The 72,089-nt window shown below is 42.2% G+C and overlaps 4 protein-coding genes across 4 annotated transcripts; 3 read left to right on the top strand and 1 right to left on the bottom strand.

The window, feature by feature from the left end:
* Positions 1 to 12,702: 12,702 nt before the first annotated feature.
* LOC308321528 (nesprin-2) lies at positions 12,703 to 69,138 on the bottom strand. Its single transcript, XM_080772462.1, has 13 exons — positions 68,928 to 69,138; positions 42,950 to 43,128; positions 42,548 to 42,704; positions 42,154 to 42,336; positions 38,760 to 38,894; positions 37,924 to 38,118; positions 36,326 to 36,443; positions 35,264 to 35,467; positions 34,814 to 34,962; positions 29,513 to 29,710; positions 28,160 to 28,354; positions 13,716 to 13,774; positions 12,703 to 13,268 (listed from the first exon to the last, which is right to left on the bottom strand). The coding sequence occupies exons 2-13, from the start codon at positions 43,024 to 43,026 to the stop codon at positions 13,067 to 13,069; spliced, it is 1,872 nt and encodes a 623-aa protein (XP_080628588.1). The 5' UTR covers positions 43,027 to 43,128; positions 68,928 to 69,138; the 3' UTR covers positions 12,703 to 13,066.
* On the top strand, positions 19,232 to 20,125 carry LOC308321214 (Y-box-binding protein 1-like; the record flags this gene model as incomplete). The annotated part of the gene is made up of 1 exon (XM_080772054.1): positions 19,232 to 20,125. One exon carries the CDS (start codon positions 19,232 to 19,234, stop codon positions 20,123 to 20,125), a length of 894 nt encoding a protein of 297 aa, XP_080628180.1.
* On the top strand, positions 21,036 to 21,929 carry LOC308321213 (Y-box-binding protein 1-like; the record flags this gene model as incomplete). The annotated part of the gene is made up of 1 exon (XM_080772053.1): positions 21,036 to 21,929. One exon carries the CDS (start codon positions 21,036 to 21,038, stop codon positions 21,927 to 21,929), a length of 894 nt encoding a protein of 297 aa, XP_080628179.1.
* On the top strand, positions 24,143 to 25,144 carry LOC308321212 (electron transfer flavoprotein subunit alpha, mitochondrial-like; the record flags this gene model as incomplete). The annotated part of the gene is made up of 1 exon (XM_080772052.1): positions 24,143 to 25,144. The coding sequence occupies one exon, from the start codon at positions 24,143 to 24,145 to the stop codon at positions 25,142 to 25,144; it is 1,002 nt and encodes a 333-aa protein (XP_080628178.1).
* Positions 69,139 to 72,089: the final 2,951 nt, after the last annotated feature.

The raw sequence follows: 72,089 nt of genomic DNA, 5'->3' as shown, positions 1-72,089 counted from the left end.
CAGACAGTTTATAGGAGAGACAGACAGTAGGAAAGCTGAGAGACAGACAGTTTATAGGAGAGACTGACAGTAGGAAAGCTGAGAGACAGACAGTTTAGGAGAGACAGACAGCAGGAAAGCTGAGAGACAGACAGTTTAAGGGAAATGTTCTGGTGGGATTTGATCTCTAGGCCAGCATGGCTACATGTGATTAACCACTACAGCATGCGTAGAGCACAATGAATGCACCACACTGATACGCTAAAGCCCCGTGACCCAATCTGATCTTACAGATAGGAGGAGGTCAGAATTCCTGTTAAATGAGGTCGTTAATCCGCTGCCTTTCAGAAGAAAAAATAAATCACAAGCTATTGACCCTAACAGCAATCGTGTTTTTATGTTTGTTTTAACACTAGCATGTCTGAAGTAAAAGCAGACACAAGTAACATGTGCTTAAATTAGAATTTTTTTCAGATGTGAAAAATTTCTGAGATGATAGAATGGATGATGATGGTCATGGAAGGGGAACATTCTGAAAGCTTCATGGGCAAAGATAATCAACTTCAAAATCTAAAAAAACGGTCAAAATGACCTCTCAAACATGCTAGTGTCTAGGGCTGTCCACTCACCCTAAGCATTGTTTTTCTTTATTTTTTTTTAGACAGACAGTAGGACAAGGGAGGTGGTTGATAGTTGTCAGTTATACACATGCCATAGGTCCCATGATCCAATATTGTATTTCCATTATAGTGATACTCGTCATTAGATTAGGCATTTAACGTATAAGGCAATAGTGACCCCCATCTGACAAGGTTTTGCCCCAGGGACCCCCATCTGACATGGTTTTGCCCCAGGGACCCCCATCTGACAAGGTTTTGCCCCAGGGACCCCCATCTGACAAGGTTTTGCCCCAGGGACCCCCATCTGACATGGTTTTGCCCCAGGGACCCCCATCTGACAAGGTTTTGCCCCAGGGACCCCCATCTGACAAGGTTTTGCCCCAGGGACCCCCATCTGACATGGTTTTGCCCAATGCCCCAGGGACCCCAATCTGACATGGTTTTGCCCCAGGGACCCCCAGAAGAGAAGATATGTGTTTAAATAAGATTTGAAGTGCAGGGACTTGTGTGCCGATGTGCTGTCATACCCGAGTCCAAGTAAGCTACTCTTTATATTACTTTCCAGTGGTACTCAGTGACAGCTAGCTCTGGTAACGTGGAAGAGGAAGTAATGCTGTGTACCATTACACAGTGGGCCTTCAAAGTCTACATCAAGTCTCAGTGGCTTAGAAATATCCTACTATAAAAATGATGTATTATAATACTTCATACTTATAAGTAATTACTAATTATACAATGCTTCATAATTTCTTATTGTCTGATTATGGTTATAAAGCATTGTGACTATCATGAATAATCATGAGCTCAGGGTTATGAGCAGGTTATAATGCCTTGTAAGTAGGCCTATCTTTATAATGCATTGATATAGACATGGAATGCATAAGTGTTACCAAAATGTGCATAAATCTGTCTGTCATTTTGTGCATTTATGGTAAGATTGTGACTTCAAAGTGACAGTATAGCCTACAAGGTGGTGCTACACTATGTGAGTCAGTAAATATCAGACAGACTCTAGTAGTCCATGGTCCAAATTAATACAATAACCATTCTTGGAGGAAACCCCCTCAGACCTATAAAACATGTTACTGCTTGTATCGTGGTCGACTCCAGGAAGTAGGCCGGTGACCCCATTTATGGTAATGAACCCTATAGTCTGCAGGAAAATATATGGCGACAGCCGCGACACATTTAGACCCAGCTGTGCAATGGGGACTTAGAAGCCATTGTCCAAAAAGAATGGTTGACAATATGTCACACAGAATCTCATGATGAATCAATAGACAGGCTTCTTCACACATACCATCTGACATTCCATCACACCCAGCAACACCAGCATTGGAATCTGACTGGAATCCTGTTGGGTTAGTGGTGGAAAATATACTTACATTTTGTGTCTTACAAGTATCAATACTGCAATATAGAAATAATCCGTTACAATTTACAAGTAAAAGTCCTAAATTAAAAATGCACTTGAGTAAAAGTACAAAAGTATTGGCATCAATATGTACTTAAAGTATAAAGTAGGTTACTCATTATGCAGAAAGTCCCATTTCAAGTTGTTTTTATGAAAATCTTTTGAGAATAGCAGATCTACAACCTCACAATGCATCTCAATAATGTTTGTAGATTGGTTAATTTTAAAATAATGGCCGAAATGTATAGGGCTGAAGTGGGTAATGTATGTAATCTAAATCTACAAAGTAACTAGTAACTAAAGTTTTCAAATAAATGTAGTGGAGTAAAAGAAGGCTACAATATATAGTGGAGTAGAAGTAAAAGTACTGAAAATTGGAAACGCTCAAATAAATGACTCTGTCTGTCTGTGTGTGTCTCTCTCTCTCTCTCTCTCTCTCTCTCTCTCTCTCTCACAGAGGAGGATGAATAACATGTTTTTTTTCTCATTCTCTTTCATGTCTCGCTTCACTTAGGCCTTAACCCTTAACCGACAGACTGCGTGCTAAGTGAGAAACATCTCCACCATACTATCATCAAACGACAAGCAGCAGCAAACAGCAGCCTCCGTGTAAAATGTGTCTGTCCCTTGCCTTCCCATTTCATCTCTCTGTTTCGTCCACAGGGTTGAAAGTCTATCTGCAAATTCCTGGATGAACATGAAATTATTTAAGCAGTAATTGAATTTGAAGCATTTCACCCCCCCTTCTCCGACCACAGACCCCCGGAACAATCGTCCTCATTCATCGGGCTCCCATTGGCCTCCGGATGCTAGTCAACATGCACGCCAAGCCAGAGTGCTCGCTTGCGCACACACTCCACCCAACATGGCACTGTACCGCGCTATATACAATACACATTGTTTAGATAGTTTGTGGGGCCAACTGGAGGGCTGCGACTGCGAGGGTATTGCACGTTGGCCCACAAATAATTGGAAAACACTAAGATTAACGTACAAAGATAATAGCCTATACTGTATAAACTTAAAAAAAGAGCACAAACAAACAAACAATCAAATAAATACATAAAATAAATAAATAAAGTATTAAACAAGTATTGCTTACATTTGACCCTATAGGTCCTGTGAGACCTATAGTTCTTTAAAAAGCACTGCAATATGAATTTCATGCATCCCAAATAGGGTTTTTGTTTGTTTGTGGTTGAATCATTCATGTCTTTTTGGGGTTTCGGGTCTTCCAACATCATACCCCTCACTCAGGTGACCCAGCCGGGGTGATCAAGCCCCGACTTACGTCCCAGTAGCTACCCTCGATCAGTCCCATTAGGGAAAAACCAGGGCCACACGTGGACGAAATTGTCAATATTTAGTCTTAGTTTTAGCCATTTTTCGTTTTCATCAGTGAAAATGGTAGCCGACGAAACATTTGTCATCATTTTAGTCGACAAAATCAACACCAATTAGTTCCATTGATAAAGGCCAGAACACATTCAATTGACCGATCGATCATCGAAACAAATGTGCATTGAAAATGCCCTCGGACCACCCGTCGGTCCAGAAAAGGTTGGGATCCGTTGAGATAAATGCAATGCTTTTATTTGACAACATAGAGTTAGAATTGCCATTCGATACAGAAAAACTAAACAAAACAATATGCAGTGGTGTATAAAGTACTCACATTGCTTATTTATTTATTTTTCTTCAAATGGCCGAAATGTACAGTATAGGGCTGAAGTGGTTAAAGTATGTTTTGTAATAATAATCAAAATCTACAAAGTAACTACTAAAGTGGTCAAATAATTGTAATGGAGTATATTGTAATAAAGTACAATATACCTCAAAGTATTACTTAAGTACAGTACTAAATGTAGTTACTTTCCACCACTGACAATAATATGGCTGTTCAGTAAACAGGGGTTGATTGAGAATCAGTCTGCAATGAGAAGATTCAAATGAGCAGCCTGATTTATGCAGTAATGCGTAACTTGTACAGCTATAAATGAATGTATGAGCATACATTTGACCCTAGGCCCTGTGAGACCTAGTTCTTTATAGCTCTGGTTCCCAAACAGCGGGTCGGGACCTGTTTTTAGGTCATGGATTTTCCTACAACAAAGGGACAAATAAATAATATATAATATTTAAGAAGTAATGAAAATAGCCGATCTACAACTCACAATGTGGCGTGTAGCTTGTAGGAATACTTTGAGATCTAGCTGTACTTTCTGAAATGTCTAATATCTTGTAATATATTTGTGTTTATATCAGGACGTCATTGGAAAAGAGAGCTGGCTCGCAATTGACCTCCCTGAATAATTAAAGGTGAAAGGAAAAAAAGTGATCTGATGGACCCCCTGATGGAAAAAGGGCCATCAGTGGCCGAGAGCAGGATTCACTCTACAAGTCCAGATCTGGACTATGCGGACTGGATGGAGGGCTCGTCTGAGGACGACCTAGACTAGAGAGAGCTGTTAGTTTGACTATATTCGGTCCAATGTTCCCCCCCAGAGATGGGATACTAGCGTTTAAGTGGTTAACAAAAACACTGCCCCCCCCCCCCCCCAGATATTTGTGTGCATAAGAACAAAAAATACGCTATCTCTCTCTCTCTCTAATACAAACACACAAATACCCGAGGGAAAAGAAGAAAAACACAAATGCACGTGCACAAACAGATGCTGTGCAAAGGGTGCACATAATGATGGGCAAAGATGCATAAACAAGAAGTGACAAACAGGCAAACAGAGGCACATGGCAGCACATGTTTATAGTAGCCTACACACCGGTGTACTGAAGTACTGAAATATTTGACTTAAGTAAAAGTATCAATACTGCAATATAGAAATAAAAGTCTGCAATTCAAAATGTACTTGAGTAAAGGTACAAAACAATTAAAAAAGAAAAAAGAAAACTCAACATGTTCACATTCAACAGATACACACATTCATGCATGAATGTGCACACCCACTCGCTCACCTTCCCACACATTCATATTAGAATGACTGCTGTGCACGTATCATTCTATGTGTATGTATGTGCGCGCACATACACACACACACACAGTAGAATGACCACTCCGCTCACGTGCTCTCACACGCACGCACACACACACACACACACAGTAATGAGCATTCAGAATGGCAGCTAATCTTTGTTAATTGCATTAGCAGTCACCTATCCTACTGACTTAGCCCAGAGCCGTCCTGTGTGTGACACGTGCACAGGGCACGAGAGCAAGTTAAAGACAACCAATCAGACGAGTGCATTCACTACCACACACACTCACTGGACCCTATACTCACTTTGAGAAGCCCTGAGCTAGAGAGTTCAGACAGAATTTGCATACAGCGCCCCCTGTGTGTCTGCCAGCTAGCTAGTTCATACCTTACTGAGCATGTGCAGGAACCCAAACATATCTCAGAACTCTCAACCAAACCTCAGGTCACTTACAGTATGACACTCAGGTCATTACAGTCATGGGATTCACCATGGCTCACCATGGCTACTACTAGTAGTGAGGTGCACGCGTGGCAGGGCTTTCTCTCATTCTAATACAGCCAGAAAACCACCTTCTGGCAGTCAGCTCGGTATAGCGTGCCTCGCTATAGTCATTAGACTCCCAACCCACCGTATATGGTATTGAATACTGCTGCCACTGTTTTTACAACAACTGCAGATTACTTTTTTGTTACACACAGTTACAGATAGCAACAGGGAAGCCGCGCCATTATTGGACCCCGATTTGGTTTCTTTTCTCTCTCTCATTATTCGATTTTGTACTGGATACTTTTCTAGTTTGAGTCATGGCCCATGTTTGCTCTATGGCCGTTGATTTAATGGCTGGTGATTTAATCAACAGTAGCTTGTTATTAAATTAGATGTTCAATATTTGTTGACCTCTATGTCCTTTACACACACAATCTCTCTCTCTCTCTGCCAGAAACCACATAATGGAACATCTATACCCATACAAGATTTGTATTGTTAAAGCTTAACAGGTGGCCACTGGAGGGGCTGGTGCTGGGTGCCAGATGTTTTGGAATAACCTGTACGAAAAGCTAGTAGATGTTTACAAATAATTATTGAAATTATAATTGTGTTGCTTTATCACTGCGTATGGATGTAGGCTACTCAAGATACAGACAAAAAATTCCAAACGTTTCGGCACGAGCCCAGAACCCAAAAGAAACATTTGGTTTCTTCCCATGACACAAATGTACAGAATTCATGAGTTAAAAACTTAACCAGTATTTCAAAAACAGTGAAAATCGAAGTAGAATTGCAGCTTATTAACAGCAATAACAAGTGGAGTGTTTATTTTGCGCTATGATACCATCTATAATGGTAAAGGCCCTAATGTTACTAGAATCAAGACAACTACTGCATTTATGGGAGAAATATATCCGCCACATGATCAAATAGGCCTTCGTCTATACAGGACGACAGTGTGTATACTTTAAAAATCAAATAGGCCTTTGTCTATGATGATAGTGTATACTTTAAGCATATAGACAAAGACCTATTTGATCTTTAATGTAAATCGCTCTGGATTAAGAGCGTCTGCTAAATTCCTAAATTGTAAATTTATATGATGATAGTGTGTACTTAAAAGCACAGGCCTTCATCTAGGCTATATGATAGCGTGTGTACTTTAAAGCACAGGTCAGACCTATTTCTTCACACTTGCTTTTAGTTGATTTTTAATTCTGTTGTTATTGTCGTATTATTTTAATGTTTTTATGCTTCTCTTTTTTTCTTTATTGCTCTGTAAAGCACTTTGAGCTGCATTTCATGTCATGAAAGGTACTATACAAATAATTTAAATTTTATATTATTATTATGGGACCGAGCCTGAAAGGAATTCTACCCTTATTGTATTTGTCAATTTCTTTCTTCTCCTTCCGCCACAAATAGCAGTTCTGACTGAAACGTGCAGTCGGTTTCCACAAAACTGGCAATATGGTAGAGGGCCATGCCCACGAACATTGGCCAAAAGGTGGCGCTATAGCACTCAATTGAAAATGCAAACATTGAACAGGCATAGCTCATGAACCAGTTGACTGTCGGCAATAGAACTTGGATACGCATATGCATCTCCTCATGCCAAACTACTTTTATGTTCTGACATTTGACCTCTGACCTTTAGTCTTCCACCTTTTTGAATTATATGAAAAACAGTTAAAATCGATCACCTCATGGGATCTTTGATCAAAATGCACAAAACTTGCTATACGTGAACTTTGGACCAATATCTAAAAACTGGTGTCTCGTTTTTTTGTTTAAAAATTAAGCTTTTATGATCCAATGAAAATTGCACTTTAATGAAAGTTCTTCTTCTGACCCTAATACTGTACATACATGCAGTCACATACACTTGCCTCGTCTGTCTGCCTCGTCTTCACCGATGAGTAAGGCTGGGAAGGAGGCTAAACACACATTGTCTTGAACCGGCAGCCTTGTCTGTAGAAATGTGATTTTGTGATGAGAGTAATAAAAAAGCAATTAATAGCGCAAAAGTCCAACTTTTTTTTTTTATATAGACACTCAACTCTCATAACGATGTAAATCAATTTAGACAAGGGAGAGGGGAAAAAAGGAGACAGACAGTCATTAACCGATTACTTCAAGAATGTGGCGAATTACAACCGCTCATTCTCTTGGTAGAAATCATTTTGGGATGAAATTCCTTAAATGCTTGTCATGACCGATGTAGTAGCTCTGTCCTTTGTGTACTCAATGTATTTGACATCGTAGACTCTGTAGTTCAATCTCACCCAGACATGCCTTCTTTTTTTAGGTCAGAGAGGAGACTACATGTGTGCACATCTTGTACCTGTATGCATAGGCCAGGTGCTGGACATCATGGCAAGAAGGTTCAAAACTGCATTAATACATTACATTTTGGGGGCTTTAAACCAGCATGCAGATGTTTCACCTTCCCCTCGTTTCTTTTTTAGGTCACCAGAAAATGTATACATACACAATATGTAAACATTGATGCAAATGAAGACAGTGTGCTTTATTCTAAAATATGTTGCTTCAGAAACAATGCACAGTACAGTCCAATACAACACAACACAGTACAATGTTAATTTAACTCAGTGTACAAATGTTCCCTGGAAGGAATTGTGAACGGTGCTTGACTACCAGATTGAAACTAATCAATGCACACAGGATGACTCAGACTCCCGATGAGTCATCACACACACACACACACACACACACACACACACACACACACACACACACACACACACACACACACACACACACACACACACACACACACACACACACACACACACACACACACCATCTCATTCCGGCCAATCACAATTTGCATCCTCACCTTCGTCTTCAATCATGCAATGTTTGTATTTACACAAACACTCAAAACTGTCCATTCATTGTCAATGGCATCCAATGTTTGTGTTGGGACGATGTTTGTGTTTACACAAACCCTCAAAGCTGGACATAGGAGGGGCTAGCACCCCTCAAAAAAACGTGAGTACTTTTTCCACCACGGCTTGAGTGTGTGTGGGATGTGGGATGGTGGATTTATCCTGTGTGCATCGGTTAGCTTGTGTCGCCACACCCAGCTCAGTCTAATTACATCAACTCAGGCCAGGCGTGAATGCATAAATCAGACCATCACCTACCCTACAATTACAAATGCCAATATAATATCTCATGGTTCCACATAATCACTTACAAAAGTAATGCTCTGCAACAGTAGTTTTGCCTGGTATTTTACTAGAACAATAATGTTATGCTGAGCAGTCATTCGGGACCCAAAAGTAGGTCAGGTCTCAGGAGATGTGACTGGATAGCAGACAAAGATCTTTAACAGAGGAATGTTGGGCAGAAACATCTTATCTCCATATTCAAACTTTTTGTGCTTTTTGGTAATTTAACACCTGTGTGAACTGAGCGGTGCAACTATACGTACTGTACTGTATTACTGTACTGTACTCCTAGCCTCTGTGTGTGTGTGTGTGTGTGTGTGTGTGTGTGTGTGTGACGCTGCTCAACAGTGCCATCGAGTTGTATTGCAGAGGTGTTTCAGCTGTCCGTGCTCGGGCACAGAGACAGACACACATACACAGGGACACACACATATGCGTATTGGAGCGTAGGCACCGCTCCAAAAAAAGAACATGGGTTTAAGTAGCCTTGTCCTCAGGCAGTGCCTACCGTAGTGTGCTGCACACCGCTTCACATTGTGAAGCCAGATACACTTTACTTTCATAGGGATAACCGTTTGTCTGGGGGCGGGGGGAAATGTTCACCAAAAGAACAAAATAAATATATAATGGTTCAGAGTAGTAGAACAGTGAACATGACAGGATTCCAAAAAAATAAAACATAATTGAGGCTGGTGTGCTCGTCAGTGTGTACATCAGTCAGAATATTAAGTGTCAACTGTATATGCCTGAAATGCAAGGTGGCCCAATCCGTCTTTTTAGCACAGCCTGAATGCTAGCAGTGACACTGTGCCAAATAGAGCTGTCTGGAGATGTGTGGTTAACCGTTGACACCATATTGGACTAGTAAAAATGTAAAGAATGCAACATTATCGCCATTGCTGGAAAAATTGAATTAAAAGTTGCAAACCAACATTTGATGACTCCAGAACAGTCTTGTTAACACCCTAGGCGGCATAAACAGAGTTCTCCGTCCTATCAAATAGTAATGCTCGACACTCAGGACGGAGATTAATAAAAGGACGGAACTTTATTGATATCAAACTGGAGCGCATCACTCCACAGGCTGGGAGCGCCTGTTGGGCAACATTCAATGTCATTTCCTGTTGGGACGTCATCCAAAATGTTCCCCCCCATTTTAGCGGAGGAGATCGAAAATCATAAAATGTGGGGGTGTTTTGGCTACATCTAGCTACTTCAGCTACAACGCCTGGTGCGTCGCTAAATGTGCTCCGTTGGTGCAAATCGCTGGGCGCTCTGATTTAATGGTCTAAATGCCCCCGGGCGTTCGTGGTGTTAATAGTAACTTAATTCATAAAATTTGTCTCAATATTATTTCATGGTTAGATGCTTCCTTCTGCGGTTTCTAGTGCTGGGGAGAGAGAAAGAGAGATGGGAGCAAGCGCTGGAGACGTGCACGCGCACGAGAGATAGATCAGCAAATGAACCTATAATTTAATCCGCTGATTAAATCAACGTCCATAAAAGAATCAGCTACGCCACAGAGGCGAGAGCATAGTGGAGCAACAGACTACAAAAGTAGCCGGCACTCACAAAACTAAAGAATGAGAGATAGAAAATAAGACGGGGGCTCTTATAGGGGCCATGTACACAGACAATATGTTTTTCTTTTTTAGCACAGAGGTGCTTTGGATCATGTCCACAGTGCTTCTTAGCAAGCACACGGAGCATTCAAACCTATCAACAAGTGACATTACTGACCAGGGCTCCTATTATTTTCTCCGCCAAAAACAATAACGCTGAAATTCGATGCTTAGCAATGGGGAAAGGGGCGGTCTAGTGCGTCTTCAGCATGGATTGGACATGCATGCCAGTGAGGCATCAAATTCGGAAGCGATTCGATCAAATCGCGGAACCCCTTACTTAGTCCACTTTCTCCCAGGTGCTTCTGTGTTTAATCCTAGTAACAACAACATTACATGTATAACTCATTAGTTAGTAGAATTGTTTCAGTCTGTAGTTTTTTCCCTGCCACTGGATACAGCCGGGATTTTTATTTTAGACCCCAAAATTCATCCCAAAATGAACCGGAAGCAAAATCGGCTAAAGATAATTTGGCCACCATTTTATATAAGTCATTAATATTTAATAATAGTTAATATTGTAACCGCAAGGTAGCAACAATTTAGTAATTAGCCGCTAACATCCCGGTTTTGATCAAACACCTCAATCTGAGAATGGATTCTGAGAAAAAAAGGGTTTTAAGATTACGGTTGTAACGGCAGTGGACGAGGGGGAATCATTTCATTGACGGACCACAGACGAGGCGAGCATTTCCCTGCGACGGGGACCCTGCTAGACGGTGGATATTTATAAGAGACACCCCAGGTGAAATCATGATTTTTCTTTTTTTTTTTTTTTTGCTATTTTGCTTCCTAAACATGTTTTCTTTCAAACTAAAGCAAAATACACATTAAAAATACAGATTTAGATGTTTAGTTGGATAGTTTATTTTAGCCAATGACAGCTCGTTTTTCGGGGTGAAAAGCCACCATCTCTATTTTCATGATTGGTTGTTGGTACAAAGGAAGTGACCATATTTGGATCAGACCACAGTCAGCTTGAGGTCCAGACCTTTCCAATGATATATGCCATTATATGTTGTTGCCAAGGTTTGGATGAGATATTTTGTCTCAAAATAGTGGCTTCAAATAAAACGTTTTGGAATTTTACAATACAAATCTTTAAAGGCCGTTTTCTCAAAATGAGTTTTCCTCATACTTGGGACAAAGAATCTCCACTTCAGTTGAACTCACATACACCAAACTTTCCAGTCTTATTCATAACTATATTCCGCAGACATTTACACATGGATTTGTTGATATATCATTCACAGCCTGATTTACATCACATTTTATACCAAAAAAATGCCGAAAATTGGGTTTTTTATGCCTGTTGACACTATTTTCTGATTTGTTGAGTGATAATTACAGATATCAAAAATCCCATGTGTAATTTTCTTTGTCTCTAATGTGTCAACAAAATGAAATGATAATTTTGAACCTGGCTTTATCCGATCTTCAGATTTATCGTCCCGAAATGTATGTAAATTAGCGCATATAATGCCTAATTTGCATATTTAAACATATAATTTCAGAAAACTTGTAATACAAAAAATCTTAGTTTTAATATAAGTAATCAACTGGAGAAGTTTCATTGTGATAGCTATTATTTAACTTTTTTTCCCTATTCACCTGGGGTGTCTCGCCTTAATCAAAATTAAAAAAGTTGTAAAAAAATTGTCATTGGCTGGAAAATAGTTTGAAGGCAGTTATGCTGACAGTTGGCACCGGCAAACTTTTTCTGTGGCTTCCCTGTGCAATCTGTAACAGTGTGAACGATGTCATGCCATTGTCATCTATAAGACATCGGAATGAGTCTGCATAGGCGTGTGGAACTCTATATTTGGGCAAGACTTTTGTGTGAACTGTGGTTAGCGTAGCGGAGTCATCTGACCTGTGTATTTCCCTGTGATAGGTCTCTGGATGACCCCCAGGCTGTCTTAATTCAGTGGTCCAAACTGACAGTTGTAGTTGGTGAACGAAGATAAAAAATATTAATATTTTCTTTTAGAGTTAGAGGCCATTTACAAGTGCAACTGTAGACTAAGCTTCAGTTCTTAAAAGGACCACTTTTCAACCTTTCTTCATATAATGATTTTGTCCTCACTAATGCTCATTATTTCTGTCTATTTGGTTTGTGTCTCAGAGGGGGGCTATGAACAGTTCAGAAACTACCAATGACATGATTGGTAGGTTTGGTCATTTGGGCGTTAGCCCCTCCAGCATCGTTTTTTTCCCCTCTGAATTATGTCATGTGGCAGCCAAGTCTATGGACTTTTAAAGTTTGTTTAGAGCCATTTAAACAGAAGACAGCCAAGTCTATGGACTTTTAAAGTTTGTTTAGAGCCATTTAAACAGAAGACAGCCAAGTCTATGGACTTTCAAAGTTAGTTTAGACCACTTTAAACAGAGGACAGCCAAGTCTATGGACTTTCTGTTGTCTGTTTAGAGAAGACATTTCACTTGCATTGATAATAAATCGCACTCGTGTGAAGTGAGGGACACCTGGTAAAGTTGGTTTAAAGTGATCTAAACAAACATTAAAAGTCGCTAGACTTGCCTGCCATATGACGTAATTTCGTAAGTTGGAAGACCTCAAAAATCACACCCAGTGTGAAGTGAGCGGTGCCTTTGATGAGTTGATCCGCCGCACCCACAATCAAGTACATGACGTCATAGTCATTTATCTTGACTTGAATGGGAATTGGGGGCAGAATCTTTTGACCCACTGTTTGGGAACCAGTGCTGTACAGTAATGCCTGTGGCCTTTCAGGTAGGCGGGGGTCCGTTGACATATCGTAGCGTCCAGTGGAAGCTGGGTGGTAGTCTGTTGGCGCGGTGGCAGTCGGGCTGCAGCAGGGCCCACAGCGGACAGGCCAGGAGAGCTAGCGCTAGCGCTGCGGCTACCAAGAGGTAGATGAGCGCTGGGGGGCGGGGCCACCAGGGAGTAATGGAACCTTTGGAAATCCTCCTATGGATGGATTTCAAATAAAGACATTTTAAATGATTGTATGAATTTTAAACGCAACAAACAAACAAAAAGGAAATTGCGTGAATAAAAAATATTAATAATTAAGAAGTAGTGAAAATCTACAAGCTCGTAATGGGGCACAAAGCTTGTAGATCTGCTAATGTCACTAGTTTGGGTCCCGGGCAAACGTCTCGACCAGAAAAGCTTGGGAACCGTTAGGGCCGATTCATACCGCTGTAGTGCCAAAATGATTTCGGCTCGTCAGAAATTTTAAGTAGCACCGAAGAGACGACTTTAGGACCTAAGGACATATCCATCTCACCGCAACGTTTCCACACTGCCGCACTAAGAAACATGTCAGTGAGGTATAGACAGACATGAAGCAAACATAGATTATAATACTATTATAATTATCCCAGGGTGACATTATTGAAATAGTTTTCTTACAGTTGTTGCTTTGGTAGTTCAGGAACTTTGACCTCTTCAAGACCAGGGTGCTCCTCCGACTGAAAAGAGACGCAACAATTATGAATCTGCTCTGCTCTGATAGATCATTATTTTTACACTGTTTATATACATTCTGTTAACCCATTTAAACTGGGAAAGCATCAGTGCCATTTTAGATTTATTCGCGTATTTGAAAATAGCAGATCTACTGTACAAGCTCATAGCGCGTTACTAAGAGCTTGTAGTTAGCTATTTTTGATTTGTTTGTTTGATTTTTTTTAAACAAACACATTTTCTTTGATTCTGGAGCGGTTCCTGGAACAAGCTATTTTGAGATGGCGGTCCGCTGACAAATACGTATAATTTTGGGGGTCCTTGACATGTCATTTAAGCACTGTTGATATTATAGCAGCATATGTTTTTCATGAAACCGTTTCACATCCAACTACACTAAACGCAGATAGAACAGTTTCACATCCAACTACACTAAACAACGCAGATAGAACAGTTTCACATCCAACTACACTAAACAACACAGATAGAACAGTTTCACATCCAACTACACTAAACAACGCAGATAGAACAGTTTCACATCCAACTACACTAAACAACGCAGATAGAACAGTTTCACATCCAACTACACTAAACAACGCAGATAGAACAGTTTCACATCCAACTACACTAAACAACACAGATAGAACAGTTTCACATCCAACTACACTAAACAACACAGATAGAACAGTTTCACATCCAACTACACTAAACAACGCAGATAGAACAGTTTCACATCCAACTACACTAAACAACGCAGATAGAACAGTTTCACATCCAACTACACTAAACAACGCAGATAGAACAGTTTCACATCCAACTACACTAAACAACGCAGATAGAACAGTTTCACATCCAACTACACTAAACAACGCAGATAGAACAGTTTCACATCCAACTACACTAAACAACGCAGATAGAACAGTTTCACATCCAACTACACTAAACAACGCAGATAGAACAGTTTCACATCCAACTACACTAAACAACGCAGATAGAACAGTTTCACATCCAACTACACTAAACAACGCAGATAGAACAGTTTCACATCCAACTACACTAAACAACGCAGATAGAACAGTTTCACATCCAACTACACTAAACAACGCAGATAGAACAGTTTCACATCCAACTACACTAAACAACGCAGATAGAACAGTTTCACATCCAACTACACTAAACAACGCAGTGCAAGAGCATCAGGGGGAGCTTGTGAGTAAACGAAAGTTTTGAGCCTAGACTTAAAACTAGTATATATCATGGGATCTATTGAATGTGAAGGGGGAGGTAAAAAAACTGACATATTGAGCCAATGACATATCGCATGGCACACAGTATAGTACCCCCCTTCACATTCAATAGATCCCGTGATCTTTTGTGGCCAAATGTAATTTCCTGGGGTCTAGTAGGACTATAGTAAATAGCAATAAAGAAATCACCGTAAGAATTTGTAAAAAGAAATACATATTTAGCCACTTGTTCGAATGCCCCCGCCCCCCTGTTAAAATTAGCTAAAATCGCAAAAGAACAAAAGAAAGCAGCACATGAAAAAGACTCATCTTTTACCTTCTCTAATAACAACCTAACCTGGTTGAAAAAAACTAAAGTTGTCCTTTAATGGGTTAAAACATAACTCATCCACACACGCGCACAACATTTGTTATTGTGGCCTATATTTATAATTGTATAATTATAAAGTAATTGCATGATGATATTTCTGGCTCATGTGCTGATTTATTGGTGTGGCTTTCATGTTCTCATTCAGCCTAGTGGCTTTGGTGGAACTGCTAGCATCTGAGGTTAGAAGAGAACCAGAGCTAATAGGCTAGGCAGGCTGCAGGACAAGAACTGCTACTTGGGAAATACACACAATGGAAGTAGGGTTGCCAACCATTCGCCGTTAAATACGGAATCGTCCCTTATTTGGAAACTAAAAGATGTGTTCCTTATTGAGCTGATAAGGGACAGACCGTTAGTTATTTTCTTTGGGGGGGGCTAGCTAACTAGATTTGTGTTTTTCAACTGTTTCAACTTGTAAACGTCCTTGAATCTTAAAGGAATGGAGATTACCTGGAACTGTTAGCTGGCCTTTGTACAAAATGTTCTCTTTTATCAAGGCAAACAATATGAGAAAAAATATATATCTTTCTCCAATGTTTGTTTATTATTTCTTTCCCTCTCAATGGAACAGGTTATATGCACTCCACAAAGGGTTTCAAATGGTTCTTTAGAAAATAAACCACCTGCTTATTTTATAACCATTTGCTTATATATTATATATAGCTCAGTTTGGTTGGGACTCAAATCATAGTTTTTCTTCATCTCCTCAATTAACTTTCGTTATTGCCATATAAAATATAATAATTGTTGGCATGGTGAAACAGCGACAAACTAGAAAGGCACAATTCTGGGGAAATTACAAGTGTGGTTGCACCGACAATATAAAGCTTTAAGTCTTGCATAAGTACAGTATGATGATGATGATGTATTGACCCACATGACATCACAGGCACTGAAGAACACAGGCAAAATAGAATAGCCAAAATTAAGTTTATACAGAATGACTAAATAAAAATCACTCCTAAGTGAGGGGCACTCTTATTATCATACATCCTCTCATTTCAGCCAATCACAATTTGCGTCCTCACTTTTGTCTTCAATTGTTTCAAATACTCAAAACTGGGCATAAGAGGGGCTAAATAATTTCATAACAATATATTTCAATCCACGCACGCACACGCACACACACACACACACACACACACACACACACACACACACACACACACACACACACACGGAGTGCCACTGCCAACAAAATCTCTGTTTCTGTGTGTCTGTCTCTCTCCCTCTCTCTCTCTTGATGTCCTCGCTGCAATTACCGTACACATTACAACCACACGTAATATCTCCCTGCTCTCAGAGACTCCACGCCTCACTCTCACGTGACTCTCTTTAGCTGAAAATTAAACCCCTGGCACGGTGAAATTAAACACAGCACAGATTTGAAATGGAAATGGTCTCTCTGCGCTGTGAGAGGATTTCTATCACTCTGCTGCCTGGTAATGGAGTCATGAACAGCCCCTCCCCACTGGAGCTGAAGCACAAACAAACTTTTAGAGACTATATGATCCTGAATCTCTAAAAGCAGACATACTGTATGTATAGTCATAAGTTAACTAGCCTGCTGCTGTACTGTCTGCACTTGGCACACAGGTACTTGTGGGTGAAATAAAGGCACTTTTCAACTGGAGCCCAACAGTGTGTGAACTACTTTCAAGTCATGGTGTGGGTTTGCATGTGTGCGTTTTTGTCTCCACCAGGCCGAAGGTGTGGCAGAGACTATGTTTTGCACCCTGTCTGTCAGTCGGTCCATCCGTGAACAGCTTAATCTCCACGGCACCTTTGGCCTGATGGCAGCAAAACTCCCTGGATGCCAGAGCCTCTGCTCCAAATTGTTCAGATCGGCCACCAGGAGGCAGATTAAAAAAGATATATATATATATATATATATATATATATATATATATATATTCACAGTATGTAGAATGGGTACATTTCAAACAAAAGCACAGGTCAATATAAAAATAGTATAAAAATGTGATCTAGACGGATCTGTCCGATTTTTCCTATCCATTTTCCTTTTCCATCCAGATTGGCTTCTAAAGTTGCTCCGTTTTGAACAAAATGCCTGATACAAGACGTGATACAATGCCAAAATGTATCACGTACGCAGCCTGCGGTTCTCGAGAAATCTTGCACGTACATTCCCACTAGGCAGAGGAAGAAATGCCACTTGAACATTTTCCAATCAGCCTGATGGTGGCTCTATAACAGACACATTCGGGTTTATATACCTACAACTGCACAGATCACATTGAAAGACTGCATGCAGACTCCCTACAGGCCAGGGGAAAAAAACGTTTTGTCTTTTTTAGCACCAGCGATCCTCAACTCCAATGTCTACCGCACAGAGATTATAATGTTCCCAGGCAGGCCAACTGTCCAGGTGGACTGTAACGATATCAAAGCCCTGGCACAGCATGACCCGGTAAAGGCCCGGAGGAGAAGAGACACTTCCACAGTAGAGATCACACACCCCATCAATGAGCTGGATAGTGCACTGCCTCACTTGAACCCACCCAACAGCTGCAAAGAGCAGCGTGGCCACCTCAAGGAGTACTTTAACACCGCCTTAAAAGAGAATTCCACCCTAGCCGTTTTTTACTGAATTCTATTGATATTGTGTAGGCTATATTAAACAAACAAATATATAAATATATATTGGACGTTGTAGGCGTCACAGCCTGGTGACGCGGCTACTCCATGTCCCACAGCAGACAGACAGCTGTCGCCTGGATCTTCTCTGTCTTCACCATAGGGTCTTCACTAGCAGATTTCTTCTCTTGGCTACTCTTTATAATTATTTTCTTGTTTTTCGAGCTGGTGGCTGCATTCAGATTTTCGCCTGCTGCTCCGCCATTTGTAAACAAGATATGCACATGCACACACTCTACAGTGGGGGAATGTGCAACAAGCCAACAACACGCGCACCAAGGCCCGCCCCCGCTCCATCATGATTGATCAAGACACCAAAACCGAAACTAGGGTTTTTTGACCCCAGGGGCTCACTGGGGGTAGGGAGGAACTCCTTATATGGTCAGCGCACTCTATAGTAAGGGGTATTAGCATTGGTGATACAGTATCTGAATTAAGTGAAATCACAGATTTAATATTCCTTTAAAAAAAGCATAATTTCATTCGGTCTTGGTGGTCTGCTGCATGTGATGGGAGCTTTTCTGCTCTTGTCAAATGAGCTACCTCAGACCACGCTGTGCTCTGATTGGCTAGAAGCTAAAAGCCAGAACCCAGCAATTAGAAGCTGTGTCAAAGATACGCTTTCACGATCTTTGGAACTTGCGATGCGATAGCGAACAAATCATCAAAAAGACCCGCGAAACACCCACATTTTGTTGAAATGCCTTTTTCCACAAAGGAGCACTCTTTTTCTTCACTGGCCATATAGAACTGGTTACCCCAGCCAAGAATGTAGATTTAAGAATGTGTTTTGTGTCACAGGAAACGGGTCGCAGACCCGTGCCGAACGTTGCGATCGCTGCTAGAGCCGACTCGGCGCCCTTCGAGTTATGTACCGTAGGTACAGGTACAGTATCGTAAATTATTCCCTCCCAAAGTTTTCACATTTAGCAATTGTGAAAAACATTTAAGAAAAATGTATGCAGATAAACGCCCGCACAAATGGGCATTGTTAGTCATGCATTGCAACTGTATTTTGTGTGATGTCAGGACAGCCTATATAAGATGAAGATTACTGTTTAACATGCACAGTAGTACAGAGAGCCAGTGAGACAACTTATACCAACAACTCCACCATCGCCCCAGGTTACCATCTAACACCGGGAGACACACTATAGTGCCACCACCTGCATTGTCAACCAGTAAGCATGACCACCAGCGAGGCCAGCATTCAACAGCCTTTTGCCCATGTGGAGAGCCCATGCAGCCCAGAAACTGCAGCTTCCACAGGGGATAAGAAAGTCATTGCAACAAAAGTCTTGGGTACAGTGAAGTGGTTTAATGTCAAGAATGGATATGGCTTCATCAATAGGAATGATACCAAAGATGCCGTTTTTGTACACCAGAAGGCCATTAAAAAGAACAACCCGAGGAAGTCCCTTCGCAGTGTTGGAGATGGAGAAATTGTTGAATTTGATGTGGTCGAAGCGGAGAAGGGAGCAGAGGCTATCAATGTCACTGGCCCAGATGGTGCTCCCGTTCAAGGGAGCAAGTATGCCCCTGATATAAATCACTCTGGACACTACCGCCGCAACAGGGGCCCTCCCCGTGACCAAGTCTATATGGACAACTACCAGAGCAACGGTGAAGGTGAATCCAGCAGCAAAGGACTTGACCACACTCGTGGCCTTGACCACGAGTGTGAAGACGCTCCCGCCGAAGCAGACACCCAGCACCAGCAGCGCCCTCCTATCCTGGCGACAAATAGACACCACGGCCGCCGGGCCATGCACACCAACCCACAACAAGGAGAGGTGACTGAGGTAGACGAAGGTGACGAGAATCAAGGAGGTCCAGACCAGGGCAACAAACCGACGAAGCAGGGCAACTACAGAGCCCCACCGCGTTTCAAAACGAAGGGTCCCAAACCGCTGTGGGAAGGAGAGGAGGGCAAAGAGGGCCAGGGTGGCGAGGCAGGTCAGAACTACCAGGAGCAGCGCAAGTACCGCAGGCGGCCACATGCCAACGGTGGAAAGAAAGAGGCCAAGACAGGAGGAGGCGAGTCAACTGTCGAGAACACATCTGCTCTCGAGGCCCAGTAGGCCGGGGCAGAGTAGGAAAGAAGGAGCACCAGCAATCCCTTTCAATGTCAGAATACGCATCCTATGTGTGGAATCCCTCTTTTAGCCATGATTTGGCTTTACACAGAACTATAAAGCTCAAATACACTGTCTCCACTTTCTGCCTGGGTCATCATCAAGGCCACCAAAACCAGTGATTCTGCAAACTTGCACCTTAACTCTGACTGTGTACAAAATGGAACCAAATAATGTGATGGGAGCTTTTCTGCTCTTGTCAAATGAGCTACCTCAGACCACGCTGTGCTCTGATTGGCTAGAAGCTAAAAGCCAGAACCCAGCAATTAGAAGCTGTGTCAAAGATACGCTTTCACGATCTTTGGAACTTGCGATGCGATAGCGAACAAATCATCAAAAAGACCCGCGAAACACCCACATTTTGTTGAAATGCCTTTTTCCACAAAGGAGCACTCTTTTTCTTCACTGGCCATATAGAACTGGTTACCCCAGCCAAGAATGTAGATTTAAGAATGTGTTTTGTGTCACAGGAAACGGGTCGCAGACCCGTGCCGAACGTTGCGATCGCTGCTAGAGCCGACTCGGCGCCCTTCGAGTTATGTACCGTAGGTACAGGTACAGTATCGTAAATTATTCCCTCCCAAAGTTTTCACATTTAGCAATTGTGAAAAACATTTAAGAAAAATGTATGCAGATAAACGCCCGCACAAATGGGCATTGTTAGTCATGCATTGCAACTGTATTTTGTGTGATGTCAGGACAGCCTATATAAGATGAAGATTACTGTTTAACATGCACAGTAGTACAGAGAGCCAGTGAGACAACTTATACCAACAACTCCACCATCGCCCCAGGTTACCATCTAACACCGGGAGACACACTATAGTGCCACCACCTGCATTGTCAACCAGTAAGCATGACCACCAGCGAGGCCAGCATTCAACAGCCTTTTGCCCATGTGGAGAGCCCATGCAGCCCAGAAACTGCAGCTTCCACAGGGGATAAGAAAGTCATTGCAACAAAAGTCTTGGGTACAGTGAAGTGGTTTAATGTCAAGAATGGATATGGCTTCATCAATAGGAATGATACCAAAGATGCCGTTTTTGTACACCAGAAGGCCATTAAAAAGAACAACCCGAGGAAGTCCCTTCGCAGTGTTGGAGATGGAGAAATTGTTGAATTTGATGTGGTCGAAGCGGAGAAGGGAGCAGAGGCTATCAATGTCACTGGCCCAGATGGTGCTCCCGTTCAAGGGAGCAAGTATGCCCCTGATATAAATCACTCTGGACACTACCGCCGCAACAGGGGCCCTCCCCGTGACCAAGTCTATATGGACAACTACCAGAGCAACGGTGAAGGTGAATCCAGCAGCAAAGGACTTGACCACACTCGTGGCCTTGACCACGAGTGTGAAGACGCTCCCGCCGAAGCAGACACCCAGCACCAGCAGCGCCCTCCTATCCTGGCGACAAATAGACACCACGGCCGCCGGGCCATGCACACCAACCCACAACAAGGAGAGGTGACTGAGGTAGACGAAGGTGACGAGAATCAAGGAGGTCCAGACCAGGGCAACAAACCGACGAAGCAGGGCAACTACAGAGCCCCACCGCGTTTCAAAACGAAGGGTCCCAAACCGCTGTGGGAAGGAGAGGAGGGCAAAGAGGGCCAGGGTGGCGAGGCAGGTCAGAACTACCAGGAGCAGCGCAAGTACCGCAGGCGGCCACATGCCAACGGTGGAAAGAAAGAGGCCAAGACAGGAGGAGGCGAGTCAACTGTCGAGAACACATCTGCTCTCGAGGCCCAGTAGGCCGGGGCAGAGTAGGAAAGAAGGAGCACCAGCAATCCCTTTCAATGTCAGAATACGCATCCTATGTGTGGAATCCCTCTTTTAGCCATGATTTGGCTTTACACAGAACTATAAAGCTCAAATACACTGTCTCCACTTTCTGCCTGGGTCATCATCAAGGCCACCAAAACCAGTGATTCTGCAAACTTGCACCTTAACTCTGACTGTGTACAAAATGGAACCAAATAATTTGTACACAGTCAGAGTTACAGACCTGTAAGGTCCCTGCACTTTGAGAACCACTGCCCTAACACGCCTCTGTCCCAGACATCTACTGTAAATGTTGACTTGAAAGAACCCACCCATGGGACGACAATGGTACGTAATGGATAAGGGCATCGCTCACCATTGTCGCCTTTTTTTTTTAAACAAGAAACATCAACGATTTGAGCAATAAGAAACAGATTTAACTTTTCCCCTCAATATTTTTGTGACAGCAACATTTCCCCTCAATATTTTTGTGACAGCTACAGAACATTTTGGTGTTCCGCTTAAATAGTTTCCTCAAATGTCGTTTTTTCCCTTTTTTTTCATTTTTGAGGGTCGCATTCCCAGCTTTGTCTGTCTGTGTACCCCATAGCGATTATTTGATTGGCTGAGGGCTTAAAAAGATAAAAAGTGAGAACAGAAAAGTGAGGACGCCAAAAGTAATTGCCCGGAATATGATGTATGATGACAAGAGCATCCCTCACTTCACAAGTGTGATTTTTTTTTTACGTCATGTGGCATCCAAGTCTATGGAGTTTTTATGTTTTTCTTATTCATTCATTCCCTCGTGACGTACAAAAGCAAACAAAAAAGATGCCCCCCACTTCACATGAGTGTCGTTTTAATAGTGGACATTCTAACATAAAAAATGTTCTTTCAAATAGATTATAATAGTGAACTAAACCCAGAACTGAGTGAAATGGAAACACTTGCCCTAGAAATCAGCCATTAAAAAAAATATAAAACCCCAATTGAGTATCAAATTACTGAAGATTAATTGAACCTATAGGCTCAGATATCCAATTGGAAGGGTCCATAATTAAGTTTTCCCTGAGTGCCAGACAACTGACATGTTGAACAAAGGACACAGCAAGACAAACACTGCACTATCCACATCTGTGCTTGAAGCAGAGAGCAAGGCTGGGGAAGCCTGAATAAAAAGCTTAGCAAGTGAATGAAAGACATAAGTTCGGGGCCCATGACCCATGTCTTTCCAACCCATTTCGCTAGTCTAAACTGGCTCCGGGTAGAAGACAGAGTTAAGCAATTAAAAATGGGTTTGACATTCAAAATTCTAAATGCAGCCTTGCCCCCAATGCCCTCAGTACCGTAAAAAAAATGAGTGACACCTACAGCCACAATACTGGAGCGGGACAATCTGTTACCACCCACTTTCAAAACAAATATGGGTAAATTCTCCTTCTCCACTCCACTGCAGTTCACTTACATCTTTTAAAACAGGCCTAAAAATCCACCTTTCAGCAGGCCCAAGGGACATGAAATGATCCTTCCCTCTTAAACAGGCGACCGACCACCCCCTTCCATTTCCCCACTCTGTACATACAGTTTTGTTTTCTTGAAATTAAATTTAGATTTTTTGTTGTTGTTATTATTCATGTCATGTCTATGAATTGATTGCATAGGGCCTAAATGGAAACAAGACCGCACATACTTTTTTTGGGTGCTATCCCTTTTGAACCGAGTGATTGGCTGAATTCTCTTGCTGATTTTATATTTATGTTCAATAAACTTTTCAATCAATCAATACATTATTTTGGTAGAGGAAGCAAGACAGGAATGAGTAACCACATCCCCGGCGTATCTCAAGACATATATCCGACCGAACAGGTATGCACGTTTTGCAGAGAACGTCCTCTCACAGTTTGTCAGATCAGCGTATCTCAATATATGCATCCCTGGACGTCGTCTTCAATATTACGTCATACTGAAGTCAATTATGTGGAGATCCCTGATGTCATGAATTACTAACGTCATAGACTGGCATCCAAGTACTGTGAAAGTAATCTGACAAAAGGTAACCTTTTGCCAAATCACCATTGTTAGACATGCATGGCAACGGTTTGCATTGTGTGTGACATCAGATCAGCCTATAGGAGACAGGGAGGCAGGCAGACAGACAGAGAAACAGTCAGACTTGACAACAGGTGCTTCTGAGTGATCGGATCATGTATACGTCACTAAACAGATGTGTGTGGCGGCTGAGCAGTCTCTCTCGGAGGTGTCAGAGTACCCTGGTGGTGGCAGAGCACGACAATGACAAGCTGACCCCCATTACACTGAATGCCATCACCGCTGCAGGCAAAGTGGGACCGGACATTACATGTCTGGTTGCTGGGACCAACTGCACCAAGGTCGCTGAGCAGGTCAGTAAGGTCAAGGGGGTCAAGAAGATACTAGTGGCTCAACATGACTGCTACAAAGGGTTTCTACCAGAGGAATTAACCCCGTTGATCTTGGCATCTCAGAATCAGTTCAAATTCACGCACATCTGCACGGGAGCCTCCGCCTTTGGAAAGAATCTGCTTCCCAGAGTCGCCGCCAAGCTGGACGTCGCAGCCATTTCGGACGTCACTGAAATCAAATCTCAGGACACCTTCGTCAGGACCATTTACGCTGGGAATGCCTTGGTCACGGTGAGGTCCAGTGATGCCATCAAGGTGTTCACCGTGAGGGGGACCGCCTTCCAGGCAGCACCCATGGAAGGAGGAAGCGCCGTCTCTGAACAAGTGTCTCCGCCACCTCCAGCGCGGGTGTCCCAGTGGGTGGAACAGAGCCTGACCAAGAGCGACAGACCTGAGCTCACCAATGCAAAAATAGTGGTGTCTGGAGGTCGTGGCCTCAAGAGCAGGGACAACTTCAAGTTGCTGTACGACCTGGCTGATGAGCTGAACGCTGCAGTGGGGGCGTCCAGGGCTGCAGTAGACGCTGGCTACGTCCCCAACGACATGCAGATCGGCCAGACAGGGAAGATTGTTGCGCCTGAGCTTTACATTGCAGTTGGTATATCAGGAGCTATTCAGCATCTGTCTGGAATGAAGGACAGCAAGACAATCGTTGCCATTAACAAGGACCCAGAGGCCCCTATATTCCAAGTCGCTGACTACGGTTTGGTGGCCGATCTTTTCAAGGCTGTTCCAGAGATGATTGAGGCGTTGAAGAAGAAGTGATCACTTGATAATCAAGGTGAATCACTGGCTAATCCAAAGATTAAACAATAACTACTTACACTATAAACACCTGCAAATTATCTGTGAATGAAGAATCTTGACTTTCATGCATGTTGAGTTCTTTGTCTCCTTAGTATTAATTAATCAATACATTGGTCATTGTAAAGTTGTTATTATTGTCTGTCTGTATGTCTACTTTGGTTGAAAACCGATTGAGAGAGACACAATTCTGCTGAGCACGGAATGTGATTATGTATGATGATGTATGATGAGAAGAACACCCCTCACTTCATACGCATGTTTTTTTTTGCCTATTTTCTGCTGTTTTTGATTAGTTTGTACAGGCAAAATAAATATTAGAAAAGTAATTACTTTCTGTACATAGTAATTGATTAACCGGGTACACCTTTATACTGTATTTCTCAAATTTACTTGAGTCATTTCTTATGGGAGTACTTGCATTTGACTTGAATACAGATTTCCAGTATCCTAACCACCACCGTTCATCACCATATTCAATAGTAGAGACAAATTCAACACCAATAAGTTAATAACTACAGAGGTGTTTGTGTGAACAGTAATGTGGGGACAGTGGGAACTAGAGGTGTTTGTGTGAACAGTAAGGTGGGGACAGGATTTCAGAACACAAGGCTCATTATATGCAGCACAATGTGAGCAAAGGCCACATTGGATTCTTACCAAATTGCCAGGACATGGCACCAAATTCACCCTCCACACTCTGACAAACATGTAAACCAAAACGAAACAATTTTTTTCCCCTGCTTTTTGACCTGTACTGTACATAAATGACTCAACTACATCTTAAGCTATTGGAAAATGGTGCAGGGAGAAAATTCATGAACGTGAACGTCGTCGTCGTCCCCACCCACACAAAAAAAGGTCCAGATGACAGCAAACAGTACAACTTTTGTGGCCATGAAATAGAACCAAAAGAGAAGACAGAAAAGGCTTTCAATGCCATAAGAAAATGCGATGCAACTCGTTGTGAGCTTGCATATGGGCTATTTTTGCAAGATTGTGAAAAATGTGTTTGCTTATGAGTGAAATATTCTCCAACACAAGACTATAATCAAGTAAAGGTTTTTAAAATATCAAATATTTACACATGGACAGAGCGACATAGTAACTGAACCAATATACAGACAGGTAAACAAGTAGACAGACCTGGGAAAAGACACAAAAAATAGTTAGTCCTGAACTTTCTTTTTTTCTCCTTATGAATTTGTTTACTGCTTGAAAGATGGATGGGACGTGTAAAAATGTATACTTTGGGAGCTTACTTCAGCAAAGACAGAGGAATATTAGTAGCGCCTCAGCCAGTGGGGGAAGTAACCAAGTAAATGTATTCTGTACTGTACTTAAGTACAAATTTCCACTAAATTTCCCAATATTTAGACTTATATGCAGATGCATCTCAGAGGAACCTAATTTGTACGTTTTACTCCACTAGTTATTTGGCAGCTTGTGTTACAACTTTAATAAAAAAAAGTCAACCAAAGAACAATATTCCTGTTGTACAGGATCTTTGAAGGGCTTAACAGGAGCCCTCATACAAGGTATTTTCAATTATGCATGAAACAAGGCTACAAACATCCCATAACAAACTGGTCTGGCTACTACTTGGCCTTACTCCCACAACCATTTGATAGGTTGGAATGGCTTAGTGTTAATGACAGATTACAGCAACTTGGAATGGGCCTGGTCTACAAGATTCGCTACGCCACTAAGATACCCATGTACCTGTCAAAATACTTCCTGAAGGTCAACGAAGTCCACGATCGCAACACCAGAGGGAGTTCCACAAATCACGTTTAACCCAGATTCGGCTCAAACAAGGGGTTAAAATAATTTCACTAACCCACAAAAATGTGGAACGTCCTACCAACAGCCGTTAAGAAATGTGAATCTCTAGACTCCTTCAAAACAATCAATCAATCAATTGCAGTTTAATACATTTTGACAATTGTTTGTACAATTGCTTTGGTACAGTAAGTATATTTTGAGAACTACCGGTACTTTCACGTAAGTACAGTAACAGGAGTGGCTCTAGCATTCAGCAGTCTTTTCACGTAATCTCTGTATAAGAGATAACAACAAGTCCTTTCCAGAATGTTTACATTTCAAACCTACCGACACAAATTGAACGACTTCTTTCATTTGTATTGCACTCCTAAAAATGGGATTCTTGGGACAATTCAGTTCATACAAAGTGTACTGAGCACACCGTGTAAAAACAACAACCTGAAAACAAGGTGGTTTAAAAGGTCATAATCGTTTTCCACAAAACAAAACAAAGGCTGGTGTATGTGCGTGCGTGCGAGCGTGTGTGCGTGCGTGCGTTGTGTTGGTGTGTGTGTGTGTGTGTGTGTGTGTGTGTGTGTGTGTGTGTGTGTGTGTGTGTGTGTGTGTGTGTGTGTGTGTGTGTGTGTGTGTGTGTGTGTGTGTGTGTGTGTTTGTGTTTGTGTTTGCGCTTGTGTGTGCATGTGTGTCAGTGAATTCTAATGTTTATGTGCAGCTTTCTGTCTAAATCTTAATATACACAACGTGAATCTACAAGCTTGAGCTTGAAGATAGTCTATATCAGGGTTCCCCAATTAGCGTCCCGTGGGCCGAATAAAAAAAAACAAACTAAAAAAATGTCCCTTTAATGTGGTTTAATTAATTGGGGAACCCTGGTCTATATCGTCTATTTTCACTTCAGTGATGCTTGTGGAACTCGACTTCGTCTTGTTCCTTACCGCATCACTGTTGTGGCAATAATCACGTTAACCCACACCCTCTCGTGTAATATTGCTTAATTCAAAACTGGCCCCGTAAAATCTGACTCTGAATCTTCACCTTCACCTTCATTTCAGGTTTTATTGGTTTCCTAGCAACCTAGAGCCATTCATAAATTGGTGAAGATCTATCGTAATCAATGAAAACCCTGAAATGATGTCCAGGGACATCAATGGCGATGTTGTGATTGAAAGGCGATTGTAATTTAGCGCCCACCTGTGCCAGCCAATTGGTTTGCACGCCTGCCGAATGGAAACGTCTTCTGTCGGATGCGATGGGGTGATCCCCAAGCCACGCCCTCACACGTCCACGGTCGAAGCTGATTGGCTGACAGGCCTGTTCGTCAGGAGTGGAAGCAGCCCACTGGACCCTGGTTGACAGAGTCCCGCCCTCCTGCGTTACGACACCCGCCTGAGGAGCAAAAACAAAAAAGAAATGGAGTCAGTCATGTTTGACAGAACTAGTCCCTGAATGGTTAGCTACATACTGCCTAATGCACTTAAACTCATATAGTCTTAAAGAGCTTGACTAAAGTTACGTACAAACTGTTCTTTGACCACTTATTTTGACACAATCTCTTCGACAAAAAGCCAATTTACAAGTGAGCTTGTAGATCTGCTATTTTTGGCTAATGTCCCCCACAGAATATTGACGCCGGTCTCTCCAGGGTAATAACTAAATATTCAGTTTGCAGCAGTTGTTGAGATGAGGATGATCAGATGGATGTGTGGTGTGTCACTGAGGGAGAGAAAGATGGCTAGTTTTATATTTAACAAATATATTTTTAATATTTATATATTTTAATTCCTGACCTACCAATGTGAATGCTTCCATCACGTCACGCATGATCAACAAAGTTGAGTGCATGCTGTGCACAGTGCACACACAGAAAGTTAAGAACGTCTTCACTGTCTGACACACTGAATCACACACCGCATTCAGGCAAGAAAGACTTCTCCCTAAAGTTTCCATAAATTTCACTTGAAAGTTACGTTTGAGAAACTTATATAATTATACATTTACGGTAGGACAACAGTGAACGTTATTATGAAACATGAAGGACCTGGCTACTCTGCTTCTCTCTCTGTAGTGTCATCTCGTCTGCCGTTACTGTTACACATGCAGTGCAGTTCACATGCATGTAGCTCCGCCCCCGGCGATTTGTAAGCCCACCACAGCCGCTTTTGCAACACAGTGTGGGCTTGTAGGTTAGCTAAAAAGACACGAGCAAAAAGCAGGCTCATTGCGTTCACATTGGGCAGATGAAACCATGCAGTCTACCATTCATTGTCAAAGGAAGCCAGCGACATGACGTTGCAAAGGCGCAACGATGCATGTAGCTGCTCCACATCAACTCACGCGTTTTGCATTCCCAGTGAAAGAAAGCTATATTGAGATAATGATGTTCTTAAACATGTCAAGGACCAGCAAATTGATACCTTTTTGGCCGCAAATCCCAAAGTTTTGGGGCTAGGACCCCATAAGTGAATTGGAATTTCTATGCTGGCTAAAGCAATATCACAAGAGGCCATTGTACATGTTCTGATAAAAAGGTGATTTAGCACCCACCTGTGCCAGCCAATCAGTTTGCACGCCTGCCGAATGGAAACGTCTTCTGTCGGACGCGATGAAGCTCTGATCCCCAAGCCACGCACTCACACGTCCACGGGCAAAGCTGATTGGCTCACAGACCTGTTCGTCAGGAGTGGAAGCAGCCCACTGGACCCTGGTTGAATGAGTCCCGCCCACCTGGGTTACGACTCCCGCCTGAGGAGCAACAAAAGAAATGGAACGATTCATCAGAAAGTACAGTACTTACATACCCATTACAAACCTATTGGAAGGGTACATATAGTACATCGGCTATATTTGAACCATTTTGAAAGTGAAAGTGGTTAATAAGTGTGGCTGTGGGTTTTATAAATATATTTATAACCAATGTCCAATTTACGAGAGCTTGTGACTAAATAATAACTTTACAGAAAAATCTCAAAAAGAAGCAGCACTCACAGAACTCTCATTTTAGACATGGTTGACACTAAATGATAACTACATTTGATGCAATGAAACACAGGTTATTTTTCATTCATTACCTGAAAAGTACCAACTGTTTTGGACCTACACTGACAGCAACAATACAGTATATACAGTATTAGCCTGTAAACCAGACGAACGTGCCACATGGGAAAACAATGCCCTGGAGAGATTGGTCTGGCACTGTTTGGATTACATTTAGCTCACCCCACAGAGTGGTGGGTGACCAATCAGAGTCCACTATTCAAAGTGAGACTTTTTGCCGTGACATTGGAATCTGTTTGTAAACCGCCCCTTGGAAATAAATCTTCCACACCGACGTTCCAGACTAATATCTATACAGTGATATTAGTCTGGCCATGCCAGGCTAATATACAGTATGTATTGGGGTCGTATCTGTAAGAATGATGACCACATTTGGTATTAGATTAGATATGCAGCATCATTTCATTATCACTCTCCTGGACATTTGCTATAGGAAGAATCCCTGGTTGAGCAGCACAGAATCTCAGACCTACACGCTGTGGTGGAAAAGGTACTCAAACGCTTTACTTAAGTAAAAGCATCAATACTGCAATGTAGAAACACTGTTACAAGTACATTTCCCGTAATCCAAATTTACTTGAGTAGAAGTACAAAAGTATTGGCATCAAAGTGTACTTAAAGTACCAAAAGTAAAAGTACTCATTATGCACAATGTCCCGTTTCACAAGTTATATTGTGTCTAAAATGTATTATCCTTTGAAAATAGCAGATCTACATCTACGATTCAATTCAATTTAATTAAAGTGTCAAATAACAACTAGTTGTCTCAAGACACTTCACAAGCACACAAAACATCACATTGCATGAGGGGAAATTGTTAAAAGAGTGCATTGTGAGCTAATAAATCGGCAATTCTCTCTATTTGTCAGAATAAGTGTATACTCACTATACTGTATAAGTGGTTAAAACAACTCTAACCCTGCCTAGGGACCCTGAACCACAAAAGATGTGGAAGGCAAATGCTGTGCTGACGTGTATCAAAGCATTTTCTAGCTGTCAGTGTCCTGGAGTTTGTCGGTAGGTGCCAGAGAGCAGACATAGCGAGGACAATTCCACAGAGAGGCTTTGATGTATTTGTTGGGACTATATAACACTCTCTGTCGGGTGAAAACCTCATACGTCCAAAACTGTTACTTTTCAGTATTCAAATTCAGAAATAGAAAAAGATCTACAAGCTCGAAATGTGTTGCTTCGCGCAGCGTTTCGAGCTTGCGGATCTGATACTTTTGAAGGTTTTGTGAGACGCTGTAGTATGATCAAGTAGTAGGGCGTTACTTTACGGAAAAACATACAAAGTTAGAATATGGAGATAGGTGGTTTCTGCCCGACGGCAACGATATGGTAATGTCGTGTGTGTGTGTGTGTGTGTGTGTGTGTGTGTGTGTGTGTATTTGGGGGGGATGGAAGGTTGGGAGAGAAAGAAAAATGCATCATTTGAATCGGGGGAGAATGAATATGCAAATAAACAGAGACAGCGAGGCAGAAAGGGAAGAACAAGACAAAACAATTTGAACAGGAACGAAAGATGAGATTGAGACCAAGCGGGAGGTAGTGCTTCAGGCAGGAGGGTACAGTGGTAGTGTGGTAAAGAGTTCAGTTCAACAGAGGAACTCCCCCTGGCACAACAACCTCAATCTCATGTGTCCAAGTGTTATGTTTCAAGGAAATAGAAAAGAGAACACGCTTTCTATGGATCCAATGTAGTTATGACTTTGTCATAAGCTCTTGTTAATAATTTTCATTGGTTCAATATTTATATTTATAACACCCACAGTCACACTCTAGCGGCTATAGCTCACATTGAATTTAGATGTACCCAGATGTACTGTATGCCATTAGGCATGTCTGGCTATGCAAGACTAAGACTATACTTCATGGCATTGCCTGTAGCTGCCAGAGCCATGGAGTCACACAAGTCACTAGAAACTAGTGCCACCCTTAATGCAGATGTTTTGCAACTGATGGGTATCGTTTCCCTGTGTCATGATGACAATAGTAGTATAGTGAATGTTTGAATGTTTTCAGAGCCTCCATCCATGGTACATGTACATGAGTACTGTATGTCACCATCCATGGTACATGTACATGAGTACTGTATGTCACTATACTACTGTATACAGTACCTGCATACTGTATACCTGGGTGGCATCGCGGAATCATTGGTATGTTTTATATTTTGCGATTATGCTACATATTATATAAGTGCAATGTTGTCATCACAATTTTCCGCCGTGATAACTGTTTGTTTTCACATTGTTGTAATAGTCATCATGGTTGAATCTATGTTAGTAGTAGTGTCTGAATTAATGTAAAATTGCATATTATTTTGGTATTTGATTGTTTGGGCTTGTTATCCATGTGGACTGGTGTGTTATCGTGTGCTACCTAACACTAGCACAATTCTTAAATTACCATTAAAATAGTGTGCCAATTCAACAGAGACTGGTGCGACTGTGATATCCCATCTCTTAAAAATCGATTACTTTTATCTCCGAATTCACTTTACTGTACCTTACTGTGTGACTGAACAGAGCCAGAAAGTTTTTTTTTTTCATTTTATTGTCATATTATTTTATTGTCATTTTTTGTTTCATATAATTCTATTGTCGTATCATTTTATTGTTTATTGTCATATCATGTTATTGTCATATCATGTTATTGTTTATTGTCATATCATTTTATTGTCCGGATGCAGGAAGCTGGAGCATAATAAGAGCCTGTAGACTTTGCATTAATCTGGACCCAAAATGCATTAATAATATTAGGCCTGCATTCCTTTCAGTTTAGGTTGAGAGCGTCTGTGTCCAGGAATAGACAGCCTGCAGTTTCTATTAGCTTGGATTCCCCTAAGATGTGAGTAGAAATGGTACTATTATAATGAGCACTATATGAAAATAAGGTTAAGTCGTCCTTTAATTTGTTCATGCAATGTCGGATGACAGCCACAACTTTACTGATACCAAAAACGAAATAGACCATACTGTATTGATGCCTGCCCTTACTATACGCAAGATGGGCCCTAATTGTCATTTCCTCTCCGTCTCCCTCGCTTTCTCATTCTTTGTCTGTTCCTTTTCTCCAACTCTTCTCTCTCACAATGAGCCATCCCGTCTCGACTGGTCTCATTCCAAATCAAGGGACAGAAGCCGGCCCAGGAAAGCGTGCAGATATAGATAGCACATCCTGTGTCTTCAGCAGCAAGAGGGAGAGGAAGAGCGTTTGAACTTTCACAACACTGCTCAGACAGAACCAGCACAGTGGGACTTTTGTTATTCCATTAGATCGTCGGTGGATTCACACATCCAGTTTGCTGCATATTTATGTTGTCAGTATTTATGGCACGCCGAGGAGACAACAAAGCTCATTTCAAATAAGGAATACTTCACCCCCAACACATGACTCAATTTCTAATCCTGTGAAGTCTAGAGTACATGGAGAATTTTTGTTTTTGCCACATTCCTTTTACAGTGAATGAAAAATAATACTTTTAATAGACGCCTAGGCAGCCAAATATTAACAATAGCAAAACAAAATTCCCTGTCAATAAACTACAAAACAACTTGTTAAGTGTCCTGTTAGTTACTGAATCCAGCTGTAAACAGATTAATGAAGTCCATCAAAGCCATGAATACCATCGACTCCATCCATGCTGAGATGCTAAAGGCTGACCTCCTGACATCCTCAAGAGCCCTCACCATCCTCCAGACCATCTGGAATGGAGAAAACATCCCCAGTGATTGGACCAAAAGCCTAATTGTCAAGATCCCCAAGAAAGGAAACCTGTGACAACTGTCGTGCGATCACGCTTCATGCAAAGTTGTCTGCAGACTGCAGAGTTATCCTGGACAGAATTAATAATGCCATTGACAGCAAACTTCATGAAGAACAGGCTGTATTTCGAAGTATTTTTTAGAGCCTGGAGATCGGTACCAGTGAGTGAATGGGAGAAGGCATTGAGTTTCAAAGGACCTTCGATACATCAACCCAAATACTAAAAAGGCATACAGGGTCCTGGAAGGGGCTACTCCTCACTCATAGTTGAGTGCAGGCAGGCAAACTGAACATTCTGGCTAACCAGCAGATTGTTTTTACTGTCCAAAAACAATAATTCACTTTTCTGTACATATTGCCATGTGTTAATATATGAATATACAGTATAAGTACAGTAGGCCTATATATATATATAATACTATATAATATGCATTTTTCAATGACCATCAGACGATAGGGAATATAAGCATACCATACTGACATCAATATTGCATTTGCAGAGAAGTACGGGCAGTGTGATGAGTTTCCTCATGTCTGATACACTGCATTACTGACATTCGTCATTGTGTGTGTGTGTGTGTGTGTGTGTGTGTGTGTGTGTGTGTGTGTGTGTGTGTGTGTGTGTGTGTGTGTGGGTGTGTGTGTGTGTGTGTGTGTGTGTGTCAACAGGACAGGAATTTGCAACCCTCACACAGATGCTCACGTACACCAATATAAAGCCTAGTGTCACACAGGCCTCTCTCTCTCTCTCTCTGTCTCTCTCTTCCTTTCTCTCTCTCTCTCTACATTTTCAAAAATAGCAGATCCACAAGCAAACAATTACGTGTGACATTTAAACATAAACTTCAATTTGTAATCGTGACAGCCCTACACACAGCTGGTCAAACAGACATTGAAAATATATTGCGCGCACACACACACACACACACACACACGCGCGCACACACACACAGTGTGACAGCCAATATCTCAAGCTTCGCAAGGCTTTTTATCAACGGACTGCAGCAGAGCAATTTCTACCTCTGTTGTTGGCTCACTCCCGTCACTGTCGGCTTGCACAGGTTGGCCCGAGGAGGGGATGGCCTCCTGGGAGCCCAGTGAACTGAGGTAGCTCCGCCTCTTCAGGCTGCTTCTGGACGCTGATCTCTGCTCTCTGCAAGAAGACAGACCTGCAGTACACACACACACACACACACACACACACACACACACACACACACACACACACACACACACACACACACACACACACACACACACACGTAATGACAATATTTGTATCATGACACAGCATTTTATGTTGACCTTATTCAGCATTTGTGTTGCTCCTCTTGTATGTGTATGACAGTTTCTCATTTCCCGTCCATTTACTTCCAGGGTTGGCACTTTCCCTACAACACTGTCCTTGTAACAGAGTATTTCTAAATTGTGGTATTGATACTTTTACTTTTTTCCCACACCACTGCTGACCTGTATAAGCACTGAAGTAGGACGAGTCAGCGTCTTCACGGGACATGGAGCGTCCAATGTCCACCGAGGGGTCCCACTCCAGTCCCAGGTGGTCATGGGTGAGGAGGCAGGGGGAGGGAGGGGCTGAGGGGAGGTCCGGTCCGGGTGAGGAGGACAAATGAGGAGGGAGAGGGTCCGGTGTGCTGTTTCCTGATCGGCTGAGGTCTGGCGGAGAGATAATATCAATAATTTATACTCCTCACTGGCCTTTGGGGGTGTTTTTCTGTACATTTGTCATCAGCATTTACCCATCCTATCAAGAGCAATGGGGTGCCATATTAACACAGTGCCTCACCAGGGTAGGCGTTACTGTATAGGGGTTGAGAGTAATGCTCAGCCTCAGGCACACTTTGACACAAAGTGGGAGGGCAGGAATTCAAGGTCTTTTTTCAGCTATGAAGAAAACATTTTTTGAAGTTGGTTGATCGATTGACTCATTCATACATCATTAATCCCCTTGAGAGATATGCAATTAATTTAAATAAATGCATAATTGAAAATATAATATAAAATAAAGATTTGAATGCCTAAACAGAGCTCAGTTCAGGTTCACCATCCAATTCCACACTGGGCAAATATCTGCACCAATTCAACATATCCATTTTGTTGACCTCTGGTGGAAAGATGTGGAAAGATCTTGACTGACTTACTGACCGATACATCAATCACACAAATATCAATTTGTCTGCTCCTTTTTGCCCTCTACACCAAATATCGTGGCTGAAATCTACAAAAACAAAGTGCAATGCAATGTGTTTTGAGCTTGTAGATCCACTATATGTCTGCCCTCAGAATAGGGTATGTGGTGAATACATGGTTTTCCTAATAGTGAATGATTGGAATATAATTACTTACAGTATTAGCAATGAATCATTTAACCCAGTAATAACAACCATATGTTGGAGTTCATAGTTGATTAGTAAGTGTAGTAATTAAGACTCCTGTTGACCTAACCTCAATGATAATTAACCCCGAAAATGTATTCACATGGCAGCGCATACGTGTTAAATAAGCTGCACTAACCCAGGTTAGTGGATGCGGGACGGTCCTGGGCAGCTATATCAAGCACTCCCTCGTCCTCCAGAAGGGCTTCAGAGGGACAGCCAGAGTCAGGGGACAGAATAGTGTCATCCTCAAAGACCTGAGAGAGACGGAGACGGAGACAGACAGACAGACATACATACAGACAGACAGACACACAGACATTTTATTTGACTTTGGATTTTTACTGTCCATCATGTTGGCTGCTTCAGTAGTAACTTGAGTGAAATTCTATATAATAAAGTTGAATTTGTCCGTCCGTTTGTCTTTTATGCACGCCCACACAGCTTTCCCTAGCGGTGTCATGATCTAGGGGAGGTCATGAGCAGCTTTCTGAGATATTGTATTATTGTATAGCAGGGGTAGGCATGTTAGTTTGTTCTCTGGCCAATTATTATCAGCAAGCCAGAACATAATCAATGGCTACTTTAAGAACTGGAACTTGTGACATAAAATACAATAACTAGAATGCTATAAAAGTTAATGAATAAAGATTTGTCCAGTATAGCTTGCATACTGATAGAAATGTGTGTGCGAAATCAAATGTTACAGGTGCAGATAGATAAGCTTGTGTTATTGTGTAATTTTGTGCAGGTCTCATCCTTGAATGTTGACTTCATTAAAACGTGAAAAGGAACATTTTATCTGGAAACTAACAAGTCAGTCGTACTCCTCTTTGAGCAGATAAGAACAAGAGCTCTTTCATTGTTCAAGGTCTCTTCTTAGGCACACTATACAGAGAAGCAGTGCAGTATTTTAATGTGAAACGAGGGGAGTGCACCACTGGGTTCAGTTCAGTACCACACATGATTCATGATGTCCGTCATTTACTCTCAACATGGATAAGATGAGCATAATATAAGCATTCTTCAGTTGAAGAATCTGGACATTACAGTCTACACTACAGTATGTGGAAGTAGTCAGATATTGTGAATTATTTACAAGATAATTTGAAGGGCCAGATATTTTCACTGCCTGTTGCGTACCACTATTTATACTTAACTTTAATATAGAACTTTCTGCAAGGTTTCTGTCTTTCTTTCTTTGAGACTGGTGCATTGGTGAAGCACACAATGGTGAAAACATTTGCATTTAAAGTCGGGTAATGTGCGGGTGCCCTTTTAGTTTTTTTAATATTATATTGTCAGGCAGATATCCGGCCTCAGCACTGGATGGATGAGGGAAAAATAAACTACCCAAGGAGTTCTCAAAAGGGGTGCAGAGGCTAATCAATTTCCAGAAACGAAGTATAGGACTTTAATCTCAAAAAGAGAAAACCCAAAAGTTCAATATTTGACAAAAGTCACACCAAAAAAACCCACTAAAAAGTTCTTTAGACGGCTTAACTCAAAATACTCAGTAGAAGAATCACAAAGGGCATAGTCCAAAAAACACTTCTAGAATGGCACTAGGGAACAGGGAAACACAGAGTTCACCCAGGAAAATGCAGGGTTTAAATACACAACATCGTGCCACGCTGAGAGCTTGCACATCTAAATGTATCCAAAATGTTTGGAAAATGTTGAACTTCTTTTGTAAACATAAAGGTAGAGTGCATGCGTGTGTGCGTGCGTGCATACCAGTCTCATGCTGAGCAGCCGTGTGTGCACTCGTCCGATGCGGTGGAACACTCCGCTGCAGAGCAGCAGCAGATCCTGCAGCTGTCTCTCTACATCCTGTGCGTCCGTCGGCTCGCTACGCTGGATCAGCGCCTCGCCGCGCTCCAGCAGCGTGTTCACGCGAGCAGAGTCCGCACACACAGACATCTGGAACATCTGGACAAGCACGCGCGCACACACACACACACACACACACACACAATGTAATAATAACGTACCGTAAGGTATTAGACATTATGTGAGAACACGCACACACAGTCACACACAAAATTATCTCTCAAGAACAGATCCCGAGCTGCGCTACTGAATCTGTTCATAATGTGTGAACATTGGGGATTAGTGGGTATTCAAAAAGAGGCTCCCCACAGGAAGAGGAAGGCTGGGGGCGGACCAAACGGGCCAACATCCTGTTATCCACAAGGAAACAAACAGCTCTGTTTTTCCCTTTTTGCCGATGGGTTCCCAGATGGAACATATAACAACATAATAATGTAAGTAACACAGTCATCTGTGAGGACACACACACACACACACACACACACACACACACACACACACACACACACACACACACACACACACGATAAAAAATATACCTATTGTATACAATACCCAAGAACTGATGTGAAAGAATTCTGATTGAATTGATTAGGCTAATTAACCACTTCATCCCCATTTAGAATGTGATAGTGATGTGATATTCTTGCCATTTTTGCATATTGAATATGACTCACGGCTTAACCTCTGGAGACACATGAACGGAAATGAAAAACGAAAAAACACACACACACACACACCTGCAGCTTTCTCATCTTGTCACAGCTATTTCCCGTCAGGTGCTCCACCTCCATCAGGCGTCTGTCCAGGTCAGACAACAAGACGGATAGCTCCTCCCTCTCTGTTTCATACTCCTCCCACTCGGACACAAAGTGCTGAGATACACGCCAGTGACACAGAGAGAGAGAGAGAGAGAGAGAGAGAGAGAGAGAGAGGTAGGTGTCATATAATTTTGTTGATGTCGGGGAAAAACCTTGTATAAACATATTTCAACATTACGTTTTCATTGTTTAATTCACGTTTTTAATACATTTTAAGATCAGGTCAGTCAACGGGGCATTACAATTAATTAATTCCGCAGTCAAACTGTTAATCAGATTACTGTGCCTTCAGTCATTATGGTTCTACCCTCGTTTTCTGTTAATAAAGCTCTTCTCACAGAATATTCTCACAATTAGTTAGTTAGGTGGAAAGATTGAAATAAAATAAATCAGTATTATCACAATTATTAACTTTTAGTAGTAGTAGTAGTAGTAGTATTAGCAGCAGCAGCAGCAGCAGTAGTGGCATTAATAATACATTCTTAACTTATTCCTTATATTGTTTTAAAGTAAGACCTTATTAACAACTTAGCCCTGGTGCCCCAATTTGACCTTGTCCTTAATTGGGACATTGCCTTATGAGACCCAAACAATAACCAGCTCTTTGAGGCAACCTACAGATTATTCTCAGCAGGTTTAATACAATTCCACTTATCCATTATCCAGTTTGACCCCTGACCTTTGCCATCTAAACGTGGATCATCTCTTCAGGACAATCCAACTATTTTTGGCAGAGGTAAAACATTCTACCCCTCCCCTTTCCCCTGGTACTATTCTTAAACGTACACCACTTTCGCCTGCATCTGAACTGGGACAGAGTCATTGTCCCAGCACTGTGTTTGACCTTGTACTCCTTACTGCCGACTGTAATGTTAAGGGACGATCACAACGACACACATCACTACAGGCGCAGAACCTTAGCTAACTGTTTTTTTTTTACATTTTTATTATTGCACCATTTATGTGTTAATTATGAGATCCTGCCAGTAGCATAAAAAAAATCACACCCGTGTGAAGTGAGTGGTGCAACTCCGTGTGGGGGTCCCCGGGGGGGATCCTGACCCACAGGAACGCACCCAGGGTGGCGGCCCGATTCCGGAGTTAGCGTGTGGGGCTCCCTCTACTGTACCCTCTACTGTCACTGTCTGCTAAAACAGCTAACTCCACCACCTCTCTCCTTCTCATGCAAGTAATTGACAATATCTAAAGTCACACCAACTTTGATGAGGCAGTATTGCATCGTCTACAAACGATTATTTTGACCATTTAGACCATTTCGTTCTGGCGAGTTGAGGCACTTTTTGCTGGCACCTGTCACATATAAGGTTTTATTAATTTCCTTAAAAACGTATATTTTTCATTTCCTGAAAAAATTACATTTTGGAGTTATGAGGAGTTATGAGGTTTCCTCCTCAATGATTAAGCCACGCATGCAAAATATGTCACAGTGTGCTAAAGTATAAACTTATTCAATGATGTAAATTCAGTCAGAAACACTCACGTCAAAGTAGATCAACGATTTATTGCAGAGATGCATTTAAACGGACTGCCTTGTTGAGGGAATAAGATTACATTTTTAGCCAAACTGAAATGCAATTAGAGTGTTGACAGAAAGTAGAAACACAATTAAATCATTAATCGCAATTATTTGAGCGACAATTAATCATCACGTAAAATGTCATAATGGTGACAGACAGCTAGACAGCCGACAGCGAGCAGAATGCAGTCTGCACTTTTCTTTTGAAAGGAAAATCCATGTGGTCTCCGAAGCTATCAGCACTGTAAGATGGGAAAACAAAACACACCTTCTACCTTCAGTCAAAATGTCCTTTATCTATCAGCACTGTAAGATGGGAAAACAAAACACACCTTCTACCTTCAGTCAAAATGTTCTTTCCATCAAAGGTTGTTATTCAATACTGGAATGAGCTTCCTGTCACTGTCAGAGTTGACGACATAGTAATCTCCAGCAAAGAAGAGATTACATCTTGGCTGTATTCTTGACAACAAACTGACAGGGAATCAAAAAAGTAAACCAAAGAACAAGATTTCTGGACAGAATTTCCTCGTTTGTCAACAAATGTACTCTCGTCTCTCAAGACTCTAACTGGAGAATTCAGCCCTACTTTGAAAATGCTTGCACCTCTTTTCACTAAAGACCAAGCTGCAAACCTCCCAAAACATACTAATTCGGCATGGGCCGTGGCTCAGCGGTCCAGGCACCTTGGCTGGTAGTCCAAGTCTGGCAGTGTGCCTCGGGTTCAACTCCCGAACCCAACGGCCTTTACTGCATGTCACCCCCCCCATCTCTCTCCCCATTTCCTGTCAAAAAAATAAAGGCGAAAGCCACAAACAAAACATGACCCATCTTTTTGTAACCCACCATTTTGATAGTCTAGGGTGGCTCCGGGTAGAAAACAGAGTTAAGCAATTGAAATTGCGACTGACATTTAAAATTGTAAATGCAGCTTTGCCCTCCATGCCCTCTGTACCCGCATACCTAAAAAAAAGTGAGAGACTCCAGTAGCCACAATACAAGAGGAAGCGAGAACAACGATCTGGTACCATCCACTTTAAAAATAAACATGGGCAAATTCTCCTTCTACAGCACTGCCACCCAAGTGTGGAATTCCCTGACTCCCTCCCTCAAAAAATGCAAATCCCTGGCGTCCTTTAAAACAGGCCTGAAAATCCACCTTTCAGCATGCCAAAGGGAGAGAAGAAATGATTACCCCCCCCTTAGTCCAGTGACTACCCCCACCTCCTCATAACCCCCTAACCCCCTTCCTTGTCCCCCAACCTGTACATATTTTTGTTATTTTTTTTACATTTTATGATGATTTGAATTTTGTTGTTATTTTTTCAACCGCAAGGACTTTTTTTTCGGTGATCCCTCTGGACATGTGTTGACTGTACCCTGTACTAATTACATTTCTGCCAATAAAGTATTCAACCAATCAATCAATCAACACTGAGGGAGATCCCCACTTTCACAGCTTGTAAAGGACAATTGAAACAGTGGTTAAAAAACAACCAGTATCACCAGTAACCAGATCACGGTAATCAGATCACAGTAACCAGATCACCACAATAGAGTAGGCCTACCCTAGTAATAGTTTTAATCTTTTCTTATTTTCTGTTTTTGCTGTGTTTGAAATAGGGGCAACGGGGCAACCCCGTTAATTGCTGGATTAAATTAAAGAAAGACCAGTTAGCATGTTTTGGCACAGGCGTCGTGGAGAGAAGAACGTTCTTGACATACATTGGGTTAATATGCTCTGTCCCATCTAAATAAACCAATAAAGTAAAGTACCTTGAGTCTGCGTGCTACAGCGTCCAGCCTGGCGTTGAGACAGTCCCAGCGGCGTCCACAGTCTCGTGACAGTGTAAGGAGCCGCTCTCGCATGGCGCCGTCGAACATGTGGGTCAGCGCACGATTCCGACTCGTCAGGTTGTCCAGCTGAACCAGCCGACAGGCTGACTCACGGCTCAACCTCTGGAGACATGAACGGAAATGTGAACACGCACACGCACACACACACACACACACACACACACACACACACACACACACACACACACACACACACACACACACACACACACACACACACGCACACACACTAAAGAGTATACATGTGCATCCACACACAATGGGATGTTTCAATAATTCGTTCCTTCTATCAAGAGGTTTTCCAGGTACTTGCCTCAAACTGGGCGAGCTCCTCCTTGCCGGTGGCATACGTGACCAGGGCAGAGTTAGGAGCACTGGCTCTAGCCACCTGCTCAGCTGACTGCAGCCAGCTGTCAAGCTGGCCATGTTCCTTCATGAATTCATGCCACAAAACCCACCTCCGATCTAACCTAGAGAGAGAGAGAGATTTATTTTTATTATTTTAATATTTGTTTTATGAGGTAGAGCAGCGAGTTGATTTACCCTATTTGAATCCATGAAGTTGCAATTAGGTCTGTTTCTTTGTGATAAGCATATGCTGTAAACTGGTATTGTCACTGAAAGAACCCTCCACAAATAAAACATTTTTTATTTTATTTTTTGTGATGGTGTTGTATATGTGAATAATAGCCATCAGTCCCTATCCCAGACTCACTGTGCACAGCCCGGCAGGTCTCCATCTTGGCTCCAGCTGTTGTCCAGCTGCACTGCATCATTGCTTTCCCCAGTCATTTCCAACAGAGATGGGGGGCATGGGGGTGAAACTGCAGGCGACTCGGGAGGCTGCCTCCAAATCCCTCGTTTTCACTTCCTCTGCAGTCAATACATTACGTTCTGTAGTAGGGGGGGGGGGGGGGGGGATGGAGGGGAAGTCATAAAGTTCTGACCACTGTTCAAGACTATATGTCTCCTCTGCATTTGTGGACGCGCACATGCACACAAACGCAAAAAAGAACGCCTGCATGGCTTTTTCCAAAAGAGCAGTTGTGCTAGAGTCATCAAACGTGTTTCTGGGTGGGGAGGAACTTGAACTTGTGTCAGAGTTCAAGTACCTCGAGGTCATGTTAGACACAACCCTAACCTTCAAAAAACAGAGCATGCAGCATTGCAGCAGCCAGTCAGAGCAGCATGCAGCAGCCAGTAAGAGCAGCATGCAGCACCCACTACACAGTAGAGAGCCAATCTGTGAGGCAGCCAGAGTGGACAGATGGACAACTAGTAATGAAGCTCCAAGGTTGGACAGACTGTTATTACAGCCATCCAACTTGACACGCATAACCCTCAGTGCACAGCGGCCCCTATGGGTCTTCATTTGGAGCAAGAGAGAGAGAGATATTTCCCTCAAAGCACTTTCCCTTTCAGCAAATTACTTTGTATTGCATTTAGAAGAGTTAAAATGAAGTGACAAACTTCAAGCAAACTTTGCTTGCTTGATGAACTTGGGGAGGGGGCACGATTCATAATGATAAAATACAGCGACAGAAACCTTTTCCTTCTCATGCCGTTGTGACATAACATTGTACCTAATTTAGTACACAAAGCTACAAAGAGGTACAGAAGCTGTTCTTCCCTCATTGTACGTAAATTGTCCATTACCCCATTTCATTTGTAAAGAGTTGACATTGCTAGTGTATTCCATGGACTTGTTATAACGTTGCTGTCAGGAAGAAACCACCCAACTCCATTTTTTAGGTTTCACTTATTTTTTTTTCGTGTTGCTATTGTGTTGCCACTTGAGCTGGATGTCTTTTCATTTTCTGAATAATTTACATTTTGGAGTTAGGTGGTTTCTTCCAGACAGCAGAGATATGTTAAGTGTAGAGAGAGAGAGAGAGAGAGAGAGAGAGAGAGAGAGAGAGAGATGGGGCGAATAGAAAGTAGACAAGACGCCCCAGTAACTCCCGCAGAGCTAATACAGTGCCGGTCCCTTGCGCTCTGCAGTGAGTGTGCATCCACCTGAGAGCGTTCAGCAGCCCAGACTCATAAATCAAGTGCTCCCTCCCGGCTTCACTGCAGACTTATGAGGCCAAGGCTTTTTAGCCCCTCGACTCTCCCGCCCTGGGGAGAGACGGGATGGGTGGGTGTCCAGGGCTGTCAATGGAGGGGGAGAAGAGAGTGTGATTGATGTTCCACGTTCGGGGCACGCACGTGATTATTCGAGGTCTAAATGTCCCCAAAAGTATAGAAAAAAGTGAATGTGTGTCTTTTCCCGAGGACATGGCCTCCACCACGGACCAGTGAAAGCCCAGAGTGCAATGTGCGTGCGTGTGTGGTTGTAAATGGTAAATGGTGCATTTATATAGTGCTTTATGCAAAACGCTTTACATAGACTGTGCTCCCACCTTATCTTGCTTTGTTCTTTGTCCCTAGCCTGATTTATCAGACTCTGAGCTTCCTGAAGCTCTTGAAAAGAAGAAGCAGCAGTTCACTCAGTGGAGTGGGCGGGGTCTACCTCCTTCCAGCCCTCCTCTCCTCTCCTAAACCTCTCTTTTTCCTTTTCCTCTGTGTTCATATTTCTCCTCATACATGGCTCAGTAGAGTATATATAGTTTCTTTTTCACAATTCAATAAAAAAGGCAATTATGAATGCCAGTCAGAATATTGTGAGAAGTGAAAGAAAGAAGGCTTGGGCGACATCCAGTACCCCCCACCCCCCCCCCCCCCCCCCCCCCCTATTGCAATTACCATTGCATTACCTGTACAATATTAATTGCAATATTGCAAAAATATCCCCTCTCGGTTCTCTACTTCTGCCTGGTAACAGATGATTCACCAATCACCACATACCCTGGGTTTCATTTCGGGCAAAAAAAAGAATCGTCAACTACAGCCGATCTACAAACAAACAACAAAGTATATACTGTACGGTGTCAGATATCAGATGGATAAATGGACAGACTGTCAGACAGATGGAGAGAGAGAGAGAGAGAGAGAGAGAGAGAGAGAGAGAGAGAGATAGAGAGAAAGAGAGAGAGAGGGAGTCGATAGAACACACATACACACAGTGAGACAAGATGGGGTAACAGATGGAAATAGATGAAATGGGAGAGACATGGAAATAGATGGACAAGAAATGTGGTGGACTGACAATGACGGAGCTAAGTCATAAATGGACAGACAGACGTTAGAATATGCCATCAAAGAAAGAAATAACACAAACAGGTGTTCAGCATCTGCATGCACGACACACACACATGCGCTCGCTCGCACGCACACGTGCAGGCACACTGTTTGCTCCCCAGTGGCTCAAAGTGAGAACAGACTGCACCATCATTAGATATATTACATCATTAGACATAATGATGTAGACTTTAGAGAAAGAGTTAGAGAGAGAGAGACAGAGAGACAGACAGAGACAGAGATAGACAGAGAGACAGACAGAGACAGACAGATACAGAGATAGAGACCGACAGAGAGAGAGAGAGACAGACAGAGATAGAGACAGACAGAGAGAGAGAGAGATAGAGAGACAGACAGAGAGATAGAGACAGACAGAGATATAGAGAGAGACAGAGAGAGAGAGAGACTGGGGGGGGCTGAGAGATAAAATGGACAAAGGCAAAGTGATAAGCATGTGAAATGAGGGCATGGCGGTAAGAAGAGAAGAGGAGGAGGTGTAGAAGGAAAGAGAGTAGTAACTCAAGAGGAGAGAAGCCAAGATAAGAGTATGTAGCTTATGAATGGATGGGAAAGGAGGGCGAGAGAGAGGGAGTAGGAGGGAAGAGAAGAAAGATTATGAATGAAGCATACTGTAGCTGAGCTTTATTACCATAGCAGAGCTGATGAGTCACCAGTGCCTGAGTGTGTGTGTGTGTGTGTGTGTGTGTGTGTGTGTGTGTGTGTGTGTGTGTGTGTGTGTGTGTGTGTGTGTGTATGTGTGTGTGTGGGTGTGTGTTATATCACCATTACCATAATTACAGTAGAATTTGAGAAAAAACAAAGGGCCAATTTCCCTGGTCTCCAGTCCAGATAAATGGTTGTTTTGTGGTTAGAATGAATTAGGGTAGTTATAGGCGTATACAATCAGACCTATAACTCCTTAGGTTATATGTTAGCCGTTAGTTGTTAGGGTTACAGTTACAGTATGTCGGATTTATACTTTGGTTGGCTGTAGCCTACAGTATATCAACAATCTATTTTTGATGACGTCCTAAAATGTTGGATATCCGTCCTCGCGAGTATAGTAATACAAGCATGCACACGTGTGTGTTTGTGTGTGTGTGGGTGTTTAAAATCATAATGCACAGCTGTAATGGAGGCATTTTCCTTTTCAGCCATCAAGTAGGCTTGTAATCAGAGATTGGCTCCGTGGCGACGGTGAATCAAGCTTTGAACAGTGGCAGCGTTCCGGTCCTTTGCTGTTTTGTGTGTGTGACACAATCAAATCCACGGTGCTAATTTAACTTGGCCCAGTGTACACATCGAACCAAATGGACCCGTAAGGGTGGATTTGTAAACTGAGGCTGAGTAAAATTAATGCTGAGGATTTTTATTGCGCACCATCAATCTCCATTTCAAGACTTTATCGTGCGTATACAGTTTTCACACCTGAGGGCTCCTTCACAACACCTGGGAGCCAGCCACATCAGCCAGTAATTGACTACATTCATCTGGCTTCCCCAAACATTTTGTATTTTCTTTTTTTTACATTACGGTGGTACAGTAGGGCCGGGTGGTGACTTTTCCCGTTATGGAACATGATCACTGGGGATGGAATGGAACCTGACCTCCAAATTAAAATAAAATCTTCTAAATCCTCCAGTTTTCTGAAATAAATATTTTCACGATTTTTCAAAAATAGCAGACCTACAAGCTTGTAGCGCTAAACCCCTTATCCCTAAACTTATTTTTTTCTTTTACTATTTTGAACAACATTTTTGAATAGTTCAACTGATCTACATCGACACGTTGTGAGCTTGGTGATCAGCAATTTTAACTATTCAAAAATTGACAATCACATCGAGCTTTTAGATCGATAAACTTTGCATTTTTTCGTACACCACCATTGTAAAATGATGTATAAGAATAGAGTAATCGATTTAGTTGATTATAAAAAAGAAATCGATTCAAACTTTTTGGTTAACATAACATAACAAAATGTAAACTTGCTTCTAGAGTATCCAATGAACCCATGACCTGGAAAGCCTAAAAGGTTATTTTACCGTCCAGTATACAAGTATACTAGCTCTGCAGATGTGGCAACAGATGGCATGAGAATGCAGTGCTTTGTTTGTTTCAAGTTTAACCATAACATATGTTGTGAGAAGTGCACACACGCACGCACGCGCGCACAGTCACAAGCAAACACACAGCCAGAGTGACAGACACTCAGACAGCGTCTGGCAACTAGCATCACAGGTGACGTCACAGACACCACCAGCTGGGCCTGACGTGATGCAGATGAAAGAAAATAAATATAAAAAATCTGATTGGTCAAACAGGATCGCAGTGAAACCTGATTGGCCGTGATGATTGACGCTTTTGTCATCCAATATCGTCAGAACAGCTGTGTGTGTGTGTGTGTGTGTGTGTGTGTGTGTGTGTCTACACGCACGTGCGTGTGTGTGTTACATCGGTCACTGACTTTAGTTTGACTTTGAATTCTCCTACAGAGTGTCTCTCAGGGACAGACAGTAGTGTTGGTCTCAGCAGCCTAGCATTAACACTAGCCTCTCCTATCCTCCCCTCCTTGCCTCTGAGGTGTAATGGAGTAGAAGTAAAAGTACTGGACATTGGAGATACTCAAGTAAAGTACAAATACCTCAACATTTGACTTAAGTACATTACTTAAGTAAATGTACTTAGTTACTTTCCACCACTGCTACTGTATGAACGGACACGACGTAATGCATGACCTTCATAGTCTCATCATTTAGAAAGCAGCAGTTGAGCAGCAACAATGTCGCTGCTCAACTGTATGCCGAGGTCACGGCGCCTCCTGGGGCAGAGTGAGTGAATTACTTTCAACTATACAGCTCTGTAGAACGCAGACAGACTGTAATGGGGATGACATTTATGTAATGTCGTGACATAACAACAGCACTATGCTGTCGGGGGACACGCCAGTGGAACACGAACACGCTGTTTGGAGAAAGAAATCGTATCAAGGCTTATTTTCTCGCCAGCTTTCAAGGAGAACAGGACCGTATAGGAAAGAGTATCATAATAGGATGTGTTCACAGTCACCTTAGCCTCCTGCATACTTTATAGTATAGAGCAAGAATCGGCCTGGACAATATATCAACTATTATTTGACTTTATTTATTGGTGGCAGCCATGTGTCCATATTTTTAAATGCTGGAAGTCTAATTAAGCCCTATTCAGAAATGTTCAAAAATAGCCAATCTACAAGCTCACAACAAGCCACATCACATTTGTCATTTTTTTTGAACGTTTTTGAAAATTTTCCCATATAGGCCTAATAGTAATGCTAGCTTGAAAATGGCAAACTGATCAGAGAACATTTTGCACAATATCAGATAATCAGTGGTCTAGGTCTCTAGGACATTCATTCTGAACCGTATCAGGCCCCAAAATAAGGCTATTTTGACATTTTTTGCTTCTTTCATATTTCACAACTTGTAGTTGTTACCCGTTTTAATATATGAACAGAATTATGTACAGTCAGTGTGCGGGTAATGCCATAGATCACATTAATTGGGAGAGAATCGTTAATGGATGATGTTGGGAAGTTGGGTTGAAAATGTATGTTATTATATAAGATAGATAGATTGTCATAGATAGATAGATAGATAGATAGATAGATAGATAGATAGATAGATAGATAGATAGATAGATAGATAAATATATTGTCATAGATAGATAGATAGATAGATAGATAGATAGATAGATAGATAGATAGATAGATAGATAGATAGATAGATAGATAGATAGATAGATAGATAGATAGATAGGCTGTCCATGCGCCGTGGCGTTGTGAGATGGGCCCCAAAGCGAGCAGCAGTCTTGCTCTGTGCTACGGAAGGTCTTACAGCTTCCACTTTGACACTTTTTTGCGACAGCCGACAGCTTTTCTTAAATTTAGAATTTAATCTTTTTTTTTTAGGTATTAAAAAGTTCTTAAAGTCCTTAAATTGTCACTTCACTGTCATCATATCCCAGGTTGAGAACCACTGGTCTAGGACACTCCAAAAGCAGGATCGCCAACGGACCCAAAAACCTGGCATGGGTCGTCGGGCTCTAGCCGCTCTACTTGTGAAGTTTCTGTGCCGAGACAAAATGACATAATTGTGTCCTTTGTGACTGGACTGGATGCCCCGGGATGAGATGGTAAACTGGCGATGAAACTGGAAAAACAGAACGGGGAGGCACAGTTATGTAAATGTACCCGTTAATGTCCCCGCTGGCACTGGCTGTGTCTGTGTGTGGTGTCCGTTTGTCCCCGTCTGTGTGTGGTGTCCGCTTGGTCTCCGGAGACCGCTCACTTCATTTGCGACCCCAATTATCCCATTGATTGATTGATTAATTTATTAACACAGTTTGACAGGACATGCACAGGGAAGTAGCCTACAGCACAATACAAGGTCTGCTAAAAGGATGAAACCAGAAAAGCTTTCGGCTTGTTTCCATCTGTGTCTTCACATACTCGATCAATCAAAATCCGTCTTGTCCTGCCCTGGTTCCTGACACCAGCTTGTCGGCTGGTACCACAACCACCAGCACCAGTGTTAATTTCGTCGACTACCTTTTGTCACTGACAAAAACGAAATAAAAACGAATCTATGATGACTAAAACTAAGAAAATAACCGATCTACAAGCTCGCACCACGCCACAGTGTGACACGTTGTGAGCTTGTAGATCAAGACCAAGTGTTCAAATCTGCCATTATCGGCCCGCCAAAACTTGACTTAAACTTTTGAGGTGACTAAAATATGACTAAAACTAAATGAGGCATCAGTGCCCATACCCGAGGCGGGGGTTGGCGAAAGGGCCTTTCTGTGTGGAGTTTGCATGTTCTCCCCGTGTCCCCTAGGGTAGATACCCTCACAAAAACATGCAGTAATCCTGGTCTCTAAAACTACCTCCCCCTGGCCAGCCGGGGCGCCTGATGGAGGGGAAAGGAACTGGTCGGAATAACGTGTCCCTTCCACGCGCTACGTCCGGCCGGGGAAATTCCCCTCTGTCAGGTGAAAAGAAGCAGCTTGGACTCCTCATGCATAGAAGGATGCATGAGGTCAGTCCGCTGCCCCCCCAGGTTGGCAGAGGACAACTTATTCAAAAGACTATGACTAAACAAACAATATAAAAATGTGCTGTCAAAATGAACACTGCAACACACCAGTGAAGACCCGGCTTCCTCCTGCGTGCCAATTATCAGATGTTTTGTTTTTGTTTGTGCCCAAAATCACCTTCATTCGGAATATAAATTAACTATCTTTTGCATTACAGAGTAAAGTGTGCAATTTTCTAAATGTCTGTTCTAGCAGTAAGACATTAATAATAATGAATGCATCGACCAGTTATGACGTTTTCTCAAAAGTAATAAGTTACAAAATAAATAATATAAATACAATTGACTTGACTGAGGGGTCAAAACGCAGGAATGGTCAACACGTCATTTCAATTGGCATGTTAAGTCACTAATGCTTTGCACCGTGTAGTTGCACATAATTTTCTACATTTGAAAAAAGTACTAGCTACCCAAAATAGCATCACCGCAGGAAGAGGGGGTGCTGGAGGTGCCTCCCTCCCCCCTCGGAAAGGAGGGGGGAATAATAAAAAATAAATAAAATACATCCCCATCAAACGTCTTTCAGGATTTTGTTTTGATGGAGCAAGTAACATGCCCGGATGTTTTTCTGGCATACAAGCTCGACCGAAGGAGCCCAGAATCATTGTATGAAACTCACTGTTCCACTGTAATAGCCTGGATGCCAGACATGAATCAGCCTGCCAGGTGATTTGATTCTACCACTGTAACCATTCTCAGGACCTGGTATTGCAAGAAGTTGCACGTGAGGCGAGCCTTGTGGCGGATGCACTGAACTTTGTGAGGGGTGTACCAGTCGTCATAAACAAATCATCAAAACGCAAACAACTTTATGAATCTCTCTTTGGTGTGGATGAAGTGGTAACCAACATCTTAGGCCTGTGTCCAACCCAGTGGTGTGTGCGCACATAGGCAATCTTGCGCGTCTGCTCATCATACAGCACTCTGGTAGCCACACTTGACACACAAGTTTAAGGATGACAACAGTGTCAGAGGCGGAACGAGAGCAAAAATCAAGGGCAATCGACAGGCATTGAATGAAAAAAAGTTATTTTTGCTACTGTGCTGTGACACATTGTTTGGGCCGTGTGAGGAAGTGGCCAAAACCATACAGAGGCCAAAGCCAAGGGCATTTGATTGGGCAAATATCCTGAGAAAACGAGTAGCAGCACTGGGAGATAACAAGGTCGTGGGAAATATAACAGCCAAGCTGAAAACATATGTTTACAAACTCAGCCTGAAGATGCCCACTGCCACTGCTGCACCCCCAAGAGTGAGCAGAACCAGAGCCCGCTTTTGTCACACGGAAGAACACAAATATGCTGGCTGTTGAATCAGGAGAACTCAAGTGGAGACGCGAGTTTTATGAAGCTGTGGACTGGTGCACTCAAAGATTTGATCAGGACAGCATGCTTATAGCAGCAAATAGAGAGGGGGCCGTTATCATCGCAGCAAAGGGAGAGGGCACAGAACTGCATTTGACACACAGGCACAGCTGGACACAGATTGCCTGCAGCTCCAATTAAACATGTTGGGAGACATAGCCAAGGCTTCCCCGTGCAGTTGGTTTATGTCTCGGTCTCGCCAAGCTTCAACCACAAACCAGGGCTATGTACAGAGATGTCGAAAACCTGATAAAAGTTGGGCCTCAGTCTGACAATATCTGTTGCATCCTCAGACAGATCCTTCTCCATCCTTCTTAAGTACAGTAAATCTGAATGTAAATGTACAGAGTTCCTTTCCACCACTTAATTGTTGACACCGTGGGAGCCCCAGCCAACCCAGTGTGCAGCTACGAGGGGAAAAGGCCAAGGGTATCAAATGGGGTCCTCCTCCGATTTAATCGTGTTTTTGCCGTTGGAAATTGGAACGTTTAATATGATTAGAAATTACATTTCCATTTGCCTTTCAGGGTTCGTAATAAAACACTGCACATGGCAGATATGACAAATCACTGAAATATACAGAATAGCTGATCTACAAGCTTACAAAAGAATTATGATCATCTCCAATACTTGTGATTAGACGATTATGAAAAAGGTTCCACATCCACTAGTGAAACTGCACAGCGTGGAAATAATCCAGCTGTGTAAAAACTGGCTCTGTGCTGCCAGCTCCAGTTTACTGGTCTTGCCAGACACGGGTCATTACAATCAATCTACTGACAGTTGGCTGAATGAACCCCTGCAGGTCCATTCTGATGTATATGTATATGTATATGTGTGTGTGTGTGTGTGTGTGTGTGTGTGTGTGTGTGTGTGTGTGTGTGTGTGTGTGTGTGTGTGTGTGTGTGTGTGTGTGTGTGTGTGTGTGTGTGTGTGTGTGTGAAAAAGTAGGGATTCAAAATGTACTAAAAATACCAAAGTATTGGCATGAAAATGTACCAAAAGTAAAAGTGCTCATGTAGAATGCTCTATGTCATGTTTTCAAATGTATATGTCATTTGAAAACAGCAGATCTACATGGTCACTAGCCTGGGCAGCATTCCTTTTCGGGTTTATGATCCGGTCGGGAGCGGATGATATATTACGTCATGTTTTAGTCATTGATTTATAGTCATCAGGCCGGAACCCTCAAATGAGAACTTCCTTTCCCTTAAACCAGAAGAATAATACCTTCCACGCAGCCTGCGCAATTATAATTTTGTGTGTGCCAAAAAAAGTTCCAGTCACCTCTGGTTGTAAGAGGACACCCTCAGAAAATGGGTCTAGTAATAGAATGGAGAGAGAAAATTAGCTCACACTGTTGGCCTGTGGCCATTATTAAATATTGGAATCGTGAGATGATTTGTGATTTTTTCCCCCCTTAGCTGTCGGTAGGTGGCGGCATTAGAATGGTACTAAAGGAGCACTTCACTTATTTCACAGTTTCAGTCTACTCTCTCTACGCCTCAGAGGGCTGAGGACAGTTCAGAAACCTGCCAACCAGTGACATCATACTAAGTAGGTTTGGCTATTTCAAACCAGATTTCAAAATGCTACAGTATTGTTGCAACACTGGCTTCCATCTCAGTAAAGTAAAAAAGCTGTAGTTTGTATTAGCTTGGAATCCCCACCGGTGATATTATAGCTAGGCAGGTCTATTAGCCAGCCAATGAGACAGTGTGTGTAGATGGACATATTATGAGCATTCATGGAGGACCAATTGTACGGTATAGTGTTCCTTTTTGTTGACGGTGCAGTGATTAAAACACCCCTGCAACCCCTACTTGCAAAGTATTTTCATCTCAGCTTCTCTAGTCTATCTCAATCCACAACGCAAAGGCAGCAGTCTCCTTTTATAAAAACAAACAATTGAAACATTTTGTGAGACAATATTGTTGGTGATCACATCCAGCCAACAAAAATCTGTAGGGTTCATCCGACAGTCAGACGATTAGATTATGAAATATATTGAGTGTAAAGATTACATTTTGACAAAAGTTAATGGAGTCGCTAAAATGGTGACAGTCCATCCTCTCTTGGTAGCATGAATGTGTTCTGCAAGTTAATGACAATCTACTAGGGGTGTAAGGATGTAGGAGTGTATGGAGGAGGAGTGCATCAAAATGTGAATAGCAACATATAGTATCGTTTGACTTTGTATCGTATCGTATTGTTTTGCAATGCAAATAATCAATTGTATTAATCAAAGTACTCAAAGTGCATTGTATTTAGCTATTTTAGGAAGAAAAAAATTAAAATATGGGTTTAATTACTTTTCCATTCCATATCGCTAGACTTGGTCTATTGATAAATGTGTATTCTCTGTGTTCATGTCAAGGTACAGGAATGTGTGCAAATATAATGTCTGTGTATTTGCCAGACAATCACTGTGTTTACTTTTGTGTTTGTGTCCTTGTTTGTGTCCTTAGACAGAAGGTTAATCACCTTCCTCTCTGAGCTCTGAGTCATCCAGAGACGCCTGGCACCTCAGTCTGGCTCCATGGACAACAACAAATAAGTGTGCACGTGTGCATGCGTGTTAAAATGACAAATACGGAGGTGCCTGTTGGCCAAGGCAGTTAGGGCTCCTTGTGAGTCACGAGGCCCTGGGTGGACACCCGTTGTTTCTTCAGTGTTTCTCCTCTCTCTCTGCCCTCTATTTTCTGTCACTCTCTCCACACTCTTGAAATAAAACATTCAAAGAATGCACACACAAAACCAAAAATCTTGCTAATATGTGTGTGTTAGCCCATGTGTTGACATTTTAAATAATAATATGTGTGTGTTAGCCCATGTGTTGATATTTTAAAGTATATGCCTGGATTGTCACATTCCCAGGATGCTACGTATATGGCCCACTAAAGGTGGTGCATGTAAGAAGGAACATGCACACTAACATGTAAGAAGGAACATGCACACTAACATGTAAGAAGGAACATGCACACTAACATGTAAGAAGGAACATGCACACTAACGTGTAAGAAGGAACATGCACACTAACATGTAAGAAGGAACATGCACACTAACATGTAAGAAGGAACATGCACACTAACGCATGTGGAATAGTTTAACCTTGAATGTTTTTGTTACTGGCATGGCACACAAGGTCTCAATGTCAAGCTGGTAATTGCCAAATGCAGTTTCAAGACAACATTGTTTACATGCCTGTCACAATTCTCATTACACAATAGACTGATTGGAATTATTTGAGATTATCACAATCATTTTTGCACAAATCGTCTCGATTCATCTGTATGAATTAATCTGTTGAAAGATACCGGAAATAGACGATTTACAAGCTCACCAAGTGTCCTGGATGTTAATGAATGTAATAATGAATTGCATTTTTATAGTGCTTTTCCAAGTGCTCAAAGTGCTTTACAATGGTTCATTCATTCATACATTGGGAGGTGAAGCGGCAAACAGTCGACGCCAGCGTCCTCACTTCCCACATTCACACACTAATGGTGGCGAGCTCACACCGACCAACTCATTGGAGGCAATGTAGGGTTCAGTGTCTTGCCCAAGGACACTTCGACATGTAGACAGGAGGAGTCGGGATTCGAACTGCCGACCCACGGATCATTGGACGACCTGCTCTATCATCTAATCGCAATTATTTGATCATCGCAATTATTTTGTCGATTTGTCATAATTGTTTTCATGTTGAAAAATGTAAAGATGAAATACCACCGCTATTTTTTATGAATATTATATGTCAGTAATTTCTTTGTATATTTCAGTTATTTGTCCTACGCCAAAACGATAATTAAATCGTTAATCGCAATTGTGTGACAATAAATCGTCAACTTAAATTTGTAACTGTGATAGCGCGGCTAAATGAATGTGCTTCTGTGTGTGTGTATTGTGTATTCAGTTCCATCCCTGTGGGTCACAGTGGAGCAGACACAGAATCTGGCCCATCCTCATTTATCTGCTTTTACAACAGCGCTCTCCTCTCCATCTCCTCTCCTGTCATCTGCCTTTCCGCTTGTTTCCCTCTCCCTCCATCACTCATCATATTCTCCAGGTCGCTCTCTCTCTCTCTCTCTCTCTGTATGTCTCTTTCTCTTCTCTCTATACCAGTCGTGTCGTGCTATCACACTCACACCTGCCACTTCCAGTGGCGTAAAATAACCAAGTGCATTTACTCAAGTACTGTACACTACATCTCAGTAGCTGATAGGTATTTATTTGATTATGTTTTATTGTTTCATATTTTTATGTTCACATCTTATAACTATGTTAAAAAAGACCTTGTATTGTCTCTTGTATCTGTTTGCCCAGGACTGTCCTGTCATACAGTGATGTCATATCAATATTATTAATTCCACTATCAGCTGTCACCCACTCCAGATTTTCAATTATACCAAGGGAAATATGATTAAATGGAAAAACATGGCCGGAAAACCACACGACAACAACCATGGAGAACAAACATACTTTCTCACCCCCTGTGATAAAGAGACAAAAACAGAATCCTAATCACAGAACGTGATTAAAGTCGAAAACAGGATTCAGACGATCGGACGCCCATGACAGCACGATGACACCTCACTCTGATGGGACCTTTCAAACTATTGAAATGTGACAGCTGAATACTGATAGACATATTTGTTGGTATATATGTTTGTGCAAAATTATGAGAATTCAATCAGAGCACTTTGGAGACTTCTCGCTTTTTGTGTGTCCAAATCCTTTCAGGTCTTTTCAATATTCTAGTTTCCCTAGAGTTTGTCTTTATTCCTGAGTTGAAAAGGTTTTCGGGTACTTAGTTCTCACTTTTTCAGTGAAGATTATTAACAACAGTTTTACTGCCAGGAATGGTTTAATCCAGGTTACTGTCGCTGCGATATACGACATACCCGCCTTTTGTTTTATGTGTTTAATCCGCCGTATTGTAATAAATAAAAAGAAACTCTGTCTTCGCCGCGGAGATAGAGACTAGATGCTTTCGTTTTGATGACGAAACCGGAAATCGTCACATGCTGTGGGCTGCTAGGGCTTCTGGGAAATTGAAGCCAATGCAAATGAATGGGGTACAATGCTACATGGAGACGGGTCTTGTGTGCGTCTTCCGGGTGCCACAGGATGGTGGATGGTACGATCGAATCATAACAAACCGAGAAAACTTTTTTCGCTGGATTTTCACGGATTAAAAGCCCAAATAATTCAGCGTATGTATTTAAATTCTGGTCTTGGCTATTTTCATAGCCTCACTTAGAAATAAAGCTGTCAGTAGCCACTATCAGCTTTAGTCACTAATTGCCTTGCAGATGTTTATTATTAATACTAAACACCTATTCTATACTTTATCCATTTACTTTTTATGTTTGAAGTGCATTGCTTTTTTATTTTTCCACCACTGGTCACTTCTCTCCCTCTCCCCATCTCTCTCCCTATCTCTCGTCCCCATCTCTTGTCAGTCTGATTCCCACGCTGTCACACCCAGTCCTCTCTCTCTTACCCTAATCACCTCAGTCTCTCTCTCTCTCTCCTCTTCACTCTCCATCTTCGATTCTCAATCAGTCTTGTTGCATCTTGTCGCACCCTTTTCTCCTCCTCGCCGCCTCCCTTGTTCATACTCTCCCCCTCTCTCTCTCCGTGTGTGATAAGAGTCCCACCTTGGATAACCCTGTAGTGAGTCCCAGAGGTAAGGCTCTCAGACAGACAGGGCCTCGGCCTCAGAGTCAAGGACAAGTCTCTCTGTCGAGAGAGGAAAAACATTCCCTTCCAAATCTGCGTGGCAGTCGGAGGCATTGGGGACGCAGCCAGACGGCCTCAACCAGCTGTTAGACATTGTTACTCAAGTAACTTATTCATACATTCACCCAGCAGGCCTGACGTTCACCTGACCTCTGAGCGTGTCGGGATATGTCGGAGTATCTGTGGATGCAAATTAAGCCAGTGGGCAGCAAATAAGGTATCAGCTATATATGTCGACTTGTGTGCTGTATTGCATGTCCTTACAAGTACAAATCATTATCTCGTTAGCAGTGCCCTGGAGTCTCAACCAGTTAACATGCAGACCAGGCCACACCACAAGTTTTGTTTTGTTTCTCTGTGTTATCTCTTGCCTTCGTTTCAAGGCTTCCGATCTCCTGTGGATAAAAATGAAGGCATTAATTTTGTGTGGTGGGCTCCAAATTAAGGGCTGTCTAGCAAAAACGTAAGGGCCTTGGAAATGGTGCAGGGATCTGAATAAGTCTGCCTGCCCTCTCCTTCCCCCACTGCAACAGTGAAATAGACACAAGCCAACATAATATAAGGAAGGATTCCTGTTGCATTGTAGAAACTGTTCAGTCTCAATATTGGCCAACATGAACAAGTCTGGAACTGAAAAACTGCTGGAACTGAAGCATTTTGCTGTGTGTGTGTGTGTGTGTGTGTGTGTGTTTTTTCCCCCATGATGTTTATATTTCTCAAATCTGGGGCACCCAGCACAGATCGGCTATTCTCACTAATTCTGAATTTATTGTAAAAACCTTTCGCTATAATCATTCAATAGGGACTGAGTAATAATCAATAAATTATTGTATTAAATGATCGATATTTTTGTTTTAATCAATGCACCCCTTCTATGGCCTTTATGCTAGTAGCCTCCTCCTTCCCTCACTCACTCCCCGTCCTTGTACTCCATGCCTTCCCACCCTCCCTCCCTCCCTGCGCGCCTCCTCTACTCCCCTGCTGCCCTCCAGAGTGAGGGGCCCATTGTTTCCTCACGACAAAGGAGCCAGCCAGCCAACAAAAAGCCTCTCTGTCCTCGAGAGCAGAGAGAGAGAGAGAAACAGATAAGGAGAGAGAACGAGAGAGGGAATGACAAAGAGCAATAGTGAACAAGAGATGAGAAAAAGGAGAGGGGAGCACAGAGTGAGAAAACAGGAGGGAGGTGGGTGGAAAGAGAGAGAGAGACACAGACAGACAGACAGACAGACAGACAGACAGACAGACAGACAGACAGACGAGTACATCGGATCTCAATAACTTTCTAGTTATGGAGAGAAAGGGGAGGAGGGGAAGTAGAGAGATACCTTATCTAACTCTCTACAGCTCAACAGCACAACTACAATGAGAGAGAGAGAGAGAGAGAGAGAGAGAGAGAGAGAGAGAGAGAGAACCAGAGGAGAACAGCGCTGTCACGATTAGGAAATTGTACTAATTGTCACACAAACAATTGTGATTAACAATTGAATAGTATTATTGTCGTTGAAGACTGGAACGTGACATGAATATAAACATTTCCGTTCGGTTTCAGGCTTTGAAGTTGCACAGGGCAGATATGGAAAATAATCTAAATATACAAATAAATTACTGACATATTTAATAACTTCATACTCAATAGTATCCAATAATTATATTCAGATATAAAATAAATCACACCCGTGTGAAGTGAGGGGCAATCTTATCATCATCATACATAATCTCATTCTGGCCAATCCGAATTTGCGTCCTCATCTACGTCTTCACTGTATGCGTTACGCAATGTTTGTGTTTACACGAACAATCAAAATTGTCCATTCATTGTCAATGGGATTTAATGTTTGTGTAGGACAATGTTTGTGTTAGCTCATACACCAAAAGCTGGACAAAAAAAACACACCAGTGTAAAGTGAGGGGCACTCTATCATCTCATGCTGGCCAATCAACATTTGTGTCCTCACTTTTCTCTTCAATATGTACTTTGCTCATCGCTATGGGGTGATCAGCCAATCACAAGCCAATGTTTGTGTTTATTCAAACCCGGAAAGCTGGGCATAAGGATCCCTAAAAAAAACATGAATCGTGGAAATAGCTGATCTACAAGCTCACAACGTGTTTCAGTGTTATGTAATAAATGTGACGGCTTAGAGGGGGACCCAGAGTCAGACAGCACAATATGAGACACAGAGTCAGGGCCGCCAAGCAACGTGCATCTTCATTACATCCCTGGGTTGATTGACTCCAGTGGTGGAACGCAAGTAACTAAGTGCATTGACTCAAGTACTGTACATCTGTGGTTCTCCAAATGTATTCATGTCAAGGGTCCTCACATTTTCAAAGAGAAATTAACTGCTGAGACGAACTGTCAAAAAAGAATATTTTGCTGTCAGTCTACTTTCAACCTATCAATAAAGGAAGAAAAATAAAAATATAAAACAAAACAAAAAACAAAAACAAATGAGTCCCGCTTTGTTTTTCCAAGGACCAACAAATTGGCCGCAGACCCCCATCTGAAAATGGTCTGTGCCAGGGAGAAGATTTGTGATAAAAAAAAAAGTAAAATATTTACTCCACTACAATTATTTGACGTCTTTAGTTACCGGTTACTTTGCAGATTTAGAAAACCTATATATTACTATTTTCTTTGAAAAAAGTTTATATCTTGGTGCAAATTCTTTTGTAGGCTACCTTTACTCAAATCAGATTCTGAATACAGGATGTTTACTTGTAACAGAGAATTTCTACATTGTGGCACTGCTATAGTTTTAGTCTTGCACCACTAGCCGCTTCATTACATCTCAGACTCTAACTGGGAATGTTTTATACCCACGCTGGTACTCTAGTGTCTGCAGCTGGTACTGTAGTGTCTGCAGCTGGTACTCTAGTGTCTGCAGCTGGTACTGTAGTGTCTGCAGCTGGTACTCTAGTGTCTGCAGCTGGTACTCTAGTGTCTGCAGCTGGTACTATATCAATAAAGTATTGACGATATTCAGACCGCGGCCATCTTGCCAGGAAGGTGCTATAACTAGGTGCAACTTCCCATAGACAGCCCATTCATCCAAACAGAAAAGTCCTATCCGATTGTATTAAACAACGTCAAACTCACCAACATTGCAACTGTGCGAAAAGCTTGAATTATCCTCTTTCTATCTGCAAAGTGTTTGTTTAATGAAGCTTGAATTATCCTCTATCTGCAAAGTGTTTGTTTCATAAAGCTTGAATTATCCTCTATCTGCAAAGTGTTTGTTTCATAAAGCTTGAATTATCCTCTTTCTATCTGCAAAGTGTTTGTTTCATAAAGCTTGAATTATCCTCTTTCTATCTGCAAAGTGTTTGTTTCATAAAGCTTGAATTATCCTCTTTCTATCTGCAAAGTGTTTGTTTCATAAAGCTTGAATTATCCTCTTTCTATCTGCAAAGTGTTTGTTTCATAAAAATCCACTGTAGACTTATGTGCTACTTCCTGTCAATAAATTCTGTGCAGTTACATTTTCCCTGCATCCCTCCACATCTGCCGGTTATATCGCCACCATGAGGCCGATTTCTGCAAAACACATTGTTTATATTAGTCGCACAGATTTCATCCAAATCTCACGCAAATCGGTACACATGATCTCTGTTGTCATGTGATCAAGACGCATTTTGCCAAACATCACACACACTCCTATCCTCCTGGTGGGGAGACCTGTGCCCAGAAGGGCACTTTTTCTAGTTCAGCCATGATCCACCGCACATTGCAGATAATGACGCAAGCACCCAACACAATTCAACATAATTGTAAACTTTAATTTGTTAGACAATAGACAGACATGTTTGTGCCAGTGATTTGATTTAATTACATGACTCTTGATCGACTCTTTTCACGCTTGGACCGCTAAGAAGTTCGATGAGCCAATAATTGATTTCTGGATCTCAATCAATTCTGAACCAGGCCTGAAATAGAATCCCGGGTTTCGATCTCCATTCCCTATTAATAATACTGAAGCTTGTATGCAATTTACTTCGTTCTATATGACTGGAGTTTACTTCTGTCTTTTAATGGTACTTATTTAGCTAGATGCCTTTTATGACAGTACTAGACTAATAAAGTCTATTATCTTTAGAAAAGCAGAACAAAAAAATCAATACAGGGTTTTGTTCTAATGGGGCTATGGGCTATTTATTATACTATTGTCTTTGATGTCAAATTGATTCCCCTGCTGGTGTACCAGTCATTGACCTTGACTTATAGATGTGACTTTATTAAATGTGTTCATTTCATACTGTCAGAGGTTCTAGATGTCTCCTTGTAGCTATGCTGCACACACCCTCAAGGCATTACAGTAGCTGACACCAGGCTACGAGTAAAATTTTGATTTAGTTTCAGTCTTTTGAATGAAATGTCATTTTAATTTCACTAAATGTAGTTTTAGTCATATATAGGACTAAATATAAGATTTTAGGCGACTAAATACATGTACAGTTGATGACGTCTTAATGGCTGAGTACAAAGTTGTATGAAGGAATGGCATGCATAGCATTACAATTATGCTTACAGTCCAATTAATGTCCTTTTGTTTAAATGGCAGTGTATAGCCAAATGTAACCAGGGGTGAAAATAACCTTTCTTTCACATCAGCTGAGAATGAGACAACACCTCCAACTAATTCTACAGATACATAGCTTGGCTTCCCAAAACACTCAGAAGTGTATGAATTTAATTTCAATTTAATTCGATATGGTCAGTGGTCACAGGCCATATTTTATATGGCCTGTGACCATATAAAACCCTCTGCCCTTGAGCCAGTTGGCCTCCAGGGCCAGACTTTTTGGAGCCGTCTAACATAGGCTAAATCAGTGGTTCCAAAACCACACATGTGCACAGAGGCACAGTGGTGAGACAAGTCCAAGTGCGGCTCGGGGTCAACCGGTCAACCATTTCAATCACATCTTTAGCCAGGTAAAAATCCAGACGTCACGTGATCGACTTTGGGGAGGCGGACTGTTTACACAGTGCAAACAAATTAGTGTGCAGACTGTTCATCATATCCTCACTTAACCTGAGACATCAATACCTGGAGCTGGATGTATAACACGGGAGGGAGGGAGGGAGAGAGAGAGAGAGAGACACACAAACATGCGTTCGTATAGCGTGCACTAGAGACGAGCGTGTGAATGAAGAACATAAACTATAGTGAGTGACAGACATAAAGAAAAAGGGAATGCTGGTTCACAAAGACAGAGCACATAAGAAGGACAGGGGAGGACAAAGGCCACAGCGGAGTTGGACCAGAACATTGTTACGGAGCTGGGAGTTGAACTGCCAGTGGCCTGGGAACAGAACAGTCCCCCAAGGACATTCCATTGAATGTCCAGTCAGTCTGAATAGAAACATTGCACAATATGAACATCTCTGACGCAGCACTTCACTAAATTCACAATGGGAGGCACATCTTGTGTGAGTCCTATTAACCACTTTTAACCCTAGCATTTCCATGTTTTCCCGTGTCATTATGGGCATTATGTTGGGCTAATTTCTAAAATAGCACAATGGGAGACCCATTTTGTATGACAACTAACCACTTTGCCCCTGGTATCGTAGTCGGCCATGTCATTATGAGAGAGAGTGAATGCATTTTCCGTCACCGGCGGCAGCCCTGGCGTCGCCGCCAACTGCCAATAGTAGCCGCGGCAGGAGAGAGTGAGTGCATTTTCCATCAGACACCCTAACCCTACCCCAGACCCTACCCCTAACCAGACACCAGACCCTACCCATACCCCAGACCCTACCCCTAACCAGACACCAGACCCTACCCATACCCCAGACCCTACCCCTAACCAGACACCAGACCCTACCCATACCCCAGACCCTACCCCTAACCAGACACCATACCCCAGACCCTAACCCTACCCCAGACCCTACCCCTAACAAGACACCATACCCCTAACAAGACACCATACCCCAGACCCTAACCCTACCCCAGACCCTACCAAGACACCATACCCCAGACCCTAACCCTACCCCAGACCCTACCCCTAACAAGACACCATACCCCAGACCCTAACCCTACCCCAGACCCTACCCCTAACAAGACACCATACCCCAGACCCTAACCCTACCCCAGACCCTACCCCTAACAAGACACCATACCCCAGACCCTAACCCTACCCCAGACCCTACCCCTAACAAGACACCATACCCCAGACCCTAACCCTACCCCAGACCCTACCCCTAACCAGACACCCTACCCCAGACCCTAACCCTACCCCAGACCCTACCCCTAACCAGACACCAGACCCTACCCCTAACCTGACACCCTACCCCAGACCCTAACCCTAACCCGACACCCTACCCCAGACCCTAACCCAGACCCTAACCCTAACCTCACAGGGAAGACACAGGTGATTTTTAACCGGCAACGCATGTCGGGAACTGCTGCTGTTATCAGCAGTTGCGTCTGGACCGGTGTCCGCCGAACCGACCGACACTGCCGTAGCACTCAGCCACAGCGCGGCGTCTGATTGCACACGCACACACACACACACACACACACAGAGTATTGAAATCCGTATATTGGATCTTCAGTTAGGGCATTTTTATTGGCATCTGGTGGGATGCTTCCCGTTGAGAAACAGATGGGTAATAGCATCTATAAAATATAATGACGCAGTGTGTTGCACAGCACAATATTGTGTATGGTTACAGCTACCCGGGGTGACATTAGAAACACCACACGTTATGCAGAGAAACATTTTCTATACAATAAGGTTTGATTTTTTGCTTTCGACAGCCTCCTGTGAAGAGAAATGTGTGCGTTGCTGGGGAGTGGGGACAGGTGGATGGCATGTCGAATAGCAACCGCTGTGGATAAGAAGGGATTTGTGGAATCCTGCAGCGAGTGTATAAAGAAGCCTTAAACGTCTTCTTCGGCCCCAGTTATCTCTTCACTTTACTGCCCCTTCCATGCTGTTTACTATTCTGTTTCATTCACCATAGTTTCTTCTATTATTCTGTCTATTTGCAGTCTGGCAATGCTCTCTATTTCTCCTTTCCCACGGATCACACCGCTTCATCTCTCTCTCAAAAACGATTAAGGGATTTGTCGGCTGAAATGACGACGACGTGGCACGCACGCACGCGCACACACACACACACACACACACACACACACACACACAATTTGCAGCACTACGAAGTGTTGTTCAACGTTGTTTATCAGCAATTGTCAGGCCCCACTAAACTGGCTTCAGCTAGAAGGCATTTTTCTTTGTATGGATCAACGATTTCCATGAATTTCCTTCCCACCAAAATAAATTAAAATAAATATTACCCAATGAGAAAAGTACTGGTCCAGATTAAGATATTAATTATAGTTTACAGCTTTCTTTATTCCTTCAATACAATGCAGCATAACATGTCCTTGAAACAGTAAATCATAAGCAGGCAACACCGCTGAGTGAGTATCCTAAATTACTCAACAGTGTAACAATAAGTGCTAATATTACACTTATTACTAACTTAGAGTAATACAATACAGCTTTAAGTTGTATAAGAGAGGCTGACCTAGTGAAAAAGATATAGGTTATAGTGAAACTGTAGTCGCAGCCGTTTGACACAGAACTGTCACTATAGGCTCTGGCACGGTTCACCTGAAGGCAAGAAGATGTTCTGTTCCTAGTGAAACCATAGCCCTGCATCCGAGAAGGCCGGCTCAATGCTGCTCATTGTTCGGCTCAAAGAAAGCAGATAGTCGCTTCACAGAAATGCCTAATCTATGATGCACTGAAAATAGCAGATCTACAAATTCAGAATGGGTCGCATCCGTGACGCATTGTGAGCTTGTAGGTCTGCTATTTTCAGAATCAGACACCGCTATACGGAGAAAGACGAATCAGGCTCAACACTCCGCACATTTCAGAAGTAACGTCACATGCACTCCGTCAACATTGTCTCCAGGCATGAGAACCTGTCGTAATGTGTACGAGACTTGGCTCAGGTCCAAGTATCTGTGCATAATCTTTTAACTACAGTATGCTTAATCGCTCTTTAAGCTGTGTAAGCATATAGTACTCTTGTGTACATTACATCTCATTATCTACAGTATATGCCCAGTGTATTGTACCACGCCTTGTGTGGCTTACTTCTTCTGTATCAGTGATGACTCATATCTTCCGACCACATAATGTGGCTTGTGCAAATGTAAATATTGTGTGTGTGTGTCTGTGTGTGCGCGTGTGTGTGTGTGTGTGTGTGTGTCAATTTGTCACTACTTTATATTTCTACTCCACTGCCATCTCAGAAGCAAGTATTGCACTTTTTATTCCACTACAATTATTTGAAGACTTCAGTTTACTAGTTCATTTCCAGATTAAAATTATTATTACAAAACATTAAGTAAGCCCTATTTTATTGCGACTGCTGCAGGTCACAGATTACTATGAAAACCTGAAAAACCCGCTCCGTCACTCACGCCTCCATATATGGTTGTCAGTCCATCACGCCTTGTGACACGCTCCATACATGGCTGTCTCCATATATGAATATATATAGATCACGACTATGACGATCTGACATCATCAAACCCTCTACACTCGAGACACGCTACCTGTTTTTCATTGTGCATTTTTTGATCAATGAAAAGTAGGAGAAATATATGGGAATGACAATATGGCCATATTGTGACAGTCTCATGATAACCAGTGTGGTTGCCGCGACGCGAGTCACACTTGCAAATGAACCAAGTTGGTACAACACATGGATCTCCATGTGTGGAGCTGACTATCATCACCTGGATCTCCAAGATCACGACACTGACCTCATCAAAACCTGATTAGCCATACATGATACATGGTTTGACATATAAGATCTGCATATATGGAGCCGGCATGCAGCAACTCTACATCTGACCTCACTGACACCAGATTAATAGTTTAAAACTTTAAATGCTGCTTGTCAACTGTGCCGTATTAAGAAGCTTTGTTGTTTCAGCCCTCAGGGCGTCTTACTAGTACTTTGTCTATTCAAAAATAGACTACAAGTTCACAACTCGTCACATTGCGACATGTTGTGATGAACTTGTAGATGTAGATTGTCTATTTTCGAGAACATTTTGGAAACATTTGAGTGTATATCCTACTTTTACTTCGGTCCTGGAGGTATATTTTGATGTCAACACTTTTGTACTTTTACTCCATAAAACTAGTGTAAACACACTAGTGTAGAACTAGTTCCACACTGTGATATTTCTATTTTTACTTTAGCAAATATTTTTCCCCCACTGCTTGCTGCAGAAGGGTAGGCCTAATTCAACTGAAATGTCCTGTCACAACCTTACTAGAGGAGAGAATAACAACACAACCAAGCTCACCACTGGTCCCTGACTCCCTGGACACTGGTCCCTGGACACTGAACACTGGTCCCTGGACACTGGTCCCTGGACATTGAACACTGGTCCCTGGACACTGGTCCCTGACTCCCTGGACACTGGTCCCTGGACACTGGTCACTGAACACTGGTCCCCGACTCCCTGGACACTGGTCACTGAACACTGGTCCCTGGACACTGGTCACTGAACACTGGTCGCTGGACACTGGTCCCTGGACACTGGTCACTGAACACTGGTCCCTGACTCCCTGGACACTGGTCCCTGACTCCCTGGACACTGGTCCCCATGGACACTGGTCCCTGACTCCCTGGACACTGGTCCCCATGGACACTGGTCTCTGACTCCCTGGACACTGGTCCCCATGGACACTGGTCTCTGACTCCCTGGACACTGGACACTAGTGAACAGGTCATGCAGAGCAGGACCTGGAGGCAGGCTTTCCATCCAATCAAATGCTACGATTGCAGCGCTGCACCAGCAGTTGGTCACTGCTACAAGGTCACCAGGAACCATGTGATTCAGCTACACCGGCCTGTGCTAATGACCAATCAGCACAGGCCGGTGTAGCTGATTGGTTCCTGGTTCGATCCCCGGCGCCTGCTGGCTTGTTGGCACTGGGGTGTCCTTGAGAAAGACACTGACTGAACCGATGAGGAGGTTGGGTCTCCTGCGTGGAAATCAAACATCTTAACCACTAAGCCGAAGAGAGTCATGGCTCCTGGGAGATATTAGACTTTTAGGACACCAGGCTGAGGTTGTGAGCCACTCTGCTCCACTGTCTGTGTGTGAATGAGTGAATGTAGGAATGAATACCAGCACTCACGTTATATCCTTTAGGATTCTTGTTTTTTTCTTACTCAACTGAGTGCTTTCTTCTTGAATGAGTGAATGTGTAACGCATATTGTAAAGTGCTTTGGATAAAGGCATAATTGATAAATAGATCAATCTATTATAGATCAATAAATACATTGAGATCTAGCCATATTGATCCATCAATAAACAGACAGACAAATGGACCTTTCATGATCCAGAATGAAATGCAGTTGTCATAGCAACACCATACGGATAAAACAGGTAGAGAGCAGAGCAGAGTACAAAAACATCATACAGGCAAGTAGTGTGTAGTGTGTGCATGGTAACCGTGGTAACACTAATTTAAAAACACTAATTTAAACATGATATCCATTAAAGAATAAAGGCAATTTAACATCATACCTGCATGGCTCTCTGTGCAATGGGGAGGTCAAAATACACCAAATAATAAAGGTAGCCTACCTTAGGCTTCCTTTTTTATTTTAACAGAACCAGCTCAGAATCAACATATGTTCAATTTATGTTGGGTTGTAATTAAAATCAGCACCCCCGCTTGACCCATCTGTTATATGATGCTACAGCACTGATAAGTGCACAAAGGGGGCCTCCTACACATAGCCTACTGTCACTGCCAATGAATAGGTACAGTGTAATTTATACCTGAATGTAAAGCCTATAGGCTAGAATACACACACACACACACACACACACACACACACACACACACCTTTTCTAAACTCATATCCCGAGGCCAGGACATGATACATAACGCTGTGTAAATGACTCAATTACTAGCTAACACACACACACACACATACACACAAAAGCAGTGCACAGGCAGACCGGTTCTGTTGTAAGAATCCTTGTAGGCCTACAATATATTAAAGTATACCTTGTCTCTCTGACGGTCTGACCCTCCCACCAAAAAGCCTTACTGCAACAAATGATTCACTCAGGTAAGGTTTCAGATTAAATGGACAAACATTTATAGGCTAGCCAAAGCTGCAAGAGCACACCGAAAGCACGGGTTTGAAACGGCGTGCAAACATGATTACCAATGCCTACATATTTTGCAAAGAAATAAAAACAAACACTTTACCTTGCTGCTGTGGTTGAGTTTCACACGTAAACAATAAGGTCCTCAGGCGAGTGAAAACTCCGTCGGCATGGTGGGAGGTTAAGTGAAATAGACAGCAGGCCTGCAGATAGGCTAATAATAATAAGACCATTCAAAGCAATTTTACAAACGTGAGCTTTTCACTTTGAAGCGCCGTTCAGCTGCGCTAGAGACACAAACACAAACTCCTACGCGACAGGTAACCAAACCTGTGCCTCAGGTAGTTTCAAAGCCACTCCCCTTTGTTTGAGGTGCGTGTGCGTGCACTTCAAAGGGGCGTGGCTTTAATGTACCTGCCTGGAGCATAGACTGGAGCAGGGGAGTACAGTAAAGTAACTACGTCACTCACCTGATGTCAACAACAGACATTGATGCGTGGGTGGGTCGGTGGCATTCATTCTGGTTCATCCATGGCTAGTTTCACAGTATTGTATTCCTGCTAGTGTTTCCTTGTTTTATTTTACTGAGACAGATTTAGGGGACTCACATTTGCTTTATTGTATTAATAACTAACTAGCTATTGAATGGTAAGTCAATCTCAATTGATTTATGCAAGATGATAGACTTTTTCTAGTAAGTAGGCTACGAATACAATGCAGTACTCTCTATGCATTATGCAAGGCCAGTCAATTAGTATGCCTATTAGGCCTAGACTGCCTAGTAGACTACAAAATAAAAAAATAAAAAATAGGCTATATTTAATCTACAAAATCACAATGTGATTATGTGTCGTAAGCTTGTAGATCGGCTATTTTCAAATAGACAATATTTAAAATAGGGCTAAATTGATTCATAATGTGTTTTGTACTAAATCTGCAAAGTTATAGTCCTATTTAAATATTGAAATATAGCGTTATACAGTACAAGTTAGCATATTGAAAAATTGACATATAGGTAGGCTTACTTGAGTAAATGTATAGTTACTTTCCAACACTGTAAATAAGGACACACAACAGCAGGAATGAGATGTGTCAGCAACATTGTCAGCGTTGTAAAATACCATAACCATAAACACAGGCCAGCTTGTGTCCCTTGACTAGCAAACATTGCCCTTTATATTTGCCATTTTTATGACTGCACTGGAAGATACACAGGTCAATTCAAAATGTATTTAATATTTGCCATTGTTATGACTTCACTGGAAGATACAAAGTTCAATTCAAAATGTATTTTATATTTGCCATTGCTCTTCACTGGAAGATACAAAGTTCAATTCAAAATGTATTTTATATTTGCCATTGCTATGTCTTCACTGGAAGATACAAAGTTCAATTCAAAATGTATTTTATATTTGACAAATTGCTATGCACATGCAGGTCAATTCAAAATGTATTTTCATAGCAAATTAACATGTGCATAAGGTTCATACAAAGAGAGACTGGATGTGCTTTACAGGAAGCACTGCACAGTGCACACACACAATTACATGCAAAAATATGCAAAGAACAAAAACACCAGAATTGTATTGTACACTCCCTTGGAGTATAAGGACACCTGGGTTAATTACACCACATTCCAAATTACCATTGTGAAAAACATAGGCCTAATTGCATAAATAAATTAGCATGTTAGTTAAGTATGTTTGGCCCTGGTATGGTAACCAGGGACATTTTCTAAAGCCCTTTGCTGCATAGTTTGTTTGCCCTACAGTGAAGTCCATGGTATGAGTAAGCCATGGCTACTAGTAGATCTGTTTACCTTTTGTATACAGTGGAAACCAATGAGTTTGCCCAACAAGCAAGGCTTTATCGTGTGGTGAAAACCAGGCTGAACCAAACAGCCAAACTAATCGTCCATCATACACCGTTTCCCCAACACAATATATATTTTTAAACTAAATGTAATGATTTTTTAAATTAATGTCATGAAGAAATAAAAGAAAAATCTAAGAAATTCCATAAATTAGAAAACAAATATACCATGTAAGAAGTATAGTGAAAATTGTGAGCTTGGTATATTTTCACTAGTTTGGGTCCCGGGCAAAATAGTTTGGGAACCAGTGGAGTAGAATACTAGAATGTCATCAGGATTGATAACAGATAGTACACTTTGACTATAAAGGGTAACCCTGGTCTCCCCTGAAACTGTCCAGAACCTGTGAAGTCGTATTATTATTTGTATTATTATGTTTTGGTTATACTTACTAATCACTATACTAACTAATCAGAACAACCTCTGAAGGGGAGGTGCATCCTAAAATAAAAATAAAATGGGGAGAAAACCATAATATCTTATCAACAAGCTCACAACATGTCTCAAGCTTGTAGATCAGCTATTTTCAGTATAAGTTCTGAGTTCTCAGGCCGTACTGTACCTCCTGAGCAGGGCCCAAATTAGGTTCTGAAAACCTTATCTAAATCCATTCTGAATAAAATGGTTACCATCTCCGGGGACCGAAAGATAAACACACACACACACACACACACACACACACACACACACACACACACACACACACACACACATTATTCCTACCTATGTGTATGCATGTCTGGGTATATTTGTGTGCTAGCGCACGTAGCTCGTTTGAATAAATGCAAATGAAGCCATCCAAACTCTACCTCAGATTGGTGGCAGTGAATCTATCTCTCTCCAATTATGCAAACAAAGCATCTCTTGTAGGCCAGTTACGTAAGCTGAAGAGGTGACATAATACCAATGTTCATTCTCAGATGAAACTGTGGATATTTACAGTCATGCTTCAACTATTTCTTCACAATCAGTATACAATTAGTTAACAACACGTGGGATCTTACAGAATCATTTATTTATTTATATAGTTCCTTAGAAAACTTCTTAGATAGCTACCGTATCCTGCACTTTCAACCTGGTTGTAGCCTGTACGTTCTTTCTCCACAGCTGTAGATAGACGTGAACAAGTATGCTGCAGCCCCAATGCAGCAAGCTGGCAGTGAAATGTCAGACTTCCATAATGGTTACATTACATCCCTGTAACATGACGCTATTGTAGTCTAGTCTTGTGAGCAGCATTGAGATCAATTTAAAGTTTGTTTATGTGATTCAGAAGGGGGCTGGCTGTCTTATGGCACTCGGGTGGCCCAGTGGTAAAGTCCTTGCCCACCACCACAGAGGTTGTCGAATCCACCGTTGTGTATCCAGCTTTGTCGACCATCTACACGAACA

Source organism: Protomyctophum bolini (assembly GCF_963924005.1).
Source record: "Protomyctophum bolini genome assembly, chromosome: 9".
Taxonomy (NCBI): Eukaryota; Metazoa; Chordata; class Actinopteri; order Myctophiformes; family Myctophidae; genus Protomyctophum; species Protomyctophum bolini.
Note: the sequence above shows the minus strand (reverse complement) of the source record. Positions and strands in the feature narration are given on the sequence as shown.

What these genes read in the sequence shown, in the direction of transcription:
- LOC308321528 (XM_080772462.1), bottom strand. Translation starts at nt 43,026, where the DNA reads ATGACTGGGGAAAGCAATGATGCAGTGCAGCTGGACAACAGCTGGAGC. An exon ending in AGGAGCTCGCCCAGTTTGAG is followed by an intron (nt 42,337 to 42,547) that starts GCAAGTACCTGG and finishes TCATGTCTCCAG; the next exon opens with AGGTTGAGCCGTGAGTCAGC. An exon ending in TCCCGCATCCACTAACCTGG is followed by an intron (nt 35,468 to 36,325) that starts GTTAGTGCAGCT and finishes TCTCTCCGCCAG; the next exon opens with ACCTCAGCCGATCAGGAAAC.